Below are 72,089 nucleotides of genomic sequence, written 5' to 3'. Positions count from 1 at the left end.
CAACTGTTTTCATGAGTGAAATATGTTTAAAAGTCTCATAGGTGGAATTTCATTTTTACCATATTTTTTTATTTTTACAAAAATTAATGAAGTTACATTTAAAAGAATACAATTTTATACATTTACACATATTACTCACTCCTTTCAACAACTATTAAAATTATTAATGAACATACCAACCTTATATCTTCACCACTGCTAAAGATATTAAAATAGACTTTGATTGTACATCATCTCTCTCTATGTAAACGCTTGCGTGATTATTGATAATCTAAATTTTTTTAAATACAATTATATCTACGTATATAAATTCTTAAAAATATTATTACCAACAATTGTATTCAGCTTTAAAACATTATTTCTTTAAAAATTTCCATGTAAATAAATTCTTCCTTTCAGAGAAAATAAATATAAAGGTACCTCCCCCATTAGCTACTGTTGTCTCTCATACATTATAACTGCAATTTTATTTATTGTTTCGGCATTAACTTTGTGGTAAGACATGTTACAATGATTAAAGAAAACACTTCGTTTTTTACCACTTGAGTTTCATTATAGACAACATGTTTCAGAAGTTAAACTTTCGTATTTGATTGCATGTCACAAACTTCGGTAGTCGTTCGACTGCGAAACTGGCAGTCAATTAAAATGGCTGGCATTTAGTTAAAATATACCACACTTTTATTAAAGAGTAATAGATGGCCACGTGCCAAACATTACTTGAAAATAGCCCACAGCCTGTTACACAACAGTTAACGCCATTGTCACCCTACAATCTGTTGATAGATAACACCAGGAATGGAAGCGTTGTCACAGTGACAAATACCACACTTTTAATTTGTTTTAAATACCACGCTTCAAATTAAAAGTAATAGATGGCAACGTGCCAAATATTAATAAAAAACCTACATCCTGTTAACAGTTAAGGCCATTGTCACCTCATAATATGTTAACAGTTAACAACGTGAATCAAAGCGTTGTCACAGCGACAAATACCACACTTTTAATTTAAAAATACCACACTTTTAATTAAAAGTAGTAGATGCCCACGTACCAAATATTACTTTAAAAAAACCCAAAGTCTTTTAACGGTTAACACCGTGAACGGAAGCGTTATCATAGTGACAAATACTCCTCTTTTATTTAAAAAATACCACACTTTTAATTAAAGTAATAGATTGCCACGTGCCAAACATTACCTTAAAAAAAACCCACATCCTGGTAACGCCATTGTCACCCCACAATCTGTTAACAGTTAACACCGTGAATCAAAGCGTTGATACAGTGACAAATAACACACTTTTAATTTGTTTTAAATCCCACACTTTATATTAAAAGTAATAGATGGCCACGTGCAAAACATGACTTGAAAAAAAAACCCAAAGCCTTATTGATAGTTGACACCGTGAACGAAAGCCTTGTAACAGCGACAAATACCACACTTTTAATTTAAAAATGCCACGTTTTTAATTAAAAGTAATAGATGCCCACGTACCAAACATTAGTATAAAAAAACCCCTTAGCATGTTAACAGTTAACGCCATTGTCACTCCACAATCTGTTAACAGTTACACTTTAATTAAAAAAGACCACACTTCAAATTAAAAGTAAAAGATGGCCACGTGCCAAACATAACTTGAAAAAAAAACCTACAGCCTGGTAACAGTTAACGCCATTCTCACACCACAATCTGTAAACAGTAACACTTTAAATAAAAAATACCACACTTTTAATTAAAATTAAAAGATGGCTACGTGCCAAACATTACTTTAAAAAACCCACATCCTGTTAACAGTTAACGCCATTGTCACCCCACAATCTGTTAACAGTTAACACCGTGAACGGAAGCGTTGTCACAGTGACAAATAGTAAGGCTCCGGTGTCCTACCGCGCGCATGCGTGGACGCGTCAGCGATAAATAATTTTGTCGTCATACCGGGTACGATTTTGTCGTGCGACGCCATCCGTCACTCCACACGACGCTGGACGCAGCGCTGTCCTCACGTGAGACGGTACCTTAACCCCGCTGAAATTTTTATACCCAAACTACTATAATTATTTATGGGCGGTTTGCTGGTGTGTAACGATTGATTTATCGCCAAGGAAAATGTAATTAATTGATTAGATTGGAATTACAGCAATGTCTTTTATAAAGTCAGCTTTGCAAATGACACCTCTGTTTAATGTAATATATATATATATATATATATATATATATATATATATATATATATATATATATATATATATATATATATATATATATATATATATATATATATACACACACATATATATATATATATATATATATATATATATATATATATATATATATATATATATATATATATATATATATATATATATATATATATATATATATATATATATTTATATATATGTATATTTATATTTGTACATGTATATTTAATATATATACATATATTACATGTCCGCCCCCGACGTGTAATGGTCAGCACTCTCGGCTACCGGTCTGGAGGTCCCGAGTATATATATATATATATATAAAGTGGAACCGCTCATAACGAGCATAATTCGTCCCAGAATCTTACTCGTTAAGTGAACATTTTTTTTGTTTTTACTGGCTTTTTGTTTCTCATATTTTTTTATTCGTTATGCGAATTACTATGTTATGAGAGGTTTCACTATATAAACCACTAAAACTACTCTATAAAAATTGTTTTTGTTTGTGGTATGGTAATATAGCTCTCTCCTTATCATTCATCGTTCACTTAATAAAACCGTAATACCACTATAATAAATAGTGCTTAGTAACTACTAGTTTCGGAATAATCATTGGATAAGCAGGTCATTAAAATGAAATTGTTACCATCTGATATTCATACGAAAAAAAATTGAAAGAGGGAAAGAAAACAAATGAATCACAATGGGACCATTTTTAAAAGTGGACTTGAATTTAAAAAGTGGTATTACTCAAAGTGAACGATGAATGATAAGGGGAGTGTTGAAAATAATTATTTAAAAATACCATTTTGAATGTTAAATTTACTGTGAATTGTAAATTGTCAAGTAAATAATAAAAAATAATAATTTCATATTTTTTAACATATTTAGTGGTTGATATCGATTCCCAGGGCGGCATTGTGGAGGGCGGCACTTCTCTGTGGGCGGATCCTTCCCGCCTTCCGATCTCCGATGATTTATCTGTTTGAACAATGCTCCCCGGATTGATGTGACTGCATGTTTATGTGAAGGGTTCGCCCTTTGTGACCCGGCGAAGGTAAATTCTGCGCCTTTACAGTCTGCCTTCGCCAAAAAGGCATTAAACATGAGGTTGATTCTCTCCTAATTGGTTGTGATTCTTCTGATTCCTCTTCTTCTTACACTTAGCCGCACTCGATGGTTCATAGGGTACTGAATCCTATTGATACGATGCAATATTGATCGTTACTTACATGAAGGCAAATTAATCAGTACATAGATGAAGAAGATATGAAAGTCTTTGTATTAAAATATATCCAATTTACAGGAATAAGTAAAAATTAAAAGTAAAAATTAAGACGGAGAAGAAGTAATAAAATGGCTTTTCCTGTCATAGGCTGGTTTTAGTGATCACTTTACACACGTGTAATATTCACCATTCACGATTGACAACCACAGTACTCAATTTTTTGGCCAAAAATTGTATTTCCATTGATTTTTCTTCCTCTAACCTAACCTGACCTAATTTAACCCTTAATCACACTCATTGATTGTAGAGAATTTACAGAGAACTGCATTGTGTTGACACAGTGCTATCTTGTTCGTTACTGACACGAAGGCAAAGCGACCAATACAGGCATATCCACATAAATAAAGAATAATATGAATGTGTGAGAATTTACAGGGCTCACGACCTGTCATATGCTAGTTTCGTAAAACATTTACCATTCTACCCGTAATTGAGAACATCAATGCTCAATTATCCAATTTACAGGAATAAGTAAAAATTAAAAATTATTAAAAAAAAAATCAAATATGTACCTACTTGACAGTGTTCAGGTAAGGATTCGGAATGATTAGCGAGCATGTATGAGGAGATGCAGGAATCTAGAAGAGGAGATTGCAAAATACACAAAGTGATCTGGCGTTCTATTATCTCTGCCTACGGCGTAGTGGTTAGTTACTTATATTACTTATATTTAATTGGATAAATAATATGCATGGAAAGGACCATTTAGTTCTATAAAAACAAATTTTAATTTGTTTTAAATGTCATTTTTGTAGTTGCATTTTTTCATTCATTACTCCCTATGGAAAGGCATTTGTGAGTATGTGTGTTTGCTGAAATGTTCACAAGAATATATATACATATATGTACGAACATGTGTGCGGGCATGCGCATGTGTGTCTTGCAATAAACTGCATTCGATACACTCAAACTTCAGTGCAACAATGGATGACCTTTGCCAAGGGCCAACTATAGGGCTTTCCTGAAAAATTGTATTACTTTTAAAACTTTTTTAAAAGTAGCCTTAATTCCCAACTCATCTAAGCTGACATATCAATTAAAGCATTGTTAAACGTCTAAAAAGAATTAACCATTCATATATCATTTTTTGACATGCATTTCATTACGATTAACGCTAATTTAAAATTTGGTGCTGAGACATAACATGTCACAGAATTCGTCAATTGAAGCATAAATATATCTTGCGAAATTTAAGATGTGTGGTTGTCAATCATGGGTAGAACGGTGAACGTTACACGTGTGTAAAGTGATCACTGAAACCAGGCGTAAGCCCTACTAATACCTAGACTTCCATATTCTTCTTCATCTTTCTTAAGAAATCAATAATAATCATAATTGTTATAATGTAATAGTAGCAAAAGAAAACCGAGAAAAACATGGCATGATCAAGTATATTTGAATGTGGTCAGATATTATTATTTGAATGTGGTCATATATTAAGTATATTTGAATGTAGTCAGAATAATTGGCAGGTATGTATAAAGAGATTGTATCAGAAGAGGCGAAGATTGTGTGACAGATTGGACAGATTGGCGTTCTATTCTCTCTGCCTGCCTCTGCGGTAAAGCGGGAAAAAATATTGGTAAAATTTTGAGTTTATCCAAATGCTTGTTCACTAATCGTGGTTTCAAAGGAGTCGGAATAACTGTATGTATTTATGGGTGTACATAAATGTTGAAAAGGCGCAAAGGCAGATTGGTATCGCGTTCCTTTCCCTCGTGCGGAAGTGGCGTATTGTTTAGTTAGCTAGTTTTTAGTTTAAAAAAAATATATTTTCAATTATGGTTCATTTAATGTTATTTAAAAATTAAGGGTAGTTTTTGTCAGTGGAATACTGTAGCATATTGCAAAAGAATGGTATTGTACTTGGAGACATAATGGGGTATCATCAATACCCTCCCAGTCCGCTCCATAAATAATTAATGGTGTTCCGATGTTAATGGGAAAGCCTTCGGTCTCAGGGAAGACATGATGGCTTTGATTTACGTCAGCGGAGAAGCCTTTCCATATGGAAAAAAGGACTATGCGTATTCGGCTTATTGGAGAGTGAATATAATATTTGCATACTCAAAAACCATCAAATCAGACTTACTTAAAAATATGAAATCTTTAATTACCGATTTAATGAGGTTTTTACTATTTCGCTTACTCCTTTCAACAACGTCATATATCAAAAATCGTCGATTTTAAGTTGTGCATGTTTTCGGAATGTGCAAAAATTGTACTACATCCCAGCAAAATCGGCATATTTTTAACATTATATTTATCAGCTACATGGCAGAAAGTGTTGTTTTTGCATTTTGAAGAAAAGGTATTGTTTAATAATTTTTTTAAATAAACTTAATATTTTTCAAATGGAGAAAAAACCTTCAGGTTTTACCTAATATAAAAAGATTTTTTTGCACACTAAAAAGTTCAATAATTTTATTATATTCTTAAACTTTAAAAACGATCTCCTGAAAAATCAAATTTTTTGATATATGACGTTGTTGAAAGACGTGAGCGATATATCATGAATTTATATCTTAAAGAATTATTTATTTTATATTACGCTTTTTTTAGAAGCTCTTGGAAAAAAGTTGGTTTGGTTATGTACTAATGTGGTGAAAGATTGTTAGTTATAACTCGCTAGTACTTAGACATAGGTTTATTTTAAAAGATACTAGGTAGCTCTAAGTGAGTGACTGGGAGAGAAAACCTACAATGTTCTTGTCAGACTTTGCGGTATGCCCACGATTGTGGCTATGTTGTTGTCACAAATATACACATTCCTTACACTTGGGATATCCTCAAGTAATAGTATATAAATGTCTTTACCAAATATTACCAGAGATTATTCCAAACTCTGTTTTCCCTTGAAAAAAATTATTACACAAAATATACGGTAGAAATATTGAATTAATTTTTTCACATTTTAGTGTGTCCAAAGCCTTGTTTACAACTGTGAAATAAATCATTATTTATTTATTTATTTTATAGATACATATTTTTTTTTACTAAACTTATGTATTACGGCTCTTTAGGCATGGCCTGTGTTGAGCCAAAATTCTTACATGTTAATACAATTTATTATTTTTATTAAAATTATTTGTTTTTTTTTTTTAATTATAAGATTTAATACATTACATACAATGGAAACAATAAAAGTAGACGGTAAAAAGGTTTTTAAATAAAATAATTACACCTGGACATTAATTAATTCACTTTCTATCTTGTACCTTCCAACGAGAAGCAACCATCGACGGACACTGTTCTTAAAGACATGATCTATGTATGTTATTAAAGACATGTTTTATGTGTGAGTTTGCGGCAGTATCTGTGGTTGATTTGAGCAACCTTTTATTTAGTAGAGATCCATACACACCGAATTACTTCACACATTTGGAGATGCCTGAAAACATAGTTTTCAATTAATTTTTTTTCATAAAACATTATCTACTACAAATTGTTTATGAACGCACACAAAAATGAAACTTAATATCCTCCTTATCATTCATCATTCGCTTTTGATACCACTTTTGAAGTGGTATTACACAAAGTGAATGAATGATTAGACGAGTGTTATATTACTATAACACATTGTTAAGGATGCTTTTGAAATACAAATTATATATATATATATATATATATATATATATATATATATATATATATATATATATATATATATATATATATATATATATATATATATATATATATATATATATATATATATATATATATATATATATATATATATATATATATATATATATATATATATATATATATATATTATATATATATATATATATATATATATATATATATATATATATATATATATATATATATATATATATATATACATATATATATATATATATATATATATATATATATATATATATATAATATATATATATTTTTGTTTATATATTTGTGTGTACTTTATTTTCTGTTCATAAGTAGGTACTTACCACCAATTTTTAATCCTTAAACACTGAAAGAAAATATTTCAATCGTGTTAAGAGCATTAATCAATACAGACAAGAGGAGCATTCTCTCTGGCCAACAATAGGAACGAATTGACCATGGTTAATGAGATATTTTAATGTTGAGCATTCCTTCATTGCCCGATTAACAGATGCCAAGAATGCAACCAAAAATGTTTGGATTTTTAATGGACAGCCAAAGGGACCGCTTGCAGCCCTACCCCGACAATGGAAGAAAGGAATCATATACCCCCTTTGGAACAACAATCGAATCATTTAAACACTACCCTCTTTATTCAAATTCAACAGTCGGAGGTCACAAAAGGAATAAAAGAGGAAGATAATATCATCTGGAATGGAACGCGCCCGATGACGTATATATAATTGATCGTCAATAAATCAGGGATAAAAAAATGACTCAAGGTAGAGAGGACAAGAAACGTTTGAAATGAATCATTGATATAAAAAAATAAAGACATGTGTTTTAGCAATTCAATTTTAATGATTTAATTTATTTTATCTTTTCTGATTTCATATATGACACTCTCTTTATCATTCATCGTTCACTTTGTGTAATTCCACTTTTAATGTGGTATTACACAAAGTGAACGATGAATGATAAGGATAGTGTTGTATTGATTTCAGCTTAGGATTTCATTAAGTTGAATGGTTTAGGTGCCGATAAAGTTTTTACTCGCTCGCTAAAAAAATAGACAACATACCCCGATTTTTTTTAATAATTTTTTTTATTTGCCTCAGTTTAAGTTTAAAAAGTTTTGATTGTAAAATTAAGCTTTTACAAAATTTTGGGTATGTCCAAATCCTTGCTCGCAAATCTGGGTTTGTCCACATTTTTACATTTTGACACCTCAACATAGATGAAGGAGAATATGGAGTTCTGGGCATTAACAGGGATTACGGCCTGTCATAGGCTAGTTATGTGAACACTTTACACATGTGTAACATTTATAATTGTACCCACGATTGACAACCACACTACTCAATTTGTTGTAAGTCATAGATACATATATGATCCATCTTATGACGTTCCGTGATTGAGTTCACAACAGCCGTCTTTGATTGGATTTAGAAAGCTTTAGCTTTATTTAGCAGAGACCCTTTTATTTGTATGCAAGATACGAACCTGGATTGTTTTGCATACTTAGGATAAGCCAAAAAACTTTTTTTTTTCTATTTTATGCAGCTTATAATTTGACCAGTTATTTTATTATATTTTACAAGTTTTTAGACGCACTCAGGTCGTGCCAAGTCTTTTTTGCCAAAATTTCGATAAATTGTATATCTAGAAAATACAATTTATCGTATAATATCACAGCGAGTTATAAGGGTAGGTACTTAGATAATTTTAAGGGTTCTTTTATCCACAATTACCTTGCATTGTTGTAATAATTAGTATTTTGAAATAATCGTCGTACAAATAATTATATTTCGGGATTCGGTTAGCATTGGAAACAAAGTTTTACATGATGATACTTTGTCTTGTCTAAATGTAATATATTTAATATTTTTATTATTATTACTGATCAACGTGATATATTGACTGGTGGAATCAGTGCTCCTCCTACAAATATACCGTAGTGCTGGTCATCATTGCTTGCGTTATATACGAATCGTGCAGTCACTCTATTTCACCAGCTCCGGACTTGGCATTTATAACTATTGTTTTTTTAAATTATGATGGAGTAGAGAAAGAAGAAGATTTTGGAGAGACCATGTCAACAGAATGGATGAATCAAGTGTTGAGATTTTTTCTCAAATATAAGCTAAAATTGCTAAAAACTTTTTTTTGCAAAAAAAAAAATTGGGTGTGGACGTTAAGTATTGGATTTTAGTGTCGTTTTCTGTTATTGATAGAAAACATCAAACTATTCAAATAAAATAGCATTTATGATAAGCATACTTAATATTATTGCCGAATCGGATCAATAGAATTGTGAAAGGTTCGATAGCACTTCCTAGCCCGACTGCCAAAATACACAGTTGTCATCGTCGGTATATCGACGTGCCGCGCATATATGTACCATTTTGGCATAGTATAATAAAGTCGATATATTGATTCTCAGCAATCTTATGATTAAAACTGTTTGGTAATGAAATGTGCTTATGTATAATCGGTCTTACACATGTCTTATATATTTTTACTTTACTTTCAATATTCATATGTTTATACTTACATATTTTTTCTCTTGGGCACTCTGATATTACAGCCGCTTTATTGACTTGTCTTAGTGTCTCATCATAGAGGTTGCTACAGTCAGTTTTTTTTAGTTTATTTATTTGGCAGTATAAATAATTAAAAAAAACTGGAGGTAAAATAACTGTGAAACAGACTGTAGTAGGTACTACTGATGTCAACTCTCAGATAATTGAACACTTTTATATTTGATTTTTCAGAACTACCTTATTCACATCTTACTGGGTTTCTAATTCTTGCAAGGATTTTTGTCAAGAGTCTTATCCTGGCTTATTGCGTTTTCAAAGTGGTATTACACAAAGTGATCTATGAATGATAAGGAGAGTATTATATTGCCATACCACTCAGTTAACAATGCTTTTAACATATAAAATTTATTTTTAATCTCTCATTCCGTTCCTGTAAGTGACTGCTCATGCTGCTTTCAACTGGAGAGAAATGTGTCCAGTCATCTAGGGTGAAATATTTTGTGTAGTATTTCCTCACCCACCGTTTGGGGCGATTGTGATCCCAGATACCGAGGTGTGCCCTGCCGTTGGACTTTCAAGAACCCACCCGCTTGTCAAACACCGGCCCGAGACTTGTCAAATGGGAATTCGAGAACAAAATGTTCTTACCAGATGATGCTTCATAAAAGCTCACAATATTTAAGTGTACATTTTTTTAAATTTAAGTTTTACTCGGTAGATACCAATATTTCTTAAAATGTTTTTCGATGCATTCCGCATCATTTTCAAATACCATATGTGAAGATCTTAAAGAGTTTGGTCTTATATGTGTTGTATGTGAAGTCTTATGTGTGTCGTATGTAAAGATATTTAAGAGTTTCGTACTTGGGACGTTGAAGGATAAAGCTGTTGAGAAAATAATAGAGTGTTCTTGTTCCCAAATAACCAAAATATCTAGATGATATTTTGGTTATTTGGGAAGGAAGGATGTTTAGATTAGAAGTTTTCCTTCTCATAGATTTAAAGAAATAATGGTATTTACCAAGTAAAACTACATAGAATGAAAAATGGATACATATTACCACAAAGTGACTGCCGAAAGAATTAATGAAGTACAATTTTTTTTACAATATTTTTGGGTATGTACAAATCCTAGTTTACAAATCCTTGTTCACAAATCTGGGTTTCTCCACTGAGGGGTTATTTTCACATTTCAAAATCTCAACAAAGATGGATCAGAACATGGAAGTCAGAGTATGTACAGGGTTTATAATCTGTCATAAGTTGGTAAAGTGATCACTTTACACACGTGTTACATTTACCATTCTAACCATGATTACTAACCACACTACTTAAATCTCTAGGCAACTAGAAAACGGCCTTGATGTGAGTGCTAATCTTAGCATCAGCTGATCTTTAGCTTCCAATCCGGAAGTGTCCCTTAAAGGCAAAATAAAGATAATTATTTATATTTGAAGCAATAACTTTCCGATTTTCTATTTTATAACATAATAAATAGTTCACGCATTCGTGGAAGCCTGGGTGTAACAAACATCAATAGGATGGCAGAGGTAAGGCAATTGAGATGGTATGGGCACATAGGACGCAGAGAACCCGATCATATTGTAAACCAGGCAATTGCCATGATCTTCCTCGAAAGACATCTTGAGAAAGACCAAAAAATATTGATGCTACAGAAAGATAACATGATTCAAAGCCATTGTCTAGGTAACCTACAACCTGAGAACAAGGAGAGGTGACCCCCATAAGTCTTCAAAGACAATAAGTTAGGATGGAGCCAGGAAGATGAACGATCATTATAAATTGTATAATTTATAATATACTTACAATTTTATAGCGAAGTACCACCAACGATGAAATGTATGAATAGGGCGTCATAATGCAGTCATAAATACTGCAACAAATTAGTCTCAATTTTACGATAAGTAATATTCACAAATCGTCCGAAAAACATATTCGTAAATATATCTTTCATTGTTACGTTGGCAAACAGACAAGGCACACTTGTAATTTGTAATATACGGCCGTACAATGTATTAATAAGTTACATATTTATGAAGAAGTTATTAACATCCGAGTTTTGAAGTTACAAAATGATCATAAGTGGCTTTGAATTGAGGCTTTGGCCATAAAATAAAGGAGGCTCTTAATTTTAATACCATGAAGATATTTTTACGTTCTTGTAACGTTTTCTTAAGAGGAGAGTAAAGATTAAATTTATAGGACCTGAACATATTGTGAACCATGGATCGACATGAATTTTCTTCGAAAGACGTCTAGAGAAAGACCAAAAAATTGAAATACTTTTTTTTTCTTCATATATTTTATATTATATGTCCGTCTCCGTAGTGTAATGGTCAGCACGCTCGGCTATCCTGGAGATCCTGGGTTCGATTCCCAGGGGGGGTCAAATAAACATAAGTGATTTTTCAACTGTAATATTAATTCTATATTACCCTGGACTGGGACCTGAAGCGAAGGCCTGATCACCTTTACTTCATGTGTAAACGATCAAGATAACTCTCGTTTATATGGCGCAGTGCCCTATGCACCATCGGGGTGCGGATAAGGGTTTTTAAATTATATATATATGTATATATATATATATATATATATATATATATATATATATATATATATATATATATATATATATATATATATATATATATATATATATATATATATATATATATATATATATTTATATATATATACATATATATGTATATATATATATATAAATATGTATATATATATATATATATATATATATATATATATATATATATATATATATATATATATATGTATATATATATATATATATATATATATATATATATATATATATATATATATATATATATATATATATATATATATATATATATATATATATATATATATATATATATATATGTATATATATATAAATATATATATATATATATATATATATATATATAATATATATATATATATATATATATATATGTATATATATATATATATATATATATATATATATATATATATATATATATATATATAAATATATTTATATATATATATATATATACATATATATATATATATATATATATATATATATATGTTTTTTTTTTGTTTTTTGAGTTTTGTCATAGTTTTGTTAAATCATAGGTCATAAGCCCTGTAAATAAATACCCAGACTTCCATATTCTTGTTCATCTACTTTAAGACGTCGAAACGAAAACTTTTACTGTTTATACAGGGCTGTGATTATTTAAAAAGCATTAACAATTCTACTGTAATTGTTATTGTTTGTAATCTTACCATAAACGCGACACTGATGTTTAAAATTCACTTTAATAATCTGGAAAAGAAAATATTAATTTTGTAAACAAAATATAAATATCAAAAATAAAATTTTAAAATATTTGAGAGTTATTTTTCATTAACAGTTTATTTCAATCCTTTCACGGTCGAGGCCGAAATTAAGTCTTGTATAAATTAATCCTCATTGACAGCTGATAATCGGATTTCATACTTAAAATCTTAATACCGTAACGAATTCCTTGAGTTGAGGACCTCTTTTGCCTGATTTATAGGAATATTTGGATTATGATTTTGAATCATTAGTTTCCATTTTGTTCGATTTTTTTTCTATGTATCTAGAGACTATATATACATATAAATATATATATATATATATATATATATATATATATATATATATATATATATATATATATATATATATATATATATATATATATATATATATATATATATATATATATATATATATATATATTAACATTTTTGTAAAAAAATAAATTAGTAAAAATGACTAGTCACAAAGTAAATGCTTTAAATATTTATAATATTGTGAATATATACATATATATACGAAACCGGTCAGGTCAGAAATCGGAAAAATCTGCGGGAATAGATGAGATGTACTAGTATATATGTATGTAGAAGAGACGAGGTTTGTGTGCAAATACAAGTGGATGTGGCGTTCTATTCTCTCTGCCTACCTCTGCTGGACGCGGCGTGATGGTTAGTTAGCTAGTTGCATGTATTCATATCTATTTGTATATATTTTTAAACTTTTGTGTAATCAACCGTTTACGCTTTATACCGATCTGTCAGCGCTTAATTTGAAAGCTAAGCGTATTCATGAGAACATTGTTTAAGATAATTGGAAGTCTAACCAATAGACGTTATGCTATGAATGAGCTATAATTAAAACTGTCAATTAGAAAAAGCTTCATCTTTGTGAACGGAGTGTAAAAAATGGACGTACTTGATTTTTGCTGCCCATTTCCATGGTACTGTTTGTTTTTGTTTATTTTTTATTTTTGTTATTGTTTTTCCATTTATAAATATAATAAATAAATTTGAAATATTTTGTATGAAATTAGTAACGAATTTCCAATAAACGAAGAAAGCTGCTTTTGCAATAAGGATAATATGTTACATATTTCAGCGATGCCCTTCATCTGTTAATTTTTTTTAGTTGGTACATTATATCTATAATAATACATTTCATTAATTGATTCGGCAGTCACTTTGTGGTAAAATCTATCCATTTTAATTCATGTTTTACTTAGTAAATACCACTATTTCTTAAAATCTACCGTGACACGTGTTTCGATGCATTCCGCAAACGGTGTTTGAAAATGATGCGGAATGCATCGAAACACGTATAACAGTAGATTTTAAGAAATTGTGGTATTTACTAAGTAAAACATGAATTAAAATAATACATTTCACCGATGAAGAACACGTTGAATAATTAATTTTATTTTAAATCTAATAAAATCGAAAAGATAGATATCAAATAAAATGTAAGTAAAAAATCTCGTAACCGGGTTGACTTCATAATAAACTTAAAATTAATTATTTATATGTTATTTTATTTTTTATTTTTTATTATAACCTAAATTGCTGTTAAATAACAATTTTAAACTTATTTAAAAGAAAAGACCCACCAAGCCACCTTGTGTGTCTTGTCAGTAGAGATTTTTTTATACATTTTTTATTGTTTTTAACCAATTTTAACCTAATATACACACAAAAAATAGAGAAAAATTAATAATGTACATATTTTACAATTTTCATAAAATTAACTCTTGAAATATGAATAAAGTAGCTATTACAATTTACAAGCTAAATAGTAATAGCTACGTTATATTCCACCGTATTTGAGGCTATTTTTTTAAGAATTATATTTTAAACAATGCATTTTTTTAAAATATTTATATTGTTTTTCTAAATCACTTAGGGGTTGATATTTAAAACGATGAACTTATAAATCTGAATATGATAACGTCGTTTTAATTTTAATCATAGTACTATATGAACAAAAGAAAAAAAACATTGAGAAATATATAAAGTTATAAACATTTTTCTTTCATTTAAATTTTAATTAACTATTTTAAGCTCAGTAAATTTACTGATTTATATTCAAATTGAGAAAATGTTATTTAAATCATATTTGGAAGAGAAGCCGACTAATAAATAAAAATATTAAAAATATATATTGGTACACTTTTCTCGTATATGCAACAGCAATAGAAATTGATAATAGGGAAAAAAATACTGAAAATTATGACATAAGTAAAAAAGTTCAAAGATTTAATATCTGTAAAAATGAGAACTATATATTTGGTTTAGTTTTTTTATCTGCGGTTTAAAATTATGAGGAGATTATTAGAAATTACTTGTTGAAGGATTCTCGATGTTTTATATTGCAATGAGTAGTTTTAATAAAAAGGGGGGTTGAAATAGCTCAATAGATTGGTTTTTCAGTTGTATTGGATGATACACTTTTCAGAGGCGTCCTGAAAATAATTGCAAGTGATTCCGTGTTGTGTTCTTCGGCTTTGTGTACATCCTCAGGGTGTTTAGTTAATTCAGGAGCGCAGCAGGGGGGCGCGGAGTCCTTGTGACGGTGAAATATGAAGAATGGGTCCGACAGACCCCGAAACGTGGGTCAAGGGGGGCACAGGACCCATTGCCGTCGCACAACTGCTGCCGAGATCATTATAGGACCTAAAAATCCTGAAGGAACGTAAAGCAGGATCTAAACAAATTCTTATTATAATATTTAACTTGATATTTCTTTTTCTCAACCGCTTGAAATTAATTATTTTAAGATCAATCAATTCGGTAGTCGCTTTGTAAATTCTATCCATTTTAAAATATTTTTTTGTGGTTAGTACCACTATTTCTTAAAATGTATTGTCACATCGCTCACTCCTTTCAAGAACGTCATAAATAAAAAATTGCCAATTTTCAGTTGTGCATGTTTTCGGAATGCTCAGAAAATGTACTATGTCCCAGCAAAAGAGACATATTTTTAACTTAATATTTACCCGATACAGCGCAGAAGAAAATTGTTTTTGCATTTTGAAGAAAAGGTATTGTTTATTTATTTTTTCAAACATACTAAATATTTTTCAAATGGAGAAAAAACCTTCAGGTTTTTCCTAAAAATATCTGTTGCACAGTAAAAAGTTCGAGAAGTGGCTTTATATTTATTTTTAATACATTGTATTATATTTTTAAACTTTAAAAACGTTCTCCTGAAAAATCAAGTTTTTTTTATTTATGACGTTCTTGAAAGGAGTGAGCGACATGTGTTTCGATGCATTCCACTGCTAAACAATAAAAAAGTAATTAGTAATAATTTGATGAAGATAAGAAACGGCGTCCTTCAAAGTCAATGATGCGAATGTGATCAATTCGCATCATATATTCGTTTCACTATTCTTTCATCACTCATTCGATTCACATGCTCAAACCATCCCAACACACCCTTCTAAATTTTATCAATTATGCTTAAAAATCTCTAGTAAACGAGTAAAATGATGGCTTAATAAAAAAAATACTTGTTAACTAATTAAAAAATACATCAGTAAAATTAAACAAAATGTTTAAATATTATCGGTATTTCACATAACGTCTCCTCGAGCCACCTTGGTTCAAAGGAAGACAAGACATTCCAAAATTACAAATTAAAAATATGAAAAAGCTCCTAAAATAAATGTTGGCCGCAAAAAGCTATTTAAATAGAACAGAGAAGCATCGGTAGCAAAAAAGGGCGTATTAATAGCCCTTTCAAACGTATTGGCCATTTAAAAAGCCTATTAAAATATGGCGTTTTGGACAGGGAAAAATTAGATGATGAATTTTAAAATATGGCATTTCAACGGAATCATTATACGAATCCGGATGGGTATTCCGTTTATTTGTTCTTTTAATAATGTTGATTCTGTAATGGTTGAGATGATATGGTTAATTTGCCGATCGGGAAATAATGATTAATGATTGGCTTAGTTTGTTTATTGGAAAACATTTAAATATAACATAAAAATATACATATGTTTATCTTCAAACCCTTAACCGCACCTCAATGGTGTATAGAGCACTGTTATCTCGATCGTTAACACATGTAGGAAAGGTGATCAGCCATCCGCTTCTGGTACAAGTCCAGGGTAATATTGAATAAACATTGAAGAGTGAAAAAATCACTTTATTTAACCTCCTCCTGGGAATCGAGCCCGGAACCTCCAGTACGGTTTCCGAGCGTGCTGATCACGGCGGGCAAAACACAAGACATATATATATATATATATATATATATATATATATATATATATATATATATATATATATATATATATATATATAAATTTATATATATATATATATATATATATATATATATATATATATATATATATATATATATATATATACATATATATATATATATATATATATATATATATATATATATATATATAATATAGTTATATAACCAATTTTGTATCGCACTGTATTTCAATTAATATTAAGGGGGGTAATATTAATCCAGATTTGTGAACAAGTGTTTGGACACAATCAGAATGTTGGGAATAAATCCTCATATAATTTTCGACATACTACGCTACCTTAATTCAAAGACGTTATAATATGAAATACGGAAAAAGGGAGTAGAAAATAACTAAGGCCAAAGGTGGAATAAGATATTTATTAAAAATATCTTATTTTTCATTTAAGATACCTACCATTTTTTAAGCACGACGCAAATGCTTAATTTAAATTCATAAAAATTAACATTTTTATAAAGTACTTATGTATAGGGCATTTAGTAGCTGATTGTCTTCAGAATAGCAGTAACATTAGGTTGGATCGAAACAAAATATGTGCAAATTTTAACACCTAAATAATTTTATATCATCCAAATGCTTTCGCTTAAACTTAATAGAACTATACAACTGTAATAAAAAATAATATTTTTTTTTAACATCCTAAATAAGTAGACCGACGTAAGCTTTTTCAATAAAATTAATAAAAGTGTGGTGACATGGTTTGGACATGTGGAACGTATGAGTGATGAAAGAACCGTTAAAAAAAATTAAGACGAATGTAGTTGGAAAAAGAAGCAGAGGAAGACCGAGGAAAACGTGGTACAATCAAGTATGTCAAATACTTGAAAGCGGACGGGTCAGGAGTCAAAATACTCGGCGGCTATGTATGAGGAAATGCATGAATGTGGAAGAGGCGAAGAATGTTTGCAAAAACAGAGTGGTCTAACATCTCTGCTTACTTTTGCGGGGAAGCGGCGTGATGGTTAGTTAGTTTAGTTAGTTTTTTTTAACAAACGAATGATTTTCATTAAACGGGCCACTCTAATGTTTCCGAGTCTAAAATGAACAGTAACTAATCAGTTTTCCAATCATATGAAACAGAGGCTGCCGAAAATATCGTTTTGGGGTTAGGGAGTCAACATCTGAGCATCCTTCAAGCAACAAAAGATGAGTGTTTCGTACAGTTCTTGCACAAATCGGTTCCCTCACACTTGACACGTCGGTAATTATTCACGGTTGCAGGTAGTCCGAAGGATGGAAACTGTGTGTTTTGGGACTTGCTACCTATTGACGTTAGCAGAACGTATTAATCATTGTCATACGATATTGCTCCTAATTCGGCCTATTGTGTGTTTCGGATTTTAAGTGATCGACTGATTCTAAACGATATACATAGGTGTTTCAACATATATTGATTTTTATATGAAAGAAGATGGAAGTCTGAGTATTCCTGGGCTTACGACCTGGTTTAGGTGATCACACTTCAAGCACTCGGTATCGTCCTTGATTCTATTCACATGTCGCTCACTCCTTTCAAGAACGTCATAAATCAAAAAACTTGATTTTTCAGGAGATCGTTATTAAAGTTTAAAAATATAATACAATGTATTAAAAATAAATATGAAGCCACTTATTGAACTTTTTACTGTGCAACAGATCTTTTTAGGTAAAACCGGAATGTTTTGTCTCTATTTGAAAAATATTAAGTATATTTAAAACAAAAATTAAACAATTCCTTTACTTTAAAATGCAAAAACAACAGTTTCTGCCCTGTAGCGGGTAAATATTAAGTAAAAAATATGCCACTTTTGCTGGGATATAGTACATTTTCTGGGCATTCCGAAAACATGTACAACTGAAAATTGACGATTTTTGATTTATGACGTTCTTGAAAGGAGTGAGCGATGTGGGTAATTAATTTAGATTTTTAGATTTGGAAACATGGTTGATTCTGGACCATTAATTGAGAAATTTGTGTAATTTATGTAATTTTAATTTGAAATTTGTTTTATTTATTTCTGTGATATGATCTTCTGGTACTATGTACCTACGTTACAATAAAGTGTTTTAATTATGCTTTGTGTGCTTTGCTGGGAGGTGCTTTGTTTTGATATGTGAGAGTAATATTCAAATGCCAAGACCCTATGCACTATAAGATTCACCTTAATTTGTAATTTTTGATATATTTTTTTAGATTTTTACCATTTTTATTAATACATTGCAAAGCCAGACTTAAAAAATTAAGGTTATAAAATCGAACTGACCTTTAAAATCCTTGAAAATTGTCACATAAGCTTTATTCTTCTTCCTCTTCATCGTTATAAAACATCGAATTACACAATTATAGTGTATTTTTGTATACTACAAATGTAACTACGTTTATTATATGATAGTGATTTGTGTGCTTTGCAGGGAGGTGCTTTCTTATGTTACGTGAGAGGAATTCTTAAATGCATAGGATTGGTAAAAAAAATTAAAAGTAAAAATAATATTCTAATAAAATTCATATTCTCACAGGTTTTTCGTCGCCTGTTTCGGTTATAATTAAATTTCTTTATGACTAATCCTTTTACCCGCATTTCCAAAGGACTACGAAATGACACCCGAATTCATTATACCCTTTGTCGCCACGATTTTAAGGATCTATTCAGAAGAAATATGTCCCGACTGCCCGAATATATAACAGTTTATTCTCATTTTTATTTTCATTATAAAATTGTATTATATGACTATAATAACATTGGCGCCAGCGTGCCTAACCGCCCTATTTAAAATATCAACAAATGGGTCATAATTTACTTTTATGTAAAGTATGTGGATGCGGCACTTTAAATAAAAAGGTCACATAATGAGTCAGGGTTACCTATTTATGACCATCGGAATAGGTCGCTCCTGACCTAAACGGGATTCGGTGACTTTTTGTATAATTTATATTTAAATTTACCACATCGAAAAAGATCCGAGAGTTTGCTTAATTTTACCCTTTATATAATTTATTAAGATCCAAGGTTCATATTTTAATTTACATTGGTTTTAAGTTATCACATTATTTTAAACATACCTATACATATTTTATATACATGAGTGTTCATTAAATTAAAATTTTTCAAATTTTTATATGTTTTAACCAAAAAATAAAACTTTGAATTGATTAGGCAGTCACTTTTAGCAATAACTATCCATTTTAATATAAGCTTTACATGGTAAATACCACTATTTAATAAAATCTATTGTAACATGTTTTTCGATGCATTCCACGTTATTATCAAACACCGTATATTAACATCAGTTTCATAATGTTTAACACGTATTACGGTGTTTGAAAATTATGCGTAATGCATCTGAACACAATAGAGTTTAAGGAATAGGGGCACTTACCACGTAAAATTTATATTAAAAGTACAAAACTTGTATCAGACCACTTGTCTAAGTTTATTTTCGCCTATAAGTAGGAATTTGTATAAAATGCGTACTTTCTCAATACTTTTGTCCATAAAAAAACTCTATATGTGGGTAATTTTATTTTTAATGCCAACAAATCTTAATGCATTTAATAAATATTTACGCACATATGTCCCATAGCGTTCTTCACAATGGGTTTTGAAACGTTGAAAATTTTAAGGATAGTTACACATCATAATATCCTAGAATATACCAAAATAAAGGCCCTGCAAATCAATAATAGAAAAAAACAATAAAAACAAAAACAAAAAATGCAAATGACTGTTTTTAACATTTCAAAATTACATTTTCTTACATGTTACACGGAATTCAATGGTAATTTTCGTATATACCAAGGATTAGTATTAGGCCCTACTCCGTATGATGGTAGACAATTTCTATTCGCGTATGTACTATGTGTCAGAGGTCATAGGTTCTCTTCTCAAGGTCATCATCTTCAATTAAAGATGAGGTCTTGCGAGCGTGCATAAATAACACGTGTGTCTATTGGGCTCGAACAACCCATAAATTTAAAAATCCATTTGTTGGTCTCATTGAAATTCCGAGGTAAAAATACATTTTGAAATACTTAGTTAATGCTTTGAAAATAGTTCATAATATTAAGTTTTTTTGAGAATTTAATTTATTTGTTAAAAATATAAATGTCGGTATACCTACATGAAAACAAATATGTATAAATTTATATATAGATTGACAAGCCTTATTTGTCTTTTCTGTGGATTTCTTTTAACATACTTCAATTATTAATAAATAAAAATATTATAATATTAATACACACAAAAAAATAAATATCTAACTAACCAAGCATCACGCCGCTTTCCAGCAGGGGTAGGCAGAGAGAATAGAACGGCACTCTGTCTGCAAATATTTTTCGCTTCTTCCGAAATCATGCATCTCCACATACATCCTCACGAATTATTTCGACTTCTGACCCGACCGCTTTCAAGCATTTGAAATACCTAATCATGCCACGTTTTACTCGGTCTTCCTTTGCTCCTTTTTTAAACTAAATTTGCCGCATAAACTTGTTTTACTATTCTTTCCTTACTCAAACCATCTAAACACACATTTCTTCATTTTATCGAAAATGCTTATTTCAGCTATGTATTCTTCCCTTATTTCACTATTTGAACATCTATCATACATCGTTTTGACGAACATTTGTCTGAGGGATTTTTCATTTGACTGCATTTAGTCTACTTTCATCCTGTTTTTGCCTGTACATTTATTATATCCGTTAGATCTTATTTATTACCCAAAAAGTCACCGAATCTTATTCGATTTAAAAATCGTATTTTTTCAACTGTTCATGAGAACATCTATAGTTCTCAAACTAGTCATGTTTGTATTAATAATCTCAATAAGTGATCTTTTACAAGTGTTTTATTTTAGAATTAAAATCGTGAATTTTTTAAATGTGTCGGTTTGTGGTCCCGTGGTTAGTGTCGCGGACTCAGAGTTTCTCGGCTCGAATCCACTCTACTACAATTTGATACCTATTTCTTATAATGAGCCGCTTAGGCTCACAAAAATAGCAATTTTTTTGTAAATAATACCAAATACAAATATTTCTTTTTTATTAAAAAGATAAAAATAATAATTACAATAATAATTCCTGCCCAGAAAATAACTAATTAAATGCGAACGCGTGATTTAAAAGGATTTTTAAACGAAACACTTATACCAGGAATCCATAACTAATCACGTTCAGTTAATTATCGTTTCGGACCTGCATAAGTTCGTATGAATGAATTAAAAACATTTTTAAAGTAAAAGGCACCCGTTTCAGCGTTTGAGTGGTTAGGGTGGCTCGCCCCATGCGGCGCACAGCGGGCGACCTTCTCCATCTCTCTAATTGTGTCTTCCATATATTATCGCGCCGCTCTGATGATATGAATACTGAATACTGGGTACTGGACCGGTGAAATATACAAACACCGGTTAATTTCACTTCAAGTGTGATTTATTTTTAATAACTTAAAAAAATAATAGAAGGAAAAAATTTCTTTAAAAATTAAAAAAAAAATCATTAAACAGTGATTTGAGTCTCAGCTGTACATTATATTTTTTAAGAAACAAAAATATGTATGTTTTTTTAAAAAAGGAAATGTATTTACCATTAAAATAAAATCTATTTTGTTAAGTCATTTGTTGATTTGGCGTTTAGTTTGTAGAACTCCATATTTATATTTTAATATTCAAAATATAAAAACTGAGTTTTACAAATTAAACGGCAGAATTTTACGAGAAGTATAACAATACAATTTTTGCGTTAAAAAATATTTAAAAAAATGGAGACTCCTTTATTATTGTTTATGTATCAATATTTTTAAGTAGACATCTGGGTAGATTTGTTAACAATGATGCGGAAATACTAAAAATATTGTGAACCACAGATTTTGATATAAAATATATAAGAAAGGTGTAAGACCGATTGCCACGTATGGAATAGAAACTAGACCAGACAAAGCGAGAACCAAATCTCTTCTAATAACTTCAGAAAAGAGGCCATTTGAAGGAAATAGCCGAAAACACGTTAAGAGACCGAATAGGAAGAGGGAAATTCGGAAAATGTGTAGTATGGAGGATATAGTCAGATGGGGAAGACAGCGAATACGATTCTCCAATGTTAGATGTCAAAATAAAATATGGAACAAAGGCAAAATAAAGGAATGGGTAAATGATGAAGACTTAATTATATGAAAATTGTAAAATGTTTAAATTTTTTTCTATTTTTTGTGTCTAGGTTAAAATCGTTAAAAACAATTAAAAATGTACTTAAAAAGAACTTCACCGACAAGACACACAAGGTGGCTAGATGGGTCTCTGCAAAAAAAGTCCTAAATATGTATAAATTGTAATTTAAATAAATGTATACAAATAATTTTAAAAAATCGAATTGCTCAAATAACTCTTAAAGAGAACATAGATGGAAGAAGACCACCTGGAAGTACTCCAAAACGATGACATGAACAACTGCGAGTCTACATCAGAAGAGACGAATAACGGAACATAAGATGGAAGATCCTCGGATCTATAAGAAGGAAGATACATCTAACGCACATTTCACCCTTAAATTTTGTAATTCATATCCAACATTTAACCCCAGACCTCCTGTGTCTTAACAGATCACCAAAATACAATCCAGACCAACTATTTAAATTCGAAATGCTCAAACGAATCGCTTTAACGATCACTCAGGGCACAATCAAAACGTAGAAACTGATATCGCTGTCCCACAAAAAGGCGATTCGATTCGGTCTTTTGTGCAATTGTTGGTTTCACAATGCGTGAGAATAGCCGAGGCGAGCACAATGGCGGGAGAGGAGATGAAAGAAGTGGTCGAGAAGAAAGGAAAGGTGACTGCGGAGACACTTGTTGTCAGATGGGCACATTCTGTTATGGACCAAAACAAAGACAGACAAAACGGAGATCTCGCGGTCTCGGCTTTTGATTTCTCCGAATTTTTTTTTTCAAATCAATTTTTCCACGAAACCAAAGGGTATTTTTATAACATTTTTTTTAATCTCTCTTTTGTAGAATTAACCAAATGGTAATCATTTAATGATGTGTAACGCATATAATCAACCCCACGAATGAGAAATAACAGAAATTGCCTAGTAAAAAATAAATTAAAACAAAATATTTTAAAAGTAGGATTTTGATATTAACAAACTTATCTAGAGCTAACCACATTCTTTTTCATTCATTGTTCACTCTGTACAATACCACTTTTTTTTAATACCACAAAATTTTAAACATATTTTGCAAACATTTTAACGTGGTATTACACAAAGTAAATGATGAATGATAAGGAGAGTGTTATATTACCATACCACAAAGTTAACAATGTAACTAATTTATAAAATAAAACAAAGTAACAATTTATATTTTTACTTTTTTTAATGCGTTTTTACTTCACTTTTAATATTCGTATAGCATTTTAATCACGTTATAAAAAAAATATTTTTTAAATAAATAAAAAACATATGACACAAAATAAAATATTTTTTATTTAATTCATGGTTTATCGATTCCCACCAAATTTCATATATTCAAAACGTTGTGAAATATCCATACATCAATCAAACAATATTTTTTGCTATTATATGGGCTTGAAATCTGATGTCACCTTTGTCGAAACCCGTTGCCGCCTTTACAGTAAAAAAAGGCAATCTCATAACTGCGAACAAGTGAAAAATGATTTATGCAATCCTTAAGAAATCCATTGTACGATACCAACCGAGTGCCACCGTTCAACAAAAACTAAAAACCAGAAAAAAACATACAAACGCTGTGTCATCAACACCTTTCATTGTCGCTATCAAAAAAAATCTTTTCAATCCCATATAACGCAAAGCGCTCTTTAAACACTTGACATCGAAGGTTATTTTACCATATTAATGCATTGTGTCTTATTGCGTTTTTATATTGGTGGGATATATTTCACATCATTTTTTTCACATAAGGAGCCATTAAGGAACGATTTTTCCACGTCAAGACTTCAACTAAAGTATCCTTTTCTTGTATGACCATTTTTGCTGTCAACAAAAGAATACAGTTTATGAAAACGTCATTAGTCAAGAGTATTCGGACCTCTTTCAAATGTGATGTTTCGGACTCTTTGTTTGAATATCATGAAATTGTTTAATGAATTTTTTATTATTTTCATATTCACGAGTATCAACATATCGCTCACTCCTTTCAACAACGTCATTTACCAAAAAATTGATTTTTCAGGAGATCGTTTTCAAAGTTAAAAAATATAATACAATGAATTAAAAATAAATATCAAGCCACTTATTAAACTTTTTACTGTCCAACAAATCTTTTTAGGTAAAACCTGAAGGTTTTTCTCCTTTTGAAAAATATTTATTATATTTAGAAAAATAATTAAACAATACCTTTTCTTCAAAATGCAAAAACAACACTTTCTGCCCTGTAGCAAGTAAATATTAAGTTAAAAATGTGCCCCTTTTGCTTGGATATAGTACATTTTCTGGACATTCCGAAAAAATGCACAACTGAAAATTGACGATTTTTTATATACAACGTTGCGTGGTTGAAAGGAGTGAAAGATATATCAATCGTATTCATTCTGCGTTAGTAATAATTAGGTACACGATATATGATTCTTCTTCCTGGCTCCATCTCAACTTATCGTTTTTGTAGATTGTTGAGATCAGCTCTCCTCGACCTCAGGTTGAAGGTCCTAATCATACACAACGTCACCTAGCCATGCCTTCGAATCATGTTATCTTTCTGTAGCATTCATGAATTTTTTGGTCTTCCTCTAGATGTCTTTTGAGGGAGATCCATGGCAATCTCCTGTTTTACAATATGTTCAGGTTCTCTATAATAATTACACTTTTCATAAAATTACATTATTTTAATATATCACACATATGTGATATATATTATAAAAATGTCAATAGTGTGCTTCCTACCGATAGTAGAGAAGAATAACGAAGTCCTAGTTCCAACTCCAATGTGTGGAAGTGAAACATGAAAGTAAATCAGTGAAGTTGGCAATAGAAGGATGAAACTAAACTGAATGCAGTCGAAATTTAATATCTCTGAAAAATGTGCGGCAAAACTATAATATAAAAACTATGCAATAGATTATCGAATGGTGATTCGGACCGTTATGGGAAAAATGGTGAAAGTTACACAAGTGTATAAAGTGACAAAGTGAGTCAGGGCGTAAGCCCTGCAACGTTCAGACTTCCATCTTCTTTCATATAAAAAAATGAAGAACGATACATGTTTCATATCAAATTAAGACACCTTTCAAATTAAAATTAAATTTGCCACAGAAATTTATATAAAATCGTGGTTTTCAACACTTGACTTGTTGTGTATATAACATAGAATTTTGTCTAGGTCCCACCAGTCTAATGATGTTGGTAACCGTAAAATCAAGTCACAGGTAAAATAATAAATACACGTAAAAAAACTATATAGTTGTTATTTTATTATTAAGAATGTAATTTATGTTATTTTTTACAAATAAGAAAAATCGTTGATTCTAAAACATTCACGAAAATAACAATGCATTTGAAATTCGTATTCAAATTTTATTCTTATTTATCTGCAATAAATAACGAAATAATAATACATTATTGAAAACGTTTGAGCTCCTGAAATTTACTGTTCATATTTTTCAAAACTATAAAAACCTTTGTGCTTCAAAAGGTTAAATATAAAATAAATAATTGGATTCGAACAGGGACGATTTAATGAAATCGTTCAACATGAATTTATCACCGTTTTATGGAATATCGTAACACGGACCCCCGGTGTTACGTCTGAGATGAAAATCAAAGACGCACCGAAGAAATACAAGACTAGAAAAAAATGGTCATTTTTAAAGACACCGCCATATGAATATTTTTAGGTTGGCTGTCAAATATGCATAATTTGCAATAAATTTCATTTACGATGTTCACCTGTCTGTCGTCTATGGGTAGGAGTCTGTAAATTTATTTTAATTTTATATTTTTTCATTGTGGGATACTATTGTTATGCAGATGCGAGCGGCAAGTGAGAATAATACCAATTTACGAGCTTTTTTATTCGATTCGATTGAAAATTTCCTCAAAGCTCTCGGAATTCAGAAGTGGTTCGTTAAATTACACGTATTTTGAGTGAATTATCATCGTTCATAACGTTTTTTGGCGTGTTTAAATCCTCGTTCATAAATCTGGACAGATTTGGACATACCCAAAATTGTTAGGAATAAAATGATCTGGTCAAAGTATAAGATGCATATAAAATTAAAAACATTCGTACCCACTTATGAACAATAAACAAAGCTTATTTTTTTTTATTTTAAAGGAATAACCCGCAAAGCGTATAACAAGCGTATGAACAATAAACAGCTATATCAATAAACAATGAGTGTAAGTCCCTCTCTAAGCACAAGAGCTCAGTCTCTTTTTTGGAGAAGAACAGAGTAACTAGTATTAAGATATGTTGAACGTAGAAATGTCTAGCAAATGAATTAAATTATAAAATTGTATGGTAACTTTTAAATAAAATAATTAATATAACATTTTCAGTCAATGTTTCCCAGTAAATAAAACAATCCAGTAAGGCTCTTGTATACTTCTAAATTAAAGGGTCTTCGCTAAATAAAAGCTTTCTAAAACCAATCATATATGGCTCTAGTGAACTCACGCATACATCGTCATGAGATTTATGATACACTTAGGAGTTCCAAAAATTTGGGTAGTGTAGTTGTCAATCATGGGTTGAATGGTGAGTGTTGCACGTGTATGCACAGTGACCACTTAACCAACCTTTTACAGGCCATAAGTCCTGTAAATACCCAGACTTCTATATCCTTCTTTATCTATGCTGAGATTAAAAAATTTAATTATAATCGTGGTTGAAGATGGCAGATATATATATAAATTCTTAGACATTTTTAATATCATATAAGTGAAGCAACTGATGTGTTCATTTTCATTTTATGAAATTTCACACATAGAGTGGGCAGAGAGGATAGAACGCCACACTTTTCTATCCTGACATACAATCTTGGCTTCCTTCACATCCATGCATCTAGTCATAAATGCCCTCCGATTACGTAGACTTTTGACGCCACCAAATTTTATATTCTGATTGATATGGGTCGTGCCAAGTCTTTTTTAGCCGTCCTCGTTTGGTTCTCCAGTTCACAGTTGCCAAATATACTTTCTTAGTCATTCTCTCACTATCCATTCGCTCCACATGTCCATACCACCTTAAATAACTTTTCTTAATCTTTTCAATTAACCCATTTTCAGCCTTACATCTGTTCAGCTTCGTAACTGCTATGGTTTAAAGTGATATTACCAGCTCACAACCAGTGTACTTAATTGGGAGAGCATGCCTTTGCTATTGCGGGACTAATGGCATAGAATGCTCTTCCTTTAATAGCTAGAAACAGTGAGAGTAAGATGATATTTAGGAATAAACTAAAAATGCATTAATTTGAATATTTTAAATAAAATTACAGTGAAGCGCCCTTGAGGTAGTATTTTACGAAAAAGGCGCTATATAATTTATCCGAAATATTTTTATTGAATCTAAGTGTTCCGCAAATCGAATAAATTAATCGGTAAATTATTATTTAAAAAAAATACAGAGGTCTGCGTCATATTGATAGTGCTTAGCTTGCTTTAGCAGTATGAAGGCCAACTTCATTCATTTATATTTATTATCAATATTACTGCAATGTATAAAAAAAACTTGATACATATTAATCTCACGATTTTTCCATTAATACGAACGGACCTAGATTATCTAAAACGCCGACACACTTAGATAACATCTGAAAAAATCACCAAAAGTATTGCACAATTCACGGAGCTAGTACCAGGAGGTCATACACGTGAAGAGGTGTACGGAATAACTGTTGATCAAATACTCATTGGTACGGTGCGCGCCGAGGTCAGAGGCTACGGCTCGCTCTGCGTTCCTTCACGCCCCCGGCAGGTGAAATTGATACGAACCGTACGAATATACTTTTACTCTTTGTGATTTATGCGCTCCTAATCTCTGGATCGAGGTACGCAGCTCGTATAATTAGAGGAGATCGCACATTCTTTTGATATCGAAGATTAAAAGGGTAATTTGGAGATCAAAATTTATTAATTTATTTATATTTTTAAAATTTATTTTCCTATTTTGAAAAAAACTGGTTAGCTGCAATGGCAGTGCCATCTGTTGAACTTAATAGCAATTCTAAATATTAGATACAATGCAGTGAATTATGCACAATTGCATAGTTAAAAGAATGTATTAGGGAAAGATAAAATACACAAAAATAATTAGACGTAAAGTGTCCTTCATATAAACTTGTGGTTCCATCAATTTAGATCAAAATTTTCAAATATTTGGGATGAATGTGTGCTTAAACGACGTGTGATAGATGTCGGAATAGTTAAATAAGGAAATAATGCAAGACTGTAATATTTGTAATAAGCATTATCGGTAAAATTAAAAAAAAAAGTGTTTTGAGATGGTTTGGTCATATGAATCCAATGAATGAAGAAAGAAAATCTTTTTTTTTTAGGTGAATGTGTTCGGTTATAGAAGCAATGGCAGATCGAGGAAAACATGGCATGATCAAGTATTCCAAGTATTGAAAGTGGTCAGGTCAGGAGTCGGAAGTTTGCAAAAACAGATTGTTGTGGCGTTCTATTTTTTCTGCCTAACCCCACGGTTACGGTTAATTAAGAAGTTATAAAATTTCGATCAACCTTACAAAGTTTTATAATTTTTGGTAATATAACACTCTCCTTATAATTCATCTTTCAATTTGTGTAATACCACTTTTAAGTAAGCGATGAATGTTAAGCAGAATGTTATTTTCATCATTTTTGCTGACTTAGTATTTGTGACACACACTTTCATACGAAAATTGATTTATTTAACTTTTTTAACCTTGTCAATTATTTTCGTAATCATTTAAACGTGTATATTGAAATTTAATATTCGTTTTCGTTAATTTTAACTGGCATGTAATTATAACGCTGTAAACATAGGTCACCTGCTTGTACATGCATAAATACGATGATAATAAATATTATCTTTATTATTAATGTAAGATTTTACAATATTCTTAAGTGTTAGCCTTCTGAAAGAGAATGGACTGTTAGAACCCACGCGCACAGACGATTTCATCAAAAGGAATTTTGTCGCACCGTGTCGTGATCCAATGAATCGCGAGACTAAAATAATTTTTAAAAAGTATCTCAACGTGATATATACACACTATTGTGGGATTTCTTTCGTATGTAAGTGCATTTTGATGGATCAGGAATATTAATAGATGGCGCTGGCATTAGTTGAGATTTTGTGTAGTATATAGCTTTTTCTTATTGGACATAGTCGAGATTCATTCCAAATTATTTCACAAATTCTTTTTTCAGGAGAGAGAGCCTGAAATAATGCATACATTCTAGAAACTTACTAATTATCACGCCGCATCTCCGTACGGTAGACAGAGAGAAGAAAAACGCCGTACCAATCTGTCTTTTTTAACAATCTTCACCATTTTCACATTTGTGAATCTCTGAATGACTGATCTGAACTATGCTTGACATATTTGTTTTTAATTTTTTATATTATTATACTGTTTTTGTTTACAAAATACGACAAAATAGTAACTCAAGTTGATAAGAGAATTACATGTGTGAGATCGAAAATGTCGCTAGGTGGGAAGGCAATGAAGAAGACAATGATATGCGCATATGAGGAGAATAGAACCATTTAGACTCCCCCACATTCAACCCGATCACGGTCAACCCCATGGAAAGAATTTTCTTGAAAGACCATTAAAGAGATTGATGGAAAGCTAGAAATCGACATCGCAGGAGGCTAATCCCTCTTTAAAATAGGCTACAATGCTTACACCAAGAAGAAGAAAAAGATGAACTTGGTCAACCCGGAATAATTAAAACAATTTTTTATAGGGAATATAGGTTTATTGGTGTCAGTGATAACAAAATTCCGCAATCATATCCATACCCACGTAGTCCGGCAAGCGTCATTCTAGATTAGTCTCTCCTTCAAAGCAGTCACTCACTTAGAGCTCCTATTAAATGATTTATATAATAAACCAAAGTAAAAAAACTAGCAATCTTTTAATGTACGCGATCTTCTACCACCTCTGCGCCCACAACATGTTTAAATACATATAAATTACATACGTGCGAGATGTCTCTAAGTCACATCGGCTATCAAATAAATTACAGATGGAACATGAAGATATGGATGAAGAATTTCTAGTTTTTATAATGAATTGATGAGTTTAACACCTGTTTTATATGACCAGCTTCCCTATCGCGAGTTCAAATCTGTGAATAACGCGGGGTTATCGTGAGCATTCATTTGGTCAATAGTCCATTGGAACAACTTCACAGAAAAGCTTTTAAAATTCTCACATTCAAAAAATATAAAAGAAAAAAAAACTTCATCTTTTTTTACGTTCTGAATTTGGCATCAAGACTTTGGACTTCACAGTTTATTTAGTTTTGTGTTTTGTGCTGATATCTCTTGGTAGAACTGCATTTTATATAATAAAATAACAACTATGTATATAGTTTTTCCACATTTATTTTGTTAGGCCATTAACTAGGGTTTGTCATTACCGACATCACCAGAACGGTGGAAGGCTAGATAAAATTACAGGGGATGAAAACTATGATTTTTAATCCCTTTTTTCTTAGAAAATGAATTCAAATCGAATGAATAGTAGTAAGTAGGGAAATTTCGTAAGAGTTAGATGATTTTGTAAATTTTGGAAGTATGTTTTCTAGAGATAGAAAGATTGGTAATGATATAGAAAGGGGAGTGCGTGCTGAGAACGAGTGAACCTTTCTGCGAACGCTAAACTGGCAGTGAACAATGAAGTCCTGGTTTCAACCCAAATGTATGGAAGTGAAGCATAGAGATGGAAAAAGAAAAGTGAAAGTTTACTGATAGCAGTCGAAATGCGAACTCTAAGACGTATGTGCGGCAAAACGATGTAAGATAGGTGTTCGAATGGTGAAATAAGGAAAGGCATTATCGATAAAATAAAGAAAGGTGTGTAGGGATAGTTTGGGCATATGGTGTAAAGACATAATGGAAAAAAAATGAAGCGATTGTGGTTGGTAATAGAAGCAGAGAAAGATGGGGGAAAACTTGGTATGACCAAGTAAATTAAATATTTGAATGTGGTCAGGTCAGGAGTCAGAATAATTGGTGGGTATGTATGAGGAGATGCATGAATATGGAAGTTACGAAGATCATTCTTCCTTGCACCATCCCAACTTATCGTCTTTGCAGCCAGTTAGGGTCAGCTCTCCTCATCCTCACGTTGTAGGTACTTCTATCATACACAACGTCACTTAGGCCAGTCTTTGAATCATGTAATTTTTCTGTATCATCCACATTTTTTGGTCTTCCTCTAGATGTCTTTCGAGAAAGATCCATGGCAATCGCCTGGTTCACAATATGTTCAGGTTCTCTACGCCCTATGTGCCCATACCATCTCAATTGCCTTTCCTTTACCTTGCTAATAATATCAGTTACACCCAGTCTTCCACGAATGCGTGAACTCTTTATTTTATCTCTAAGGGACACTCCAGCTGACCATTTAAGTATTCGTATTACAACAGTTTCTAGTTGCCTAGAGTAGATGTTATACATCGTCCAGCATTTGCAGCGATAGAGGAATGCGGGTCTGACAATTGTTTGGTAGACTTTTCCATGGAAAAGGCGTTTTTTTTGCAACAACATATGGGTGTGGTTTTAGTTAGTCAATTAGTTTGTTTTGGACATGCATAGGTTAGTTCTGCAAAATAATACAGTAACGTATGTATCTAAAATCGAAGGCATTATTTCAATCAAGTCTTGTCTGGGACCACACATATACAAAACCATCCTCAATCCAACACAAATCACCCGAGTATCACCTTTTAAGAAATTCAAACATATTTATTACACGACATATAACAGACATAACCAGTCGTCTACAGTAATTGAACTTAATATTCTAATATTTACACGGCCCTACGTGAAAAAATATCAACATCCATATGCTAACAAGAACAATATTCAAACAAATAATCTACCCTTTTTACTAAAGTAGATTCCACTTTAAAGTGTATTATTTACCTGAGAATAAACTCTTAAATTTGATATTTTTGTGTCAAAGAAAATTTATTAGTTATCAGGAGTTCATAAAAAAGTGCGACCATTTATATGTGTTTAAATCGTTTCTGTGTATTTGAATGATATCTTTTTGCTTTCTGATTAAAATTACCACCCTTTTTAAACGATTGTTTGAGTCTTCGGATATCTATGCGCACACATTATTGGTATCTCACTTTGTTATCACAAAACCAACAGGTGCGAGTGTTTTAAACTGTCAAAATGTCAACACGCCCTTCTCTTTCGTTCGTTATTCACGCGCAGTTTGAGCGAGTGGGACGGATATAAGCCTGTCGGCCCACCTTGTTGGGAAATGAAAGGAAATACATTTACCGAACATGTGATGTGGCACCTAACAAATTTTGTTTTCGGATTTTAGTGGATTTTTGGACGTTTTATTGGTTTGCGTCTTCGCTCTTTGACGATAAACATTATTTTTTAGTTTGGTTTCAAAATTGCTCATCTACAGTAGAAAATACCGTGAAGTCTGTGATATAACTTTTTGCTTACATCTTGATTTTTTAAATTTAGACAAATCCAAAGTAATGGTATTGAAAGAGATGAATGTAGATCTGAAAAAACTGAAAGGTTTAGTTGTTGGAGCTAGAATGAACGATTTGACTGTCTGTTGCCTTTTGTATGCTGACGATGGCATGCTTCTTGCCGATAGTAGAGAAGATCTGTAGGAGCTGGTGTCAAAGGTATATAATTTGTGCAAGGAAAGTGATTTGCGGATGGATGTTGGAAAATCCTAAATTATGGATTTCGAAAGAGATGAATCTGACGAGATCTTTGTGTAAAATATTAGTAAATGCGGAAATTGTGGAACAGGTAGTTGATTTCGTGTATTTGGGAAGTATGTTTTCCAAGGATGGAAAGATTGATAAAGGTATAGATAGCACGGTGACTGATTGCATGACTCATCAACTAATAATTTTATAAGGAAAGTATGGTTAAATGTGCCATAGGCACGGGAAAACCCAGTGAGGACACATTATTTTATTGTTAACATGTATAAAATGAATTAATTTAACATTAGACTATGAGACATTCGTACAATTTACGACAGATATCGAATACGTTGAGGAGCACCGAGGCAACAAATGTAAAGAATGTAGTGACAATTAGCATGTCTATCTCAATTTCTGCCGATATTTTATGTTCATATTTTATATAAATAAATAAAAAAAACATGTTGCACTTTTTTCTTTAATGTTTTTAGTAAACGTTTTTGGTAAAATGTAAGTTTTTCTTATGGTCGTAAATTTTACAATAATCCCGTATTGAAGTACATTGAAACAAGTCCCGAGGCCAACAGTTGAATACATACAATAAATAAGTCAATTAACTCGCATTATATGTACAAAGATATAACTTTATATTTATTTTTTTATTTAGAATAACCAAACTTAAATAAGAAAATATATAAAAATGTTACTTGAAATGAGTATAACAATAATAATAATAAAACCCTTATCCGCACCCCAATGGTGCATAGGGCACTGCTTCATATAAACGCAGTGTTATCTTGATCGTTTACACATGAAGGAAAGCTGATCAGCCCTCCGCTTCAGGTACCAGTCCAGGGTAATATTGAATAAATATTACAGTGAAAAATCACTTATATTTATTTGACCCCCCCCCCTGGGAATCGAACCCGGGACCTCCAGAACGGTAGCCGAGCGTGCTGACCTACGCTACACTACGGAGGCGGACAAAACGAGTATGGTATAAGACATTAAAAAAAAACAGAATCGCAAAATTGTATTATAAGGGTTTAAAATATAAGATTACTGAATGTATGAAGGATGGATAGAGTCTAAAATAATTTTAAAATAAATGTTATGTTTATTGTAAGAAGATGTATAAATGTACACATAATGTGAAATTAAGTGTTAATATTTATTTCTTTGTATTAAACGTAATATAAGCTAACTGAAGAAAGATTTTTTAAAAAAAAACATGTAACGAAGTTAAAAATATTTTAAAATAAATATTTTAAATATATTTTTTAATCGGTCACGTCCTTCCTAACAAATGCATACTATACGGGCAGTAGAGCCTTCACAAATCACAAAGATCCAGAAAGAGTCATTATTTGTTCCGTAAAAACAAAAGATATTAACAGTCCCAGGATTGTTTACGGCGAACACGTCTTGGGTATGAGATGCGATGAGTAGATAGAGCTATAATCGTCCCAATAACGATACTCACTACTCACTAGCATACGGTGACCTGTTACTGAAGGACTAATTGAGACAACCGAAAAAGGTGCGTCACTATTTTTATCGAATCAAAAAAAAAATTGAGCAAAGCTTTATATTTTAGTTTTATAAGCAGGTGTTCAGTTTCTCTCCAAACGATTTACATTTCCAATATCGTAGTCATACAGGAGAAAGTGACCAAGTGCATTATTTTACAAAAACGTGATCATTGACTATTTGATATATTACTAGCTTAATATTGCCCTAAAAAAATCCCAAGGGATTTTAAACATGGAAGTATAATATGTTGACTTGTTAAAAATGACTAACTGCATTGATGTTTATTTTCTTGCCAAGGAAAAGTGACTTAAATGTCCTTCCTGAACATTTTACGTTTTGTTAGTTGGTCAGTTTCTCCTGTACGACTACGATATATTTACAACATTTTGAGTGTGTCCAAATACTCATTCACAAATCTGGATTATCTCCATTTATTATAATTATTGTTTTAAACCCTTATCCGCACCCCAAATGGTGCATGGGGTACTGCATCATACAAACGCAGTGTTTTCTTGATCTTTGTTAACACATGAAGGAAAGGCGAAAACCCCTCCAATTCAGGTACCAGTCCAGGGTAACATTGAATAAATATTAGAGTGAATAAATCACTCGTATTTATTTGACCTCCTCCTGGGAATCGAACCCGGGGCCTCCAGAACGGTAGCCGAGCATGCTGACCATTACACTACGGAGGCGGACCAATCTCCAATTATAGGAGTTATTTTTCATATTATAATTGGAGATCATCCAGATTTGTGAACAAGTATTTGGACACACTCAAAATGTTGTTAATCTGGATTATCTTTGATAACGAGTTATTTTTTTACTATTTTATGACATCTCAACATAGATGATTGTTGAAAATCAATTAACAAATGTTGTTTATAAATTAACTTGTCAAATTATAAGCTAAAAAAAAACATAATTTCAAGCGTTTCTCATGTATTTGAAAATAATCCAGGATTCGGACCTCACATAGAAATGTAAGAGTTTCTGCTCAATAAAAAGCTTATTTCATCTCACCATAAATAACTAAATAAATAAATAAAATCCACGATTATGGTTTCTGAAAGAGAATAATGCAGATCTGAATGTGAAATGTTGGTAGACGGAGAGATTTTGGAACAGGTAGATGATTTCGTGTATTTGGGTAGTATGTTTTCTAGGGATGGAAAGATTGATAAAGACTTAGAAAGGAGAGTGAATGCTGGGAACAAAGTTAATGGCGCACTGAAATCAGTTATAGCAAATAAAAACCTATCAGCGGAAGCTAAACTAGCAGTGCACAACGGAGTCCTGGTTCCAACTCTAATGTATGGAAGTGAAACATGGAGTTGGCAAAAGAAGGATGAAAGTAGACTGAATGCAGTCGAAATGCGATCTCTCAGAAGAATGTGCGACAAAACGATGTATGATAGATGTACGAATAGTGAAATAAGGAAGGAATGCAAAGCTGAGATAAGCATTATCGATAAAATTAAGAAAGGTGTGTTGAGATGGTTTGGGCATGTAGAACGAATGAGTGAGGAAAGAACGGTAAAACAAATTTATGAGGCGAATGTTAGCGGGAAAAGAAGCAGAGGAAGACCGAGAAAAACATGGCACGATCAGGTATGCCAAATACTTGAAAGTGGTCAGGTTAGGAGTCGTAACAATCGGCGGGTATGTATGAGGAGATGCATGAACGTGGAAGAGGCGAAGAATGTTTGCAAGGACAGAGTGGTGTGGCGCTCTATTCTCTCTGCCTACCCCTGCGGGGAAGCGGCGTGATGGTTAGTTAGTTGGTTAGTTAGTTAACTAGTCTCACATCACCGTAGATTATTAATATTTTTTAAAATTTTATATCAGTTATATAATAATATTAAAAAAATATGACATTCCTGCAAAAATTTAAAGGAAAAAGATATACCTGGTCATCAATCATTTTAAATGTTGATAAAATGTGCAAATAAGATTGAGATCTAGTATTTGTTATTCAATTAAGTATGATGATTTCATATGAGCCATAATTTGATCAAAAAATATTTTAATTGGACCACATAAGGTGTTGTTTCAATTCGATGTCATTATTTTTAATTAGAAATTAATTACCATATTTTAAAACTTAAAAAAAATCAAGCTAATCTTACCAACCATCACGCCGCTTTTCCTAAAGGGTAGGCAGAGAGAAAGAACGCCATACCAATCTATCTTTACAAACAAACTTTGCTTCTTACATATTCAAGCATCTCCTTATACACACCCTCCGATTACACCGATTCCTGACCTGATAATTTTCAAGTATTTCACATACTTCATCATGCCAAGTTTAACTCGGTCTTCCTTTGTTTCTATTACCTATCACATTTTTTTTTACTGTTCTTACTTCACTCATTCGTTTCCATTTTTAATTGAAGTTTCATTTTGTAAATTCCGTAATTTTGTAAGTATGAGTTCACAACAGCCATCTACATGTACTTCGACTTGAGAGAACTTTTATTTAGCAAAGACCAGGTACCAGTCCAGGGTAATGTTGAATAAATATTACAGTGAAAAAATCATTTATATTTATTTGAATTGAGAGAACTTTTATTTAGCAAAGACCAGGTACCAGTCCAGGGTAATATTGAATAAATATTACAGTGAAAGAATCATTTATATTTATTTGACCCCCCTTGGGAATCGAACCCGGGACCTCCAGAATGGTAGCCGAGCTTGCTGACCATTACACTACGGAGGCGGACTGATTTTTAATTCCAATAACCCATCTTTATCTAACGACCAACAAATAAAAAAATTACAAGCTCTCGGAACATTGGTTAAAAACCACTGACTTAGACACATGAAAAAATTTGTGACATACATTATTTTATCGTATATCTGTAATCTCCGAGTAAGTACTGAGTAATCTATCTCATTTTATCTTCCTAGATCTCATCTCGAGCGAGTTGATTGTTCGTGTATCACATAGCCACGTTAATAGTTCATTAAGACTAATGATAATTACTGGATTGTTTGTAATTAAAGATGAATTAAACAAAGTAACATCTAATTGTTCGTAATTGTAGGTTATGATATAAGTAAAAATAATAATAGTAAAAAAATGGAGAAATCGTAGCGCGCTTTATTTAGTCTTAATATGTCTTACTTTAGAAATTGTGTATACATTGGTATCAAGCTAATATAAAAGTCATTAAAAAAATGAAATATATGGTGTTGGAGGCGCATGCTCCGAATGCCATGGACAGCTAGACACACCAACGAGTCCATTCGTCAGGAGTTACATTTGGATGGCTTGACTCTGTCCAGTGTGTGTACACAACGGATTCTTCAGTCCTTTGCACACGTTTCGCGTGGCAATGAGGATACCCTGGAACGACTGCTTTTGATTTGTAGCCTGGAGGGGACGAGAGAGAGATGAAGACCCCCACACAATGGACTGATCAAGCCAGCAGGCAGCAGGAGGCATCTCGGTGGTTGGAGCGCTACGTGCAACGCAGACAAGGGATAACTAGAGAAGAGTCATTGCTTCGACAAGGGTCACAAATCTACGATAAAAACAACAAAATCTTGTTTTCAGGCGTGTCCTAGTATGTAAACGAACCCAGTTAGGATATAGCATACATCAAATAAAAAAGTTTCTGCTCAATAAAAACTTTCTCAAACCCAACCATATAAGTATGGTATACTTTATAAAATAAAACAAATTTGTTTCAACTACTTTTTATTGGTACACTTTTTCCAACCGGTTTCAACAAGAACCTTATCATCATCAGGGTTTATGTACTAATTCTAAAACATTGAAATACTCATAGTTAGGTTATAGATAATTAACCATTATTTTATTTTATAAAGTTTATAAAATGTGCCACAAAGTATTTGCAAAAAACATCCAACCATATAAAATTGATTTATTTATATTTTTTATAGATTTGGCATTTAATTTGTTGAACTCCATTTTAATTTTTGTATTTAATGTAAAATCAAACACTGATTTTTTAGTATACTAAGTTGTATTTTATTGTAAAAAAACGCATAAAATTAAACTTTGTGACAATTGTTTTGACTAATTATAGCATTTTAAACGATGTTTAAAATTCTGTCACAAAAGTTATTTTTTGTCTGTTTTTAACTGTAAAATGCAACTTAGTAAACTCAAAAATCAGTATATTATTTTGAGAAATAAAAAGACTTTGTTTTTTGATCCACTCAATGAATATATCAATATGATCCACAAAGTTAATGCTTTCAATATTCAAAATCAAAAATCAGTGTTTGATTTAACATTTAATACATAAATATATGGTTGATGTTGACATGTGAACATGGTTGAAGAAGAATCAAGTGTGGGTATTTACAGGGCGTTTGGCCTATCATAGGCTGGTTTAGTGATCACTTTATACACGTCTATGCCTACTTTGATAGTTTTATGATATTCAGGCCAGCCTTGTCCGCATCGCTATAGGTATAAATAATTAACCAAAAGTGTTTTGAGATCGCTTGTATATTATGTAGATCATTTCATATCAAATCAATCGATAAGTCAATGAAGCGATATCTACATAATAAAAAAAAACTATCGACTTATTCCTGGTAGGGGAGAGGACCCTACCTTGGACATGTGCGTACCTTGGTCAATCGGTTACCGTCGGCCATCTACGTAAATATTCGCAAAGATTTTTTTATGTCAGAATGTAATAATGTCCTTTAGCCATTGCATTATAGTTGTGGTGCGGAGAGGCTACTAATATTTATGTTAAAATGAAAAAAAAAACGATTTTTGTGCATCAAAAGTAAAATTTTCAAGCAACACTCCGGTATTTTTTAATTTAATGTAAATAATTTGTTGTTACTTATTAGCATGCATCTGTTTACTGATTATATTGGCTATTGTAAATATCTTATTCAAGAATAATATACCCTCAAAAGCGTGACTGTCAATGTAATTGTTTTACTGTATGTCCCGTACCTTGGGCCATCTCAGAGTACAGTACCTTGGGTCATAATCAAAGTATGTCATTTTAATTACGTTTTCATATATTTGTTTTTTTTGTGATTTAAGGATGCCAAGGAGAAAAACAATATGTTTTCTAAGGAATACAGTTGATACGCAGTGATTGGAGCCATCAGTTTACGAGTTTACTAACCTCAATCGTAATTAAATCAAAGAAAGCTGATTGATTTTTATAATGTATTTTTTCTCTCTCTAAATGGTTATAATAGCATTCAAAGAAGTTGCATGCCTTTAATTATTTTTAAAAAATGTAGAAATATAAAACATTATAAACTATATAAATACATAGTATTACTGAACGATTACTTTATATTATGAACCGTACCGTACCTTGGGCCAAAAGAAGAGGTTTTGTAAAATGTTATTCTTATGTATACTATGCATGGTTAGCAAATGATATCTTTTAGCAATATGATTATATATAACCGATATATTTGGTTCAATAAAAAAAATTATGTACTTTGTAAATTTATCATTTTGAGACTTTGAAAAAAAACGGCCCAAGGTACGAACCTCTCCCCTACTTGAAACTGGACACCTAGACCGAATGTGGACCTTAATTAGACGGTGTTTAAAATCTGTACCAACTGGTGGGAATTAATTAAGATCTAAAAAAAGATAGCGGTGACCATTGTAGGGGTTTTTTCTTCCTCTTTGTTTGACCAATTATGTTCACGTGTCAAAGTGATCTCAAAGCCGATTATTAATATTCACCTCGATGGCTTCGGGCCGACGTATTTTGGACTTATTGCTTCGAACGAGATTAAATGCGGACGCGTTTTCTTTTTTGTATCGACGCTTGGAAGAACAAATATTTACGTTGAAGATTACTGCAGTTGTATGGTCGAACGAATAATTATTTTGGAGAAACAAAAAAATCTGTATAAGTATGTATATATTTTATTTTTATATTATACTTTGTTTACAAAACTGGGTTTGTCCACTAAGCAGCTATTATTTTTTGACATCTCATCAAAGATGAAGAAGAATATGGAAGTCTGGGCATTTACAGGGCTGACGACCGTCATAGGCTAGTTGAAGTGATCACTTTACACACGAGTAACATTCACCAATTCTACCCATTATTGACAACCACAATACTCAAATTCTTGGAAGTTCTATACATATGAACCAATTTAGAAACCTTGTTCTTGAATCACTAGAACTTCACTAGAGACATCTATTGGTGAGATGTAAAGAATTTGAGTAGTGTTGTTGTCAATAATGGGTAGAATTGGTGAATGTTACTCGTGTGTAAAGTGATCACTTAAACCAGCCTATGACGGTCGTCAGCCCCGTAAATGCCCAGACTTCCATATTCTTCTTCATCTTTGATGAGATGTCAAAAAATAATATGAAAATAACTCCTGTAACTGGAGATAATCCAGATTTTGTGAACAAGTATTTGGACACACTCAAAATGTTGTAAGCAGCTATTCATTAATATTATTCCATCTGATCTTTCTCTGCTTCCATTACCGACCAGATTCACCCCATAAATTTGTTTTACTGTTCACTCATTCGATTCGCATGTCCAAACCATCTGAACATACCTTTTTGAAATTTTTTCGTTAATGCATATCTCAGCCTTGCGTTATTTTCTTTCCGTTTCGTCGCACATTTGGCTGAGAGAACGCCAATTGACTGTATTAAGTATACTTTCATAATTCCTTTGCCAACTAGCCTTCACTTCCATACATTAGGAGTTGGAACCAGGACTCCATTGAGCACTGCGAGTTTAGTTTTCGCTGAAATGTTTTTAATTGCCATAACTGATTTTAGTGCACTATTTACTCTGTTCCCAGCATTCACTCACCTTTCTATATCTTCATCAACCTTTCCATCTCTAAACAACATACTTTCCAAACTTACGAAATCATCTACCCGTTACAAATTTTTCCCATTTATTACTATTTTACACCCAGATCTACATTCATCTCTTTCAAAAACCATGACATTGGGTTTGTTAACATTTATCAGCAAATCACTTTCCTTGCACACATTATATACCTTTGACACCAGCGCCAGCAGGTCTTCTCTGCTATCAGCAAAAAGCACAGCGACATTCACATTTATTACATATAGATATTATGTAATTATTACTAACGGAGAATGAATACGATTGATATATACAATTACTCGTAAATATGCAAAGAATCTTAATTATTTTTAGCTCGTGCCAGACCACGAATCGCTCACGATAATAATAAAACCTCCTTCATATATTATATTCTCGTTACAAATAAAACAGCAAAAAAAGGCACTTGATCAAAACATCAAATCAAACATACGTTACATTTCATATCAATTTATAAATAGTCTCAACCTTTTTATCGGTGATCGTAAATTTGCTATCGTTTTTGCGGGTGTCCGATCGATTGCGAGAACGGGAGAGATGGAGTACGGGATAGTTGGAGCAAGAAGAAAAATAATAAAAGTGTGTTTTATTTAGTATTGGCAAGGGGGGTGGAGGAGGGTGGCATGGGTCAGGGGTCACGAGAGCCCTCGGGCCTAGATCGGGCCTGGCTGACGCAGAGCCGGATTTGGGTACACCTTATAATAAATCATTTAAATAATAACTAATAATTTAGTTATTCTATATCATATTTATATTGTTTATTATATCGGATACTGGGTTGTCAATTTCAAAGCTGTCTCAACTTGATATGTGCTATGCTCAGACCTCCAGATTCTTTTATGAAAAAAAGGAAATAACGGTACAAGTTTCGCAGTTATTCTGGCACTAAATGGCACTTTTCAATTTTTAAATACATGTAACTATTTTTAATTAAAACTTCACTTGGTAAATACCATTGTTTCTTAAAATAAATTGTGACACGTGATTCGATGGATTCCGCACAATTTTCAACCTGTATGTGGATCTAAGTCTTAATTTTAGAGTTGTGTTTAAATTTTAAAGTAGAGAGCTCCAAAGAGAAACGTCTCTAAAATAACTAAGCTTTACACATGGTTTTTGAAAATGGTACGAATGTATCAAAACACGTGTGTAGATTAATTTTTTTTAGATAGAGTAGTATTTACCAAGAAAACAAAATACAGTAAAAATAATAAAACATAGTGGAAGTAAAAAACGTTTGCATACAAAATTAATTATTTTTTATAATTTAGTAAAAAAATTATCATGTATTAGATGATAGTGCATCGATTATTAATTTAAAGAAATTGAGAGATTTATCACTCATTAAAATGTTTATTAAGAACAAAGTGACAATATTTTAGATTTCCACAATAATAAATTATAGATATTCTTTATTTTTAAATAATTTAGTACTTAATATAAAATTAAAATAAAATATACGACAGTCAAACAACTATATTCTAAAACAGTCCTTACATATGCATTTAAGAATTACTCTCACATGACGGACATAAATCTCAATTTACATTTTATATGGAAATGTGTATTAAATTACAATATCTATAACACAGAAATACATCTATCGAACCTAATACATAGGTAACTCTTTTGGTAAAAAGAGCATTGATTATTATGCAATAAAGTTACAACCTGCCTCCATTATCCAAAAAAATATTTAAAAATTAAAATTAGTATTTGTAAGAGTTATTCATAAATGAATAATGGAGGTGGATAGATCTGAAATAGATCGAATCATTCGGCCATGTCGCATTTGATTGCAAGTCAGAAAAAAAAATTCTTTTGGTTTTATAAATCAGTATTGTAAAATGTGCATTTGATGAAATATAAATAAATATATTTCTGTAAAAATCATGTGGTAAAAGCAAGTTTGGATCGAGTGGTGAGAATAGCAGCAGACAGCAGCATAAGAGCTAACAGGCCCCCCGGAAGATCACCTGAACGATGGAGAAAAAGCTGGTCTTCCACCTCCCAGGAGCGGACCGTAGAATAACAGGACATAGTCCTAACTCAAGAAGAAAACAAAAGGATAAATAAATAAATATATTAAAAATTAGAGACCGAGTAAGGAATACCGACATTCGGAGCATGTGTAAGACGGAGGATATCGTTAGGTGGGGACGACAACGAAGGTGATACTGGAATGATCATGTAAACAGAATGTCAGATGACAGACTTCCACGTATCGTCCTTCAAGGAATCCCCGAAGGACGCAGACCCCCAGGCAGACCTCCAAAAAGGTGGAAAGACAGCTGGGGTCAACGTCCCAAGAGCTACAAGCGGAGGCACAAACAGATCCTTAGGATCCAGAAAAAGAAAAAGAAGAAGAAGAAGAAGATTAAAAATTAAACACAAAATATCGGGGAAAATCCCAAAGCCGGTCCTGCGAATCCTTTCATTTACCTGCAAATATTCCGACGCCCAAATAAGCCAAAGTGACCAAGAACCAACGGTCTTAAACCTGATCTTTAAATAGAAAATATACCGAATCATCGAACCTTACAACAAACTCACATGTAAAAAGGTTCAAATATAATTGAATCTGTTTTTATCAAATCAGTAATATGAATTTGTTCCTTTTTCTAAACAGACACGTTACTGAACGATTTCTTTTAGTTATCCGCTGTAGTATATAGCCAGGTGTGTGTATGTCCATTTTGAAAACAGGATGAATGTAAAACATTGCTAAAATATGCAAATATTTGAGGCTTAAACCGTGCGACTATGCGTAGTCGTTTTAACGAGGTATTTCTGCGAGATGTGCGCTATAAGTCGTAGCATTTTTTGAGCCGAAGACTTACTTTATAACCGCGCTTTATCTCCAATGACTGTTGACAGTAAATTTTAAAACCATTCTTGCTTCACTTTGTTGCAAAGTTAGTGCGTAGCCATTATTTAGTTAAGGTGTGATGGAAGAGGTTTTTGTAATTAAAAACTATACATACATATTTTGAACTTGGAGCGAATGGATAAGAGAGAATGACTAACAAAATATATTTGGCGAATGCGAGCGGAAAAAAAAACGAAACAGGCCGAACGAGACTTGTCACCATCAGATCAATCAGAACCTATAATCTGGTGGTGCCAAAATCTGCGTAATCGGAGGGTATGTATGACTAGATGTATGGATGTGAAGGAAGCTAGGGTTGTATGTCAGGACAGAAGTGTGTGGCGTTCCATTCTCTCTTCCTACCCTTGCGGGGAAACGGCGTGATGGTAGTAGCAGTAGAAACCCAATAATGTATAACATATATAACTATCCTTTTTGCATTCATCTATCATTTTGTGTGATACCACTTTTTAAGTTGTATTACACAAAGCGAACGATGAATGATAAGGAGAGTGTTATATTACCATACTACAAAGTTATAAATGCCTTTATTATACAAAATATAAAGCATATATCCTTATACTTATCTAAAGTGAACCATTTTAACGAAAGCATTATTTACAAGCTTAAGTTTTTTTTTAAAAAGGCTGCTCTTTACATAACAAAAAAAATATGAAACAGAATTTACATATTTATTTATATAGTTAGATACATAGATAAAAAAGCGAATATTCAAATTCAACTTTCTTTGAAATTTTCAAAGCAATCGGAGAATCACTTTAGCAGATTTGAACTTTTTAACAAACGAAGATTTACATTTTTATTTGTGTACATTTGTGTAGGTCCTCACCAAAAAGTTATATTTCCAATATTGCACAAAAATCCTTTAAATGCAAATCTTACTGTATTCTGTTATTCTGTATTCTATTACTGTTTACTGTATTCTGTCGAAATCTTGACCAATACGTGACCAATTATCGCACACTCCTTTCAACAACGTCATAAGTATATTTAAAAAAACTTGATTTTTCAGGAGATCGTTTTTTAAGTTTAAGAATATAATAAAATGTATTAAAAATAAATATCGAGTCACTTATTCAACGTTTTACTGGACAACAGATCTATTTAGGTAAAACCCGATTTTTTTTCTCTTTTTGAAAAATATTTAGTACATTTAAAAAAATTATTAAAATTTTAAATTAAATAATTCAAAAAATAAATAAAAACCTTTTCTACAAAATGCAAAAACAACACTTTCTGCGCTGTAGCGGATAAATATTACGTTTAAAATATACCGCTTTTGCTGGGATATAGTACATTTTCTGGGCATTCTGAAAATATACACAACTGAAAATTAACGATTTTTGATATATGATGTTGTTGAAAGGAGTGAGCGTTATATGTTAAAACAATATGATATCATTTAATAGCTCCAAAACGTAAAAATTTTACAAGCTAGAATTCCTGATAGCTTAAAATCATTTATAATGGAAATGTAACGTTTTGGTGAGGACCTCCACATTTGTATTTTGTGAAAGTCGGTACCTGTGTAGGTAGGTATGTAGCAGTACCATGTGAATATGCTAGTATGTAATACGAAGAGAGTTTGGTTTCGATTACGGCTACAGCAGTGTGTGCCGTAAATAACTGAGAGCGTGTGAGCAATGTTCCGTGTTGGAGGTCTTTAACACCTTTACTCCTGACATAATAATATAATATATTATTAGATTAAAACCAACATTTTTAGTTTTTTTACTTTATTTTTGTTTGACCAGCGACCGAGTTTCGTCGTTATCGACATCATCAGACCAGTCTGATGATGTCGGTAACGACGAAACCCGGTCGCTGGTCAAATAAAAATAAAGTGGAAAAGCTAAAAATATTGGTTTTAATCTAAAAATATATTAAAATGCAATTCCATCACGAAGTGTCAGTGGATAATATAAATCTATAATAATAAAATTCTTAAAATATATATTTATATTTTATTGGGTATTTAATAGACCAGTAACATCAAATTACTTATCTTATTTTATTTCTGAGAATATCTATTGTATTCTTGCCAGCACCCTTTATTGTAACCTAAACCTAATCTCACATGCCATTGTGAAATCTTTTTTTTTGTATTAATAATTTTTTTTTGTTCTTGTAATTATAATGTATTGTGAAATACAAGATAATTTTCAAAAAAGAAGAAAAATTTTAAGCAAGCAAAAATCTGGAAAGACGGGGGTGTGAGTAAAAGCACCAATATAAAGCATGTAGGGAGTTTGGTCCACTCCATTTTTCTCTATGCTGCTGAAACGTGGACCATACAGATACAAATAAGTAAATCTTAGTTTGTGTTTTTGGACTTTTAAAAGGCATTTGTACAATATTTAAAAAAAATCCTACAATAACTAGAAATAATTGGACTTCACTCAAATGATACCCTCAATTTATTCAAAGGATATCTTCAAGGAAGAAATTAACGAAATATCTGAACCAATAGAAAACAATTTAGAAGGATCCCAAGGATCAGTCATACGACCAATTTTGTTTATCGTATACGTAAACGACATAACCCACATAATAAAAAACCCTGTAAGAAAACTATTTACCGATGACACATTGATTGATTTAGCTAGAAAAGATGAAACATACATGTATAATAATAAAACCCTTATCCGCACCCCAATGGTGCATAGGGCACTGCTTCATATAAATGCAGTGTTATCTTGATCGTTTACACATGAAGGGAAGGTGATCAGCCCTCCGCTTCAGGTACCAGTCCAGGGTAATATTGAATAAATATTACAGTGAAAAAATCACTTATATTTATTTGACCCCCCTGGGAATCGAACCCGGGACCTCCAGAACGGTAGCCGAGCGTGCTGACCATTGCACTACGGAGGCGGACAACATATATGTACTATAAACAATTTCAAAGGGGTCTTGAACAGCATATCAGAGTGGTTTAGCAAACTAAAACTTTGGAAAAACTAAATACATGGAATAAGAAAGAAGAAAGCCAATCCTAATGATGAATATATATATAAATATATATATATATATATATATATATATATATATATATATATATATATATATATATATATATATTTAAATATACATATACATATATATATATATATATATATATATATATATATATATATATATATATATATATATATATATATATATATATATATATATATATATATATATATATATATATATATATATATAAATATATATATATTTATATATTTATATATATATAAATATATTTATATATATATAAATATATTTATATATATAAATATATATATATATATATATATATATATATATATATATATATATATATATATATATATATATATATATATATATATATATATATATATATTATATATACAGTATCTACTCAATGAATTAGGGCCACCCATTATTTTTATGAATACTCTGAAATCCTTTGGATTATTATATTTATTTTACATAAATACTTTAAGTTTTCTATTGACATCTAATATCATGTATATTACCTTCAATAATATGTAAAATATACCTGGATTATTTAAGCCTTTACAAAATTTTAAACCCTTTTTCTGAGAAAGGTCCCTAATTAGCCCAGGTAGACAGATAGTTGAAAGTTCAAAAAATAGTCCTATCTCATTTATTAGTGAAGTTTCTTGAGTTCTGGTTGTTGTTTTGTTTAGAGAGGTTATATAGTTATCGTGTCTTGTGAAAAAAAATTAATTTTTAATTTTAGTTCGTAAAGTATAAAAAAAATTTGTAAACACAAGTGTTTTTTTTGAAAAGGACAAAATGGGAAAAAGTAAAGACATTTCTGAGGAAAAAAAGTCTAGTGTTATAGTGCTACTGAAATTAGGAATACTATCTAATAGAGAAATTTCAAAAAAAGAAAACGTTTCTCGTCAAACAGTGGACAGAATTTCAAAATCAATAAAAAATCAGTCACCCGCCACCAGCAATCGGCGAAAGAACTGTCGTAGGATTAGAAAAACAACACCGAGGACTGATCGAAAAATCTTTCAAAGTGCCTTAGAAAACCGTAGTGCATCAGCAAAAACATTAAAAATAAAATTGGAAGAAGAGGGTATAAATATATCGGTATCAACACTGAGGCGACGTCTTTACGAAGTAAATCTGAAATGCAGGCGCCCTGTAAAAGTACCAAAATTGACACCACGAATGAAAGCGGATCGATTAAAATGGGCCAGGCTACATCGAAATTACTCGGTAGATGATTGGAAAAAGGTATTTATTTAAATTGAATTTTCAACATATCATTTTAGTAAATAAACTTATATATTTGAATTAAACTTAAATTTTCATTATTTTTCAGGTCATCTTTAGTGATGAGTGCCGGTTAGAAGCCGTGACAGAGAGCCGTCGATTTGTCAGGAAAACACCAATGGAACGTTACAATGAGGCCTGTGCGGTAAAAGTTATCAAACACCCCCCTGCAACAATGATATGGTCATGTATTATTAACAATTTACCTGGGCCGTTGTTTTTCGTGGAAGGAACAATGAACCAAAATTCCTATAATCAGGTCCTCGAACGAATTTCATTGCCCTTCTACCATACACTCGACCCAACAGAAGGTCCATACACCTTGCAGGATGGGGCACCTTGCCACCGGGCTAAATCAATAATAAAAATTTTGTCTAACAAAAATCTGCCTTTGCTCCCCTGGCCTGGAAATTCTCCGGACCTTAATCCTATAGAAAACGTATGGAGCATGTTAAAAAATAAGGTATACTCATTTCCAAATCCGACAGTAGACTGTCTAAAAAAAAATATTCAAAAAATTTGATCAGAAGACGAAGAAATAAAAAACATGATAAAACAGTGCATTTTAAGTATGCCAAAAAGAATTGAGGCAGTTATTTCTGCCAAAGATGGAAATACTAAATACTAACTATATTTATATGAAAATATATGCATAATTTAAGCGTAATAAAGTGTTCATGTGTAAATAAAATTCAATGTTGTTTTATTCAAGGTTTTCTCTGAGTTATTCCTGTTTGAATTGAGAAATTGCGCGAAATTCTGCGTGGCCCTAATTCATTGAGTAGATACTGTATATATATATATATATATATATATATATATATATATATATATATATATATATATATTTATATATATATATATATAAACATATATATATTTATAAATATATATATATATATATATATATATATATATATATATATATATATATATATATATATATATATATATACATATTTATATACAAATTAACACGAATCCCGTTAACGCGTGGCTGAAATATTTGTACATACACAGGAGCCGTATTTGTCGCAGAAAACGTGTCAAGTAAACAATTTTTCAAATAAACATCTTTTTAAAATCTCAAATTAGCAGTTATTGACAAATTTATTCGAAAACGTATATATTTTCATTGTTTTTTGTTGATGTTTTTTACAATTTCATTTATTTTATTTCGACATTCGGGATTGAATGTGTTAGAGCAGCCATACGCTACATGTGTATTGTGTACGTTCATACTATGTTCCACGTTCCTTAACGTTCATGGTCCACATTATTTATTTAAAGGCTCTTTACATATCACGTGTCGCCGAAGTTTTGCGATGTAATCCGATGTTAACCGAATCGTCATTGTTTTAAATTCGTAATTTTATGCCTTCGCCTTGTAAGTGTTAAGCTCCAATGCATTTTACCTTTACACCTATATTACCTTTATACCTATATAACCCTTATACCTATATTACCCTTATACCTATATTACCCTTATACCTATATACCATATACCATATATAGGGGGACCCAAAATGAGTTTTTTTTTAAATTATCGTAGGTACGTCAAGTGAATTTGAATTTTACAATATTATAATAAAGTAATAATGTTATAACTAAAATAAAATAATTTAAAAAATGACGGTGGTGTAAGGAAAAACGCCATATGTGACCAGCTAATTCATTTACAGCATTTTGAGTGTGTCCAAATACTTGTTCACAAATCTGGATTATCTCCAATTATAGGGGTTATTTTTAACATATGTGCAAAATAACCCCTATAATTGGAAATAATCCAGATTTGTGATAAAATCTCGATAAAATCGGATTTCAAATCGAAGTTTTTTATTTAAATTTTACTTAGTAAATGCTGCTATTTCTTAAAAAAAAATTATTACACGAGTTTCGATACATTCTGCATCATTTTCACACACTTTCCATGTATAAATAAATATTAAAATTAAAATCAATTAATAAATTAAAAATGTCTAGTAATTTCTGCTATCCATAAATTATAGATAAGTTCATAGCTGATTGAACTTAAACCCAGTGTAGGAAGATGTGGGAAGGCAAAGGGTTGGACGAGGATACTCGTATATGAACGGTTCAATAATTTATTATGACCTATTATTGCAGTGTAGTGTACAAGTAAATAGACTGTAAACTTGATGTGGCAATCTTCTATATAATGTTTAATATCTACTGCTGCATCTAACAGTACTCATATAAACTAATCTGACATGATCATGATCATACGGTTGATATAAATTATAAGAATATATCATGGGTGTACTAGCAAAAAACGTTAACTCGAAAATTTGCAATTTTTATTTAATGATGTGTGTTTTTATGTTTTCAATGTTCTTCAAACTGACAAAATACACTAAGTATTTAAAAATGTCTGATTTATGTATGTGGTTTTAAAAGTAAATTAAACTTCATTTTATATAGCGGGTATTTTATTCAGGCTAAAAGCTTTAAATAATAAATAATAGGGATTTAAGAGTTAACGTTTTTTGCCAGTATACCCACGATATGTAGCATTAAATATAAAAAAAACTCTTTTATGAGAGTATTTTTATTTTTTGTTATTAAAATAAAAACAGTTAGTATTTTCACCTGAGGATGAGCATATTTCTAGTTCTCGAAACTACAGATGTATAGTTTCATAAAATCACTCGAAAAGAATTTTAAACAAGTGTTTGTTTTTAAACATATATTTAAATCATTATGTTATTCCACAAAATTAGTTATGAATTGATTTAACTAACCATCACGCCACTTCTCCCCAATGGTAGGCAGTGCGAATAGAAACCTACACTTGTAGTTGGTAATAGAAGCAGGGGAAGACCGAGACAATTGGCATGATCAAGTATTTTAAAGTGGTCAGGTCAGGAGTTGGAATAATCGATGGGTATGTATGAGGAGATGCATGAATGTGGAAGAGGCGAGGAATGTTTGCAAAGACAGATTCGTATAGCGCAGGAGTAGATAGAGAGAATAGAACGCCACACCACTCTAAATTGGCAAACATTCTTCACTTCTTCCACATTCATGCTCATCTCCTCATATGTAGGAACATACCTGCCTATTATTCCGACTTTTACACTCTTCACTTTCAAATAGTTGACATAACATACTTGTAATATTATGTACCAAATATTATACAATTATAAATATTACTTCAAATGTGTACTGTATTATAAGCTACCTCACAATTCAAGCAATTCGACGCCCACAATACAGCCACACGGACTGTCAAAAAGAAAGCAATTTCGGCCCAAATTGGCTTAAACCACGCGACTACCGTGATACGCGCGCGATTGGCTACCCCGTGGAAATTTCCAGAATTTCCGAGCGAAAGGGACGCGCTTACGCGACGCTCAGCGCGATGGAGAGAGAGGAGAGAGATCCCGAGTTTGATTAAGTCCAATTGCCTCCGTGCATGAAGGGTAGCCACACACGAATTTGAGCTGTATGTGCGCTTGCTTATATGGGAACAATCGACTACCGCGCATACGGGATTCAAATTTTGTTACGGATGAGATATTGCGTTCCCGCCCATAGCAGGCAATGAATAATGTATCAAAATGTAAAGCAGTGTTTTTCCTGTACACCCAGATTGCGATCGCCTTGTTATACGATGACTTTATTCAGAACTTATGCATATATTTAGATGGATAAAGAAGCTCACAGTATGCTACATTTTCACATATTCAAATATTCGAAATGATAAAAAGGTCATATACCAAGCAATTGTTGTACATAGCATAGTTCTCTCTACTTACACAATATAGAATAAAACATATAGAATAAAACCCTTATCCGCACCCCAATGGTGCATAGGGCACTGCTTCATAAAAACGCAGTGTTACATATCTTGATCGTTTACACATGAAGGAAAGGTGATCAGCCCTCCGCTTCAGGTACCAGTCCAGGGTAATATTGAATAAATATTACAGTGAAAAAATCACTTATGTTTATTCGACTCTCCCTGGGAATCGAACGTAATAACATAACACAATATACTAACATTATAAAAGCTAAACATGTCAACCAGTGGACAAAGCTGGTTGCGTTTTGCGATTTTCTAGTTCTTAATATATTTTATAAAATAAAACAACTTTAATTTCACCACATTTTATTGGTAACACTTTATCCTACCGGTTTCGACAAGAACCTTGTCATCATCAGGGTTTATGTACTAATTCTAAAACATTTACATACTCATAGTTATGTTATAGTCAATTAAGTAGTTTAAGAATTAGAACCTACATAAACCCTGATGATGACTAGGTTCTTGTCAAAACCGTTAGGAAAAAGTGTACCAATAAAAAGTGGCTAAAACAAAGTTGTTTTATTTTATAAAGTTTATAAATTGTGCCACAAAGTATCTGCAAGAAACATTCAAGAAACTTTATGTTTTTGACAATTTTGCGTACAAAATTAAGCTAAAATGAAATACGCTTAGTGATCTCTTTATACTCGATTGATTGTGGCTGTCAATCAAAGGAGTTGTCATTATTGAGTAGAATGGTGATTGTGACACAGTGTATAAAGTGATCACTTAGGATATTATTTTAAAATCCTATAAATTCACAACAGTTTTCTTAGTCTATGTTAAGAACTCAATAAAAATCTTAATATGATCACGCTGGAGAAAGCTTCTCTATCCTCTGTTGATCGGAACAATTCCCTCACTCTTATTATAGTCCAACCTATTACATTTTTCAGCCAGGACATCTGCTACCTTCCAACTCCTCGACTTTTCTTAATTTTCCGTTTAAAAGTTGAAGGAAGTCATTTTTATCACCTCTCAGCACGGGTCTTAGTAAGATATTACTACAATAATACAAATAAAATATAAATGAAAGAATGATAAGTTTAAAAAATTGGCATACTCAAAATAGAGTACGTACAGTTCAAAATTTATAAAAAAGCAAAGTGCAGCATATTGAAAGACTAACGTCATAATATATGGTCCATAATAAAGCCACATGGACACACTCAAAAAAGAGTAAAGTACAGTTCAAAATTTGAACTGTAAAACCCAATTGAAGCATATTGAAAGACTAACGACATAGTATATGGTCCATAATTAAGCCACATAGACGCACTCAAAATAGAGTGATGTACAATTCAAAATTTATGAAAAAGCCAATCGAAGCATATTGAAAGACTAACGTCATAATATATGGTCCATAATTAAGCCACATGGACACAATAAAAAAAGAGTAGAATACAGTTCAAAATGTATAAAAAAGCCAATTGAAGCAAATTGAATGACTAACGCATAATATATGGTCCATAATTAAGCCACATGGACACAAGAAAAAAGAGTAGAATACAGTTTAAAATGTATAAAAAACTCAATTGAAGCATATTGAAAGACTGACGTCATAATATATGGTCCATAATTAAGCCACATAGACACACTAAAAAAGAGTAGAATACAGTTCAAAATGTATAAAAAAGCCAATTGAAGCAAATTGAATGACTAACGCATAATATATGGTCCATAATTAAGCCACATAGACACACTAAAAAAAGAGTAGAGTACATTTCAAAATGTATAAAAAGCCAAGTGCAACATATTTAAAGACCAACGTCATAAAATATGGTCTATAATCAAGCCACATAGTCTTACAATAATCTCCAACATGCGTTTATTATATTTGTATCCATTTATTCAATTATGGTAACAGCCATGGGAAATAATGATACGCGCAGTTAATCATTTCAAATCGAAATACTGTAATTTCGATTCGGCGAGCGAATTTTTTGTCTAAATACGTAATGACCACTTTCAACGCATATATTAATGTCAGTAAAATATACCTGCATTCAAAGAACAGAATCATTTAAATATTTTTTATTTACTATAATAGTCTCCATTACTTTTGAACATATTTTTTTATTTACTCAACATTCCACACAAGAAGATAGGACAAAAATTGTTACATTTTTGTCATCTCAACATAGATGAAGAAGAATGAGGAAGTTTGGGTATTTACAGGGCTTGTGATCTTTCATAGGCTGGTTAAAATGATCACTTTATAATCGTGCAATATTCACCATTCTACACATGATGACAACCGCAATCTTGTGGTGAAAACTACAATAATGGAAGTTACCATTCATGGGTAGAATGGTGAATGTTACACTTGTTTAAAGTTATCACATAAACCGGTCTATGACGGGTCGTAAGCCCTCCAAATACCGAAAATTGTATATATTTTTTCACCTTAGTTGAGACATCAAAATGTAAAAATAACTAATAACTTAAGAATCCCAGATTTGTGACAAAGCATTTAAACACACCCAAAATGTTGTGAATATTTTTTTTTTTCACATTTTTCCTTACATATCAGCGAAAGCTAAACAGGCAGTATATAACTGAGTCCAGGTACCAACTGTGATGCATGAAAGGGAAGCATGCAGTATTACCAATTGAAGCACCAATGACGGTGTAAATATTGAATATACTTACGTATTTTTTTTGTAAATTTTGAGTGTGTCCAAAAACTTTATCACAAATCTTGATTATCTCCAATTAGGAGTTATTTTTTTACATTATTTTTGAGACCTTAACATAGATGAAGAAGAATATGAACGTCTGGGCTTACGACAAACTTCTACTAAGACCAAGCCTAAGACGGTCGTTAGCCCTGTAAATGCCCAGACTGCCATATTCTTCTTCATCTGTGTTGAGATATATAACATATGTTTTTATATATCTGATATCTATTGTATTCTTTCTAGTACCCTTTATTATAACCTAAAATAGGTACCCACACACAGGCCATGCCTTTGTGGGATCTTACTTTGAATGAATATAAAATATGTATCTTTTAGGACATACTTGTAATTATAATATGTTGTGAAATGCAAAAATAATAATTTGAAGATGACAAAAAATAACGTAAAAATTTTGGTAAATATATTTTTTAAAATTATATTTCTACTTCTTAAAATATCTATTGTATTCTTGCCAGTGCTCTTAACTATGACCTGAATTCTATTGTACACCCACACATAGGCCATGCCTTTATGGGATCTTTATTTGTATTTATATAATGTTGTATAATGCAAAGGAAATAAAAAAAGAAAAAAAAATCTTTCGATATGCTTTTTCACACTGAGCTAAAATACATTTCGTCTTTTTGAAGACAAGTGCGATATGGGGTGGCAGTACCTTGTCATTAGTCAGAAGTATTTCCTAATGATACGGATCATGCCCGTAATGGCGATGTTTATCTAGCAGCCTCCGGTACAATAATGGGTGACTCGATTCGCCCGAGATGTGTACCGCTGCCCAGATCGGCCGAGGCCGCTTCCACCCAAATGGTCCATCTCGGTCGGACGCTGGGAGAATACCACGTGACCCCGCCTGAGGTAACAAATGACTTATTTCCCGAGAAGAATGTTGGTGTACACTTTTAGGAGTTCCCACAGTTGGGAGCATCTGGTCGCTTTAGGCTAAGTCTCCGAGTTTACCAATTATTGTTATTTTAGACGTACACCCACGTTTTTTTGAGGCCATATTCTACAGGCAACCTACTATCTACCAGAAAATAGACCTTTTACCAACTAACTGAGGTTTAGGCATGTGAATCGAATAAGCGATGAAAGAAGAGGAAAATAAATTTATAAGGCGAATGCAGTTGGAAATAGAAACAGAGAAAGGCCGAGGAAAACTTGAAATGATCAAGTATTTCAAATACTCGGGCATGGTTAGGTTAGCAGTACTTCAAAATCCAAGGATTAAGTACGATCTTCAAAAACCCAAGTATGAGAAAAAAAAACAAACTTTGAGATTGAATACCTGTAACTGTTTTAAAATACAGTTAGAAAGTGCTTTTGCCTCGGCGAGACAGCTGTCACAAAATAAATGCATTCAGTAAAATCATAAATCGTGTTTTGATTTATATAAATAATCATAATGTAACTAACACAAGCCTGCAGTTTTGCGCTGTGTGGTCGCTACATGTGTATAAATGTGACATAAACATAAATATTATGTTTATTAAGTATAAATATTTTCAAAAAATAATTAAACTTATAACTTTAACGTTTAAAGAACGTAAATTTAATTTATTATATTTCCAAAAAATCCTCCCGATCGGGCCGGCGCCTGGTGTTACGCAAACGGTAGAACAGGACCAAAAAAAACTTTGAATCTTATTCAATATACGAGATTTATATTATCCACTGACACTTCTGATCCACTGACACTGAGACCAGTCTGATGATGTCAGTTACGACGAAACCCGGTCGCTGGTCAAATAAAATAAAGTGGAAAATCTAAAAATATTGGTTTTGATCTAGTAATATATTAATCAATATACGATTATTGTGACTTAACGGCATTCTTTATGTAAGTGATAATCAAATCAAATCCTTATCCATACCCCAGTGGTGCATAGGGCACTGCATTATATAAACGCAGTATTATCTTGATCACATATCATATTAACACATGAAGGAAAGGTGATCAGCCCTCCTCTTCAAGTACCAGTCCAGGGTAATATTGAATAAATATTCGTGTGAAAACATCCCTTATATTTATTTAACCCCCTTAGGAATTAAACCCGAGATATCCCGAACGGTAGCCGATCGTGCTGACCATTACACTACGGAGGCGGACGAACTGTAAGTATACAAGTTTAATTTACAAGTTTAAGTTAAAAATCCACAAAGTTAATGCCGAATCAATAAATAATATAACGCTAAACTGGCAATACACAACGGAGTCATAATTCTACCATATGTATGGAAAGTAAAGCATGGAATTGACAAAAGAAGAATGAAGTAGACTGAATGCTGACGAACTGCGATCTCACAGACGAATATGCGGTTAAACGATGTACGATGTTCGGTTGAAATAAGACAAGAATGCAAGAGTTAGTTAAGCATTATGGATAAAATTGAGAAAGGTGTGCATATGTGGTTTATTTATTTATTTTTCAAAACATATTACATACATAAGTCATATATATATTTATATAATATTCCCGATGAGTAATTTCTATTTCTCATTTTGGGTTAATTTTTTTTTTTTAATAACCAAAACTAATACATGGCAAAATATGAAAACAAAAATCAGGTATAATAATAGGCATAAGAAGCATATTTAAAAGAAATAAATGAGAAAAACATAAGGTTAGAAGAATATTTAAAATAAACAAATGAGAAAATGTAAAAAATGAATGTGTAAGAATGTGTTTGAATGTGTGGAACGAATGAGTGAAGAAAGAACAGTTAATTTTTTTTATTAGAATTAGGAAATATTACCAGAGAAAGACGGAGGAATCTTGTCTTGTTCAAGAATTTCATACAATCGGGCGTGGTCAAGTCAGGAGTCAGAATAATCGGTGGAAATGCATGAATGTGTAGGCGAAGATTGTTTGCGAACACAGATTGGTGTGGCGTTATATTTTCTCTGCCTACCCCTGCAGAGAAACGGCGTGATGGTTAGTTAATTTTAGAAAGATTCTTTCAAAGTTGAGAATATTTTTTTACATTTATTTTACTTAATCATTAAAACTGATAAATTTACCCATACCCATTTGAAATTAAAATTTTATTTTTTAAATACCACTTTTTCTTAAAATCCATTGAGATATGTGTACTAAATAGTTCATTTTTGGTCTAAAATATATTTATTGATTTATTAAGTAACCATTATGTCAACATTCACTCTCCTTTCGATACCATATCTTTCTATCCCTAGAAAACATACCCAAATCATCTCCCTGTTCCAAAACTTCTCCATTTACTACTGTTTTACATCCATCCTTGTAAAGACAGAAAGTGTAGCGTTCTATTCTCTCTGCTTACCCCTACGGAAAAGCGGTTGATAATCAGTTAATAACATTTTGAGTGTGTCCAAATACTTGTTCACAAAATCTGGATTATCTCCAATTACAGGAGTTATTTTCATATTATTTTTTAACATCTCATCAAAGATTTTGAGTAGTGTGGTTGTCAACAATGGGTAGAATTGGTGAATGTTACACGTGTGTAAAGTGATCACTTAAACCATAACATCTCATTTCATCTTTTTTAACATCTCATCAAAGAATTTGAGTAGTGTGGTTGGCAATAATGGGTAGAATTGGTGAATGTTACACGTGTGTAAAGTGATCACTTAAACCAGCCTATGACGGTCGTCAGCCCCGTAAATGCCCAGACTTCCATATTCTTCTTCATCTTTGATGAGATGTTAAAAAATAATATCAGTTAATATGTTTGTTCGTAAGAAGAGTATTTTTTTTCGTTTGCTTATTTTTCTATCCATTGCTAATTTTTCCGTATATTTTTCTGAAACTATGTGGTTCATCTGTAATGTACTGGTAGATACTCGAAGAAAATTAAATCAATTTAAGGCTACAGTTAAAAAAAATAAAAGCAGCATTGTTGACCCATCAATTTATGGTATAAGGTGTATGAATAATCTCCGTGCGAGGCATGAGTAAGTGCACATGTGGTCGGCATGAGTATGGTGTTTTATAATCCAATTAATCTCTTTTTGTGTGAATTTAGTTGCCATAGATCATAATTTGAAGCAGTACCAATGCTGTTGCGACATTTGGGACCCGCGGTCGGGACTCGCGGCCCATAAATCTGGGGCCAGGCTGCCTTATTAGGCTCGCCCCACCGTTTGATCAGGCCCGGTACATAATGATATGATTCATAAACGTCGCCTCTAATGGTGATCGGAATCTGCGATTTGCATGCAGTGGCGGGGAAAATTATTTTATCCTTAAAAAAAAGCTTTGAAATCAGTCTTTTTGATGTAAAAATACGTACAGTTTACCAATTGGATTGGGTTTGATTCCAGCTAATTGCTTTATAAATTGAAGGAATTTTTTTTTAATTAAAAATCTTTCATGTAAGTACTTAATTTCAAGTCGTAAAAATTCAAGTTTAGCACTGACATTTTTTGGAACATTTTGGTGGAACTACATTTTGTAGAATAAAATAACTACTATGTAATTTTTTCCACATTAATTTTATTTGACCAGCAACCGGTTTTCGTCGTAACCAACCGATACCAGTCTGATGATGTCGGTTGCGACGAAATCCGGTTACTGGTTAAATAAAATTCATGCGGAAAAAATTACATGGTTGTAATTATTCGTAAAAAATTCAATATTATAGGTGCCTCAACTTGAGATGAATCGTCTATTGTATTTATAAGAAAGAAGATAAAATTCCAAGGATCCTAGGGCTTATCACGCTTAAGTGGTCACTTTATGCACTTGTGTAACATTCACCATTCTACCCATTATTGAAGATCCAAATTGCATTATTTTATTAGTAATGTGTGTATGCACTGTAATGGATTCTGTCCGTTGCAATTTGATAGGTTTGGATTTTTGACTGACGGTGGTGCCTTCATTTGAGAAATTTGCGAAGTATGTTTACTTCTATTGAATATACATTGGTAGTAAGTTAGTCAGCTATATCTGATCTCAACACAACTTTGGCCGGTTCACAGACGCCTCCATATATCGACCAGCACAGCCGACAGAAAGACGAGGTATTTACAGAAAATGTTCGGTTATCACTTTTCCCATTCAAACATAGAATATATAGACTTTTCTCACAAGTTTTTTCGATTTTTCCGAGTCACAAAATTCATTTGGCAATATTTTTTGATGATACGCCCATGGAATCGAATCAACCCGGATCATCCCGAAGCCGCATTCGGACTCTGTGTTATTATTTATACGCATTTATTTGTGTTTATGTTTATATACAAATTTACTAGCGGCGCCATTTTAAGGGGTGTAGCGTGAGAAACAGACTTTAATATGGGCAGGCATAACTCAAGAATTAACTGCATAATCTCGCCAGTAAAAGCAGAACCCATAAGCAAAAAGTTTAATACATTTCAAAAGAGATCTAATTTGCTGGTATGAATGATCGAGCATTTTTACTTGCTGTTTTTGTGAGATAGATCGTTATTGAAGTGGTCCGCTGAGAGTAAAAGTATATGCATTAAGTTAGTATAATATTAAACTTATAATACGCTTACGGCTATACAGTGTGCCAACTGAAATAATGTTGTGCTTACGAAACGCAATCTTTATTTTTAGTCGAGTACTGTAATAATAATAAAGCATTAACTAAAATACTAAAATATTTGTGTCTAAAAAAAAATTGGCAAAATTATTTTTCTTTACCAAACTATGATATTACCATAAAATATAATGTTTGTATTGGATATGTCTCGATTGCATATATACTCGACAACGTGTCTACAAATTTAATTTTGTAACTGCGTTTGCAGAAATTACAAATTTCTTGAGGAATAATCGGCAGGAATGTATTTTTTATTTTATTTTATTTCCTAAGTTCGGTTATATTACATTTGCTATACGTATAAAATATTATTTACGCTTAATTTAGCATCATATATACTTCTTACAATAAACATAAAATTTATTTTTAAATTCATTCCTCATACATTCAGGCATCTCACCAAACAATTTTTTTCTATCTGTATTTCTAGTTATTTGCTTATGTTTTTTGTTTAAAACTACCATAAAATATTTGGGCATCCTATTTTATTATATCTACTTTTCTTTAGCCTGTTATAATCGTCGGGTATGTATGAGGAGATGCATGAATGTGGAAGAGGCAAAGAATTTGCAAAGACAGAGTGGTGTGGCGTTCGATTCTCTCTGCCTACCCCTGCGGCGAAACGGCGTGACGATTAGTTATTTAGTTACTTCTTTTCTTTGGCACTATGTTATGGCTTTATTTTGAAGTATTTATAAATGATTTAAATTATGAGATGCATGAATGTGGAAGAGACGATGATTGTTTGTAAAGACAGAATTTTATGGCATTCTATTCTCTCTGCCTACCCCTGCATTTTTTTCCATTTACAAAAGCTTCTCAATTAATGATGATACATAAATTGAAAAAAATGCTCTTTTGTACTGAAATCGTACAACTGAAATTTCAGTTGCAACAGCGGAGGTGTTACTACAGATAAAATATTAAAACATATTCAGATAAAACAGTGGTCTGAAAACTTATAAGATAAATATGAACATTACAACAAACAAAATATCTTTACAGCCAAATCTGTTTGCAATTCTAGTACACCTTAATAATAATTTTAGACCTTTATTAAATTACGACTACATCCAATAAAACTTGATTTCACACTTGCAGGGCTTTTATTATTTGGTACAAAATCTTTTGAATGTAAGGTATCCATAAGAATTTATTGATTGGTGTATACTTTGTAGACTTTAAACCCCTTATCCGCACTCCAATAGTGCATAAAACACTGTATCATATAAACGCAGTGTTATCTTGATCGTAAACTTATGAAGGAAAGGTGATCAGCCCTCCGCTCCAGGTACCAGTCCAGGGTAATATTGAATAAATATTAGAGTGAAAAAATCACTTATATTTATTTGACCCCCCCCTGGGAATCGAACCCGGGACCTCCAGAACGGTAGTCGAGCGTGCTGATCATTACACTACGGAGGCGGACAAAAATATTTTGTAGAACTCCATTTTAATTTATATTTAATTTATGTAAGATATATATTTTATGATATAACATTGAAAATGTCGTAACAAGGCGAGAAAAATTTTACAAATTTAATTTAAATTTATTTTTTTAAATAAAATACAATTTACAATGATTAAAGAAAACACTTCGTTTTTTACCACTTGAGTTTTATTAGACCACATGTTTCAGAAGTTAAACTTCCATCATTCAGGTCTGTATAATAACTTAAGTTATTATACAGACCTGAATGATGGAAGTTTTTACTTCTGAAACGTGTAGTCTATAATAAAACTCAAGTGGTAAAAAACGAAGTGTTTTCTTTAATCATTGTAACATGTCTTACCACAAAGTTAATGCCGAAACAATAAATATAATACAATTTAGTAGACTCTAAAAATAAGTTCATTAATTGATTCGGCAGTCACTTTGTGGTAAAATCTATCCATTTTTAATTAATGTTTTACTTAATAAATACCACTATTTCTTAAAATCTACTGTAGACTCTAAAAAGAAGTGTTTGATTTTAATACTTATTGCGAATAATGTCCTCGCATCTCCTTTGAAAGTTTGATGTTAGGTTTGTATGTCATTATTTTAGCACATTTCCAGGTTCTCATCAATTAGAAGATTGTTCAGTTTGCTTTTAAAACGGTCCATGCTTCAAAAATATTGTTTGCATGATACGTAGAGTCGAAGAGCCTTCCCGCAGATATCTGTGTCGAAACCGCAGTTAAGAGTCAAAAAGCCGCATGCGTCTCCGGAGCCATACTTTGCCGACCAATGTATTAGATCATGGCAACGATGAAGATCTACTTCTGATTTCCTGATCACCTTACCGGTTGAACCTCTTAGGACGTTTGTGGACTATACGGGATTTTACCGTCCGACACTTCAGTCAGCATGATAAAACGGATGATTGGCTTGGATCGGCTTGTGCTTTTGTCCATCTTTCTTCGGATCGGAGCTCTTGATCAGTGCGTGAACACGTTGCGCGTAAATTTGATCACGCTTAACTGTCGAAGTCGTAGTCTCTTAGGGCGCTTGTCCACTACTCAGAATTCCGTGTAATTCCCTGTAATTTTACCGTCCGGCACGTCAGTTAGCGTTTTAAAACGACGATTGGCTTGGATTGACTTGTGCTTTTGTCCATCTTTCTTCGGATCGGAGCTCTTGATAGGTGCGTGAACACGTTGCGCGTAAATTTGATCACGCTAAACTGTCGGAGTCGTTTGCATTATTCAAAACTTGAGTGCCGGACGGTGAAATCCCGTGTAGTGGACAAACGCCCTTAGGGCAATTTTACCGTCCGGCACTTCAGTTAGCATGATAAAACGGGAGATTAGCTTGGATTGACTTGTGTTTTGTCTTTCTTTCTTCGGTCGGTGCGCTCGATCGGTGGGTGATCAAGATGCGCGTAAATTCAATCACGCTAAACTATCCTAGTCGCTTTTAATGAAAAAAAAAACTGGACTGCCGGACGGTAAAATTCCGTATAGTGCACAAGCGCTCTTACCAGCCAAACACCGGAGGCAAAACGAGTGATTAATCATCGATATCAACGTTTTCACTCGTCTAAGTTCTCACCATTTGTAAGCTATCAATTCATAACTCCTATGATCCCTTTGAATCATTTTAATCGTGTATTTATAGTGCAATTTATCACTTTTTTGTCTGACGTTTTTAATAATTATTCTAAACAAGTGTTACCTTGTTCTTGAATCACTAGAACTTCACTAGAGACATCTATTGGTGAGATGTAAAGAAGCTCTTTACTAAGCAGAAACTCTTATATTAGTATGTGAGGTCCAAATCTCACCAATAGATGTCTCTAGTGAAGTTCTAGTGATTCAAGAACAAGGTTTCTAAATTGGTTCATATATATAGAACTTCCAAGAATTTGAGTTGTGTGGTTGTCAATAATGGGTTGAATTGGTGAATGTTACACGTGTTTAAAGTGATCACTTAAACCAGCCTATGACGGTCGTCAGCCCCGTAAATGCCCAGACTTCTATATTCTTCTTCATCTTTGATGAGATATCAAAAAATAATATTACCTATTATCATAAAACATTAGTGTAAAAACGCCAAAATCCGCCGGGATTCGAGTCGGGTACCTCGAGCATTGTAGACAAGCACTTCGACCACTTAAATTGCGGAGGCAGACAGACGCTTGTACAATACTGGCGTAAAATCTTGGCTCGATCGAGACGGTCATCAGAGTTCGTGACCGGTCGTGGGCAAATTTCTTAATACTACCATAAAGTCGAAATTACAAGATCATTTAGTATGAAACTCTAGATGCACAGCCTAGATTTCTGAGCGAATTTTGTACAGTGTTTGTGGATCTGAGGTTCGGTTATGGTTTGTAGTTGCAACTCAATGCGTGCTTGTATAGCTAGGTGCTTTATCTTCTAAGTTTAATGCGCAATTGTGAAATATGAGTTATATTACCATTACGAATGTGATGAAATGTTCAAATAATAATCGTACAGCATGCGATCATACTAGACCGCGTGTGAAAGGGGTTAACAGATACCCCGAAAGCCTTATTTAAAAATAAATAAATTATCGGAAGAGAAAATACAGGATTTTTTAACGAGTGCGATACACTAAACTCCCATTTTCTATTGTGAATATGTTCTAAATGAAACCATGTAAAAAACGTGTCAAAATTACACTAAGATAAAAAAATAAGGGATGAAGGAGAAGAAAAGGCTAGTAAATGAATTAAATTAAAATATTTTTTTGGAACTTTATTAAATTAATAAATAAAAATATACAACAAAATACATATATAATAATACTAATAATAAAACCCTTATCCGCACCCTAATGGTGCATAGGGCACTATTTCATAAAAACGCAGTGTTATCTTGATCGTTTTCACAGGAAGGAAAGGTGATGAGCCTTCCGCTTCAGGTACCAGTCCAGGGTAATATTGAATAAATATTACAATGAAAAAATCACTTATATATTTATTTGACCCCCCTGGGAATCGAACCCGGGACCTCGAGAACGGTAGCCGAGCGTGCTGACCAATACACTACGGAGGCGGACAATACATATATATTGTTTTGAAAATTGAAATACAGTAAAACCTCGATATAACGGATTTATTGGGGGAGGGGGTGTCCGCTATGTCAAAATACGTTTAAAATAAATCTTTTTTTTTTAAAAAAGGGACGCAGTATTTAGAATATATGTAACAATATAAAATAAAATTGTATTTATTGTCTTCGGACACTCCACTCACTCCTTTCAAGGACGTCATAAATCAAAAATCGTCAATTTTCAGTAGTGCATGATTTCGGAATGCCCAGAAAATCTACTATATTCCAGCGAAGAAGGCATATTTTTAACTTATATTTAACTGCTACAGGGAAGAAAGTGTTGTTTTTGCATTTTTAAGAAAATGTATTGTTAAGTTATTTTTTTTAAATACTAAATATTTTTTAAATGGAGAAAAAACCTTTAGGTTTTACCTTGAAAGATCTGTTGCACAGTTAAAAGTTCAATAAGTGGCTTGATGTTTATTTTTAATAAATTTTATTATATTATATTTAATATTAAATTAAACTTTAAAAACGTTCTCCTGAAAAATCACGTTTTTTTATTTATGACGTTATTGAAAGGAGTGAGCGACTCGTCGTAAAGTGGCATTGCTGTTTGATATCGAATTAAGCATGCATAATATAAACAGGATTTTTTCATTTGTTTTTTTTTCGTCCATTATATCCGAAATTTGTTAAATAGAGGTCCATTATATCGAGGTTTTACGATATGTTTTAAATGTATATTGTAATGTTTTATTTTAAAATATACTACAAAAGCGCAATGATGTGTGTTTAAGAAAAAAAGTTAATATCTAATAAAAATAAGTAAACATTAACTAATCAGTTGTTTCAATAAAAAGGCCACATTTTCCCCGCTAACCCTTTGCGCGCGATCGCCTCCTACACTGGACCAGAAGTAAATAAATAAATGAAATATTATTAAGGCTCTCTTGTGAATTGGCCCGAGGGTATGACATGATTCTGAAATATCTCCAATCCTCAGAGGTCACGACTGAGCTTTACGGGTTTTTATTTTAATTTATTTTTTATTTCGTTGTTTGGAAGCGTGGGTCTCGTTTTTTGCCCGCTACGGTGTGCCGTCGAGGGACTGGCCACTTTTGTCCCAGCCCATTTTGTTGCATTTTTTGCGAAACGGGTTTAACGAACCCACGCTAACAATGTCATACGATAATTAACGGAATGGGTTTTCAGCTAGGTTCAATATTAAATTGACGAAAAAATATCAGCGCTTACGTACGACAATGTATTTGAAAAAATATATTTTTTTAATAAAATATTTTTTTAAATTTTAGTAGAGTAACCCGTATTTTATTAAAATTAAACACTTGAATAATCCACTTTATCGAGTTTTATTTTTATTTTCATCTTCTGGTACAAATTAAAACTAACGAATAAAAATACATTTAGGTGTATATATAGGTTAATAAATATAGGGAGGGGGGGTTAAGGGACAACATTTTTTGTAAAAGGAAACATTGATAATAATGGTGACGTATTTTGAAACAGTATATTATTAATTATTGTTTTATCTGAATTTAAATTTTTATATATTTCTAAATTTTCTAAATTATTCATGACTTGACCTTTATTTGTAACAGAGTGTAATAATTTAAGTGTATGAGAGTCAAATGAGTGGTTAGTTTCCATGATATGATTTGCAAATTCCGAAAAATAATTACTTGTTAGTCCACGACGATGTTCTCTTATTCTAATTCTTAGACTTCTCGCAGTTTGGCCAGTAAATTTTTTATCGCAGTCACCGCAAGAAATTTCATAAATACTGCTTCTATCTAATATGTTTACTTTTGATTTTGAGTTTCCAAGAATTTAATTTTAAGAATTTAGAGTAACCCGTCGCGACATTATCATCGGAATAAAAAAGGTTTAATTTTTTTTTTCATTTTAAATATTTAATTACATAGTAGTAGTCCGCCTCCATAGTGTAGTGGTAAGCGCGCTAGGCTACCATGCTGGAGGTCTAGAGTTCGATTCCCAAAAGGGTCAAAATAAATAATACTGATTTTTTGTCTAATATTTATTTAATATGACCCTGGACTGGTACCTGAAGCGGAAGGCTGATCGCCATTCCTTCGTGTATTTAACGATCAAGATAACACTGCGTTTATATAATGCAGTGCCTTATGCACCGTTGGGGTGCAGATAAAGGTTAGAGAGAAATTTAACTAAAGAGTTTTTTTTCTTATCAACGTTCTTTTTTAAGATGATGACTCAATACATTCGGGTGTCGCTCATAAGAAATACAAATTTCATCGACAGTCAAAGGTAAATAATATTCATTGCTTTGGAATGTGAAATATTTAGCTCCCTTAGGCGTAACCCCTTTTGGGTCGTAATACTAAAGTAATAAGTGCTGTAAAAATCCAATCATTTCGACGTGTCGAGTCAGAAAAATCCAGCACTTATTTACATGGAATTTATAACACGGATGGAGAAATTCCTCTGAAATATTTAGCGAGATCTTAACATATCACTCACTCCTTTCAACAACGTCATAGAAAATCAACGTCAACTTATATAGAAAAACTTGATTTTTCAGGATATCGTTTTTAAAGTTTAAAAATATAGTAAAATGTGTTAAAAATAAATATCAAGCCACTTATTAAAGTTTTGACTGTGCAACAGATCTTTTTAGGTAAAACCTGAATGTTTTTTCTCCATTTGAAAAATATTTAGTATATTTAAAAAAAATAATTAAACAATACATTTTCTTCTAAATGCAAAAACAACACTTTCTGCCCTGTAGCGGGTAATTATTAAGTTAAAAATATGCCGCTTTTGCTGGAATATAGTTCATTTTCTGGCCATTCCGAAAACATGCACAACTGAAAATGGTCGATTTTTTATATATGAGGTTGTTGAAAGGAGTGAGCGATATATGTTTGTATTGTTCCAAAGAAAGAGAATTCAATATTTCAGCATACCTTAAAATCTCTTTTATTATTAATATTAATTACAGCTACCAACCTAATTCGGTATTTTACATTTGAGCTTGTTTTAAAGTGTGTCAAACTTTATCAGTATTACAAAATAACATTATCACATTAAGGAAATAGTATAAACATTATTAGAATTTGTAGGTTTCGTAGGTTTAAAAAAATATCTTAAAATCTTCTTCTCTCTGGCTCCATACCATCTTATCGTCTTTGTAGACTGTTAAGATCAGCTCTCCTCGTCCAAGATTATAAGTCCTTTTGCAGGAAACCATGAATTTTTTGGTCTTCCTTTAGATGTCTTTCGATGAAGATCCTTGGCGATGCCGGGTTCACAATATGATCTGGTTCCTCATACCATCTCAATTGCCTTTCGTCTACTTTACTATTAATGCCTGTTACACCCAGGCTTCCACGAACGCGTGAACTCTTTAATTAGTTTCTGAAGGACACTCCAGCTGACCATCTAAGCATTCGCATTGCACCAGTTTCAAGTTGTCTAAAGTAGGTGTCATACATTGTCCAGCATTCGGAACCATATATAAGTGCGTGGCTGACAACTGTTTGGTAGTCTTTTCCCTTTAGCTTGGCTGGCATTTTTGGGTCATAAAGGACTCCCGTTACGGATCAGAACATCATCTATGAAGATTTTCTATTTAAAATGGAAATAACTATAATATAAGCTTTTGCATTTTGGCAGTTTCTAGTTGCCTAGAGTAGGTGTAATACATCGTCCAAAATTCGAAAATAAACATATTAAGTAATTAACATATTAATAAGGAAGGAATGCAAGGCTGAGATAAGCATTATCGATAAAATTAAGAAAGGTGTGTTGAGATGGTTTGGACATGTGGAACGAATGAATGAGTGAGGAAAGAACAGTAAAACGGATTTATGAGGCGAATGTTAGTGGGAAAAGAAGCAGAGGAAGACCGAGAAAAACATGGCACGATCAGGTATGCCAAATACTTGAAAGTGGTCAGGTTAGGAGTCTTAACAATCGGCGGGTATGTATGAGGAGATGCATGAACATGGAAGAGGCGAAGAATGTTTGCAAGGACAGAGTGGTGTGGCGCTCTATTCTCTCTGCCTACCCCTGCGGAGAAGCGGCGTGATGGTTAGTTAGTTAGCTAGTTAACATATTAAGAGTAAATTACTAAATATAAAAAAAATATATAAAAAATTACGGCAATGATAAAATTCCTTTGCTGGCATTATTATATTAAAATGTGGGTGTATTCAAATCTAGATTAATACCCAATTTATCACCGCTTCCTACGTAATATGCTGGGAGATAGAATTCGAAGAATGTTTCTTGTGTAGTAAAACGCATTAACTGGTAGAGCGAGTGTCATTACAAAGTTGTTCAGTTAATGACACGATTTGTATCACAATAAAGAATGTCAGTAATGTCAATACTGTCATTATCCAAGTTTCACCGCCCGGATTAATGTAATTCCATCTTAATTTTAGGAAATATGAGACTCCATCGTTAGTATTCATTTTTGTAGGTAACATACCTTCATATTAGAAATATTGTTTGTTAAATTAAAGTTTTACTTGGTAAAAATAATGCATTAAAGTAAAAAACAGTTTCATCCTTCAGCGACACAACTCAAAAATTTGGACATAGTTACCGGTTATCGATAGGTGTTATTATACTAACTATCGTTAACTATTTTGTCCGCCTCCGTAGTGTAATGGTCAGCACGCTCGGCTACCGTTTTGGAGGTCCCGGGTTCGATTCCCAAGGGGGGTAAAATAAATATAAGTGATTTTTTCACTGTCATAATTATTCAATATTACCCTGGACTGGTACCTGAAGCGGAGGGCTGATCACCTTTCCTTCATGTGTAAACGATCAAGATAACACTGCGTTTATATGACGCAGTGCCCTATGCACCATTGGGGTGCGGATAAGGGTTTTATTATTATAGTTAACTATAGTTACCGACTATACTCAGCCAAACTTCGAGATGCCGGACTGACCTGGGAGGAACCCAAGGAGATGGCGCGTGACAGAGTGACTTGGAGACGTCTCGTGTTGGCCATACGCTCCACCTAGGGAGCGAACATGGAAAGAAGAATAAGCGGTTATTAGAAAGATCGATTTACTAAAATTGTCTAGGCTACACTACGAAATTTGAAAATATTTGTTTTCCACCCGATATTTTTTTAAGGATAATTTGTATAATTAATAGTTTAGTAAATAAATTATTTATAAAATGATTTGTTAAGTTGTCATTTGTGTTAAAATAAAATTTAAAAAAGGTTTTTAATAAATAATATTAATTATTGATTTGGCTTTGACTTTGTAAAAAAACAATGATGATTGAAATAACAAAAAATAAAAAAAAACACTTGTATGAGACCATATTTAAGTTTGTTCAGGTAAACACGACTAGTTTCGAGAACTGCGACACGTTCTCATCAACAACTAATATAAATCCAAACTGAAGTTTGAATGTCGTGTTGTTTTGTGTCGTATTGGGTTGTGGTCCCGTGGTTAGTGTCGCGGACTCTTAAGTCAGAGTTTCTCGGTTCGAACAAACTCTACCACAATTTGATACCTATATCTAATAATGTGCCGCTTAGGCTCACAGTAATAATATAAAATCAAAGTATTTTTGTAAATAAAAAAAACACAAATTTACAACACTTTTATTAACTTAACTTAACTTTTATTATTACAAAAATAAATGTATGTGTTTTTAGATTTTTTTTTGACATCTCATCAAAAATTAAGAAAATATGGAAGTCTGGGCATTTACGGGGCTGGAGTCCGTCAT

Source organism: Brachycentrus maculatus, unplaced genomic scaffold (genome assembly GCF_059751285.1).
Source record: "Brachycentrus maculatus isolate JH-2025_06_01 unplaced genomic scaffold, ASM5975128v1 h1tg000170l, whole genome shotgun sequence".
NCBI lineage: Eukaryota > Metazoa > Arthropoda > Insecta > Trichoptera > Brachycentridae > Brachycentrus > Brachycentrus maculatus.
This window is presented reverse-complemented; position numbering follows the sequence as displayed.